Consider the following 60,948-nt stretch of genomic DNA (forward strand, 5'->3'; position numbering starts at 1 on the left):
CTGGTTAAATAGATACCAAATAGATGATGCTTTAATATTAAATTGTGCACACTTGTGAAATTACGCCAAACTTTGGTACGCTTTATGAGCCTTTATTGGTTGCCAGTTTAGCGTTACACAGAGGGTCTGGTGCTAGAATTATTGCTCTTGCTCTGACATTCGCGGCGATACCTCACGTGTGGTGTGATCGCTATTTACACATGCCTACGGAAACCAATGCGTGCATTTGACTTTGTGTAGGAGGACGGGGGCACGTTAAATGTTTTATTTATTGGTGGGACACTGTTACACCAACAAATTTGTGCACATGTACACTATGACAGATGTTGATTGTCCACCGGCAGACACTGACAGATGTTGATGTCCCAATGGACAATGGTGCAGATCTTTTTTACACTGGCACAGTTGTTCATGAGGATACTGACAGCTGTTTTTTTGCACTGGTACACATGTTTATGGGGACACTGACAGATGTTCATGGGACAGGAACAGTGGTGCTTAGAGTACTATGTGTGGGGATCTGTGACAGCGCTGTATGCAAAATCATCCCTTACACACAGAGGTTGAAGATTCCCCCCAGCACTGAACTCTCACTGAGCACAGCGGGAAGAACTATCAAAGAGACACGGCCATCACATGATTGGGAGGGCCAATCACAGCGCCCATTTCCCGATCCCATCTTGGCTGTGTCCTGTGATCATTTGTGGGCAACTTATGGTTACGTCGGCTCAGGTCGGCAAAGCTCCCACCCTGCCGTTTATAAACAGTGGGTGGGGTGGAAGAGGTTAAATAGCAAAAAGGGGCTGTCTGTGGGCTGGACTTTGAGAGGCAAGTTAAAGGTAACCAGGTGGGTCACTGTGGTAACAACAAAAAGTTGGAAATTAACAGATAGCTGAGCAGTAGGGATGAGCCGAACACCCCTCTGTTCGGTTCGCATCCAGAACATGCGAACGGACCGAAAGTTTAAAAGAACATTCGAACAGCGTTAAAATCTATGGGACTCGAACATGAGAAATCAAAAGTGTGAATTTTAATAGCTAATATCCAAGTCATTGTCCTAAAAAGTGTTTGGGGACCCGGGTCCTGCCCCCAGGGGACATGTATCAATGCAAAAAAAAGTTTTAAAAACTGCAGTTTTTTCGGGAGCAGTGATTTTAATGATGCTTAAAGTGAAAAAATAAAAGGGAAATATTCCTTTAAATATCATACCTGGGGGGTGTCTATAGTATGCCTGTAAAGTGGCACGTGTTTCCTGTATTTAGAACAGTCCCTGCACAAAATGGCATTTCTAAAGGAATAAAAGTAATTTAAAACTGGTTGCGTTTGTAATGTAATGTCGGGTCCCGGCAATATGGATGAAAATTATTGAGAAAAAACAGCATGGGTAACCCCCCAGCCTATTACCAGGCCCTTTGGGTCTTGTATGTATATTAAGGGGAACTCCCCCCAGGCCCTAAATACTCTGGACAGCAGTATACATGCAGTCCCTGGGTTACAAACAAGATAGTGACTGTAGGTTTGTTTTTAAGTTGAGTCTGTTTGTAATTTGGAACAGGTACATTTTTTAAGTCTAGCTCCAGCCAAAAAAATTAATGTTTAAGCTTTTTTGATAACATAGGGAAGGGTTATCATCACCCCTGTAACATTTGTTTTGCTGTCTGTGCCCCTGTTCAGAAAATTTTACCTCACTTTCTGTCCCAGTGACAATTGGATTTTGAAAATTTGGGGTTTTTAGGGAAACAAGGATTGGTGAAAAAGCATCAGTGGAGACCTTTTTTCCCATAATAATTCTTATAGGAGAGAATTTCCCTTCCTAGTGGTACATTTCCTCTCACTTCCTGTTGTCTCCCTCTGTTTGTAAGTAGGAGATGTTTGTGAGTAGAATGTTTGAAAGTAGGGGACTGCCTGTATATACTATATGGCCTGCCCTATATACTCTGCAGAAATGTGGGCCTTAGGTGTTGGTGGTACAAGAACACTGTAAGCCCTCACAGCTACTCTTGGTGGGTGCTGGAGCGGGCCCTGCTGTGAAATATTATATCAAGAATTGTAATTACATGCCCCTGTTGAACAGGGGCAGATAAATTGGGCCTTTGGTGGTGACACAACACTGTAAAGCCTCACAGATACTTTTTTTGAGCGCAGGAACGGGCCCTGCTGTGAAATATTACAGCAAAAATTGTAATTACATGCCCCTGTTAAACAAGGGCAGAAAAATTGGGCTTTAGGCACTGTTGATGGTGCCCAGAACCAAAAAATTTCTTAGAAGCTATCAACATGAACATTCTGGAGGAATAGGATAGTCACTCAGCATAACAGGATAGTCACTCAGCATCAGCATTGGCAGTCTTCAAGGTATCTCACCACATTCATAAAAAAATGAATCGGTCAATAGGAGGGATGGGTCCCGTTGCCCCCCATGACACAGTATGCTCCCATGTGGGGTGTCTGGGGATATCAACTCACCTTCCCTCCAACATATGTTATAGACATGAAGTTTGACCATGTTTGACATGTCCCAATATGTACATTCCTTAATATGTATGTTATCTCAAGTATGATATATGACAATGACTGTTCACTCTTTTACTTATTTCTTCACTAAAACCTATTGAAACAAAAAATTAATCGGTTACATCAGCATCAGGTGCTTGGTAGCTGGTGATCCAAGACTGATTCATTTTTATGAAAGTGAGCCCATCAACCGAGTCTGTGGACAGGCTCACTCTGTGATCAGTTACAAAGCCTCCAGCAGCACTAAATGTGTGTTCAGATAGAACGCTGGATGCAGGACAGGACAGTAGCTCAATTGCATGCTGTGCAAGCTCTGGCCTGTGATCCATCCTCAAGACCCAGTAACCCAGTGGATTTTCGTTTTTAAAGGTCTCCATGTCTACTCTTGCCTCAAGGTATTCCTGCACCATGTAAATCAGATTCTGGCAATGGTTGCTGGAACCGAACAGACCTTGGGGCTGCAGACTAAAAAATTGTCTGAATGCATTGGTCAGATGGCCACCTTCTCCATCACTCCTTCTGTGACTGACCGAAGCCTCAGCAACATGTTGTCCAGGAGGACCAGGAAATTGTAACCTCCCGGGCTCTGAAAACGCATTGCACAGACCTTTCTACAAGGCCTCCCGAAGATGTTTCATCCTCTGCTCCCTCTAGGAAGGCTGGATAAGTTCTGCAACCTTACCCTTGTAACGTGAATCAAGAAGGGTTGCCAGCCAGTACTGATCCCTCTCCTTGATGCCACAAAACCGAGGGTTCTTTCACAGGCTTTGCAGGATCAGGGAGGCCATGCAGCGTAGGTTTTCTGAGGCATTCGATCCAGAGTCCTTTGGGTCACTAAGGGTGACATGATCCGCAGCCACCTCCTCCCAGCCACATACAAGTCCATGGGTTTCTGGGAACTGAGAGGGGACCTTGAGAGGTAAGGAAGTCCTCCTCTTCCTCCCTCTGTTCTGCTTCAAGTGCCATGTCCATTATTCCAAGCAGCGTGTGCTCCAACAGGAAGACAAGAAGGACAATATCACTGATGCATGCACTGTCACTGCTGACCATCCTTGTGGCCTCCTCAAATGGGGACAGGACAGTGCATGCATCCTTGATCATAAGCCACTGGATGGTGAAAAAAGCCAAGCTCCCCTGTCACTGTCCTGGTGCCATACTCGCACAGGTACTCATTGATGGTCCTCTGCTGTGTGCAGCCACTGCAGCATTGCCAACGTTGAGTTCCACCTGGTGGGCATGTCACAGATGAGGCGGGTTCTGGGGCAGGTTGCAATCCTTTTGATGGTCAGCCAGCCAAGCACTGGCATTATATGACCGGCAGAAATACCCACAGACTTTCCTGGCCTGCCTTAGGAGATCCTGTAAGCCCAAGTACCTGCACAAGAACCACTGCACCACCAAATTAAGGATGTGAGCCAAACAGGGAACATAGGTCAAGTGTCCCTGCCAGAGGGCAGAGAGGAGGTTGGTGCCATTGTTGCAAACCACCATTCCTGGCTGAAGCTGGCGTGGCGTGAACCACCTCTGAACCTGCCCCTGCAGAGCTGCCAGAATCTCTGCCCCAATGTGGCTCCTGTCCCATAAGCAGACCAACTCAAGCACCGCATGGCATCTTTTTGCCTGAGTGCTTGCGTAGTCCCTAGAAAGCCTATGGAGCACCGCTGGTTCAGAGGACAAATCTGCACAGGAAGAGGCTATAGAGGGAGAAGAAGAGGAGGGGGTGGAGGAGAGAGGTCTGGCAGAAATACCACTACCAGCATTTTAGAGGCATGGTGGTGGAACAAGCTCTAACATTACTGCACCCTGTTCTGCATCCTTCCCAGCTGCCAGCAGAGTTACCCAGTGCGCCATGAAAGAAAGGTAACGTCATGAAAGAAAGGTAACGTGTCCGTGCCTGCTGGACCATGAGTCAATGGTAATACACACCTTACCACTGACCACCCTGTCCAACGAGGCCAGGACATTGCCTTCCAAATGCTGGTAGAGAGCCAGAATGGCCTTCGAAGTAAAAAAATGGCGTTTGGGAACCTGCCACTGAGGTACTGCACATTCCATAAATTCTCAAAAGGGGGCAGAGTCTACCAGCTGAAAAGGCAGCAGTTGGAGTGCTAGCAATTTAGCCAAACTAGCATTCAGCTGCTGAGCATGTGGATGGCTGGGACTGAATTTCTTTCAAAGGTTTAGCAACTGGGGTAGGGAAATTTGCCTGCTACAATTGGATTTAGGTGTACCGCTAGCAGATTGCCCGCAAGTGCTTGGGACATCTAATTCTACACCTTTATTCCTCTCAGTGCAGGTCTCTGAGAGGACTGAAGGTATAGTGGGGTTTGAGATCCCAGCTGATGAGGCGCAAGGAGAGGTCTGCCTTGTTCTTTGGTGTGGGTCTTTTAAGTACTGTTGCCAACAGACTGCATGGAAGCTCGACATATGTCTGGCCAAGCATGTGGTGCCCAAGTGGATGCTGTTTTGGCCACGCTTGATATGTTTCGAACATATGTTGCAAACAGCAACGGTACGATCTGCTGCACACGTCTCAAAAAAGGCCCACACCAAAGAACTTTTGAAAAACACGCAGAGTCAGCAGCGCCCTGCACATGCGGAGCTCTGTGATGTGGTGCAGTCAGTTGAGCTGGCCCCTGGAGGGCATCCTGCCTTGTTGGAGGTGTGCCTCCTCCTCTCTTCTATCAGGCACCCACGTAGAGTCAGTGACCTCATCATCCCTCCTCGCCACTGGAGGACCCTGGCAGTATGCTGCAGCAGGGGGAACATGACTGCCAGTTTCTTGTCCTTCTTGGGCACCCCCTCTCTCTGGGCTCACTTCCTTCATCCTCAACCTGGGCACCATCATCAGAGCCTTCAAAACGCTGCACATCCTCCTGCAACATGTATCCGACACTGTGGTCAAACAGTTTGGGAGACTCCTCAGGACATGATGGTGGGGCTAGGGAAAGAGTGACTGATGCCATCGAGCCGATGGAATAGGCTGCTTTGGCAGCTACACTGGCAACCAAACTTCTCTTAGCCTGGATGACAGAGGATGAGGAGGATGAGGACGGCTTTCTGATTCACTCTACCAACTCTTCTGCATGTTGTGGCTCAACACAGCCAGCTGTCAAAAAAAGGACAAGCGTGCCCCGCGGCCATGTGCTGAGGAGGCACCATGTCCACAACCAGCACTGTTGGCTGTAGACACAGAGCCTGCTTGCCCTCTTTTAGTGGCCTGTGAGCATCTGCCTTTCCTTGGTGGCCTTCCAGACATGCTGTAAAATTGGATTAGCAAAACACCGCCTGAAGTTTACGAGAAAAAATACACCAGGAATGGCCTGAAGTCAGGTATAGGCTTGGCTAGACTAGAATGCAGTGGATATATATGTAGGAGACTGTATATATATATATCTTTATGCACTGCAGATCACTGAATCACCTGCCTGAAAGTGTCATTGAAAATGTACACCAGGAATGGCCTTTAGTCAGGTATAGGCTTGGCTAGACTAGAATGCAGTGGATATATATGTAGGAGACTGTATTTATATCTTTATGCACTGCAGATCACTGAATCACTTGCCTGCCTGCCTGCCTGCCTGCCTGCCTGAAAGTGTATTTGAAAATGTACACCAGCAATGGCCTGCAGTCAGATATAGGCTTGGCTAGACTGGAATGCAGTGGCTATATATATGTTGGAGAGTGTATAGATATTTAATGCACTGCAGATCACTGAATCACTTGCCTGCCTGCCTGAAAGTGTATTTGAAAACATACACCAGCAATGGTCTGCAGTCAGATATAGGCTTGGCTAGACTGGAATGCAGTGGATATATATATGTTGGAGACTGTATACATATTTAATGCACTGCAGATCACTGAATTACTTGCCTGCCTGCCTGAAAGTGTATTTGAAGTTAGATATAGGCTTGGCTAGATTAGAATGCAGTGGATATATATGTTGGAGACTGTGTACGCACCACTTTTCAGTTTTTTATTTGCTAAAAAACTTTAAAATATCCAATAGATTTCGTTCTACTTCACAATTGTGTCCCACTTGTTGGTGATTCTTCACAAAAAATAAAAATTTTATATCTTTATGTTTGAAGCCTGAAATGTGGCAAAAGGTTGAAAAGTTCAAGGGGGCCGAATACTTTCACAAGGCATTTTATATATATATATATATATATATATATATATATATATATATATATATATATATATATAATGCACTGCAGATCACTGACTTACTTGCCTGCTTGCCTGCCTGAAAGTGTATTTGAAAAATGTACACCAGCCATGTCCTGCCGTTAGATATAGTCTTGGCTATACTAGAATGCAGTGGATATATATATATATATATATATATATATGTGTGTGTGTTGGAGACTGTATATATATTTCATGCACTGCAAATCACTGAATCACTTGCCTGCCTGCCTGAAAGTGTATTTGAAAATGTACACCAGCAATGGCCCGCAGTCAGATATAGCTACCCAGACAGGATACAGTGTATGTGTATGTATATATATACACACACACATATATATATATATATATATATATATATATATATATATATATATATATATATATATATATATATATATATATATATATATATATATATATATATATATATATACACACATATATATATATAAATATATATATATATATATATATATATATATATATATATATATATATATATACACAAAGCCGGTATGTATATATATTCTAAATACACTGCAGCTAACTGATTTAACTGCCTGCCTGAAATATACTAGAAACAGTACACCAGGAATGGTCTGCAGTGAGATCTAAACTGGATACAACTAAATACACTGCAGCTAACTGAATAAACTGCATGCTCGCAGTAAATGAAATTACTCTCTCTCTCTCTATCTCTCTCTCCGCCATGAACACACTACACAAGGCCAATGTGCAGGCGGCCTTATATAGTGTGGGGCATGGACCTAACCCCCCTGCCTTTGGTCAATTATGGCTCTCTTTGCTGACAGCGCTGTGATTGGCCAAAGCATGCGGGTCATAGTGCATGCTTGGCCAATCATCAGTCAGCAATGCACTGAGATGACGTAGTGCATTATGAGGAATGATGCGCCACTCGAATTTGGTGCGATCACCCCATAATGTTCGATCTTTGTCGAACGATCGGACAGCCGATGTTCGAGTCAAACAGAAAGCTCATCCCTGCTGAGCAGCTTCTAAGCACTGAAAGAAAAGAGCTGTTTGTTAACCACTTCCCGACCGGCGCACGCTGATGTACGTTGGCAGAATGGCACGGGCATGCATACTGGAGTACAGGTACGTCCAGTTTTAAATACCGGACTGCCGTTCGGGACCCCCGTGAGTCCGGTCGCGGGTCCCGCAGACTCGATCGCCGCGCGAATGCCCGTGATCGTCTCATGGGGGGGCTGAACGAGGAGATGCCATTGTAAACAGCATCTACCCGTTCTGTCTAGCAACAAGAGACGCTGATCTCTGCTCCATGTGATTGGAGCAGAGATCAGTGTTCACTAAAACAAAGCCCAGCCCCCCACAGTTAGTAACACACCCCTAGGAACACTTAACCCCTTCACTGCCAATGTCATTTACACAGGAATCAGTGCATTTGTATAGCACTGATTGCTGTATAAATGACAATGGTCCCAAAAATGTGTCAAAAATATCCGATGTGTCCGCCATAATGTAGAAGCAGGAGAACTACCTCCTTCAATGAGAGAATCAAATATAATAGTGTTGCCAAAGGAAAACAAGGACCCTCTTGCCCCTTCATCATATAGACCTATCTCCCTGTTGAACCTGGACGTAAAGATCCTAGCTAAGGTCTTGGCGAATAGATTGAACAGAGTGATAGGGAAAATTATTCATCCTGACCAATCGGGATTTATTCCTGGGAGATCTACAAATACAAATATAAGACGGGTCTTTTTGAACCTTCAGATACCCGTGGATGGAGATGGTCAGAGGGCTGTTTTATCCTTGGACGCTGCTAAAGCCTTTGATTCACTAGAGTGGAGATACTTGTGGAGAGTCTTGAGAGAATATAAGGTGGGCCCGGTATTTATAAAATGGGTTAAAATGTTATATAGATGTCCGGAAGCAAGAATTAGTGTTAACAACGAAAGCTCGGCTGGGATCCGATTGAAGAGAGGTACGAGGCAGGGGTGTCCCCTGTCTCCCCTCTTGTTCGCTATGGCGATCGAGCCTTTGGCTATATCCCTAAGATCAAATAAGAGGATAAAAGGTTTTAGGAGAGGGGAGGAAGAAGAAAAAGTAGTATTATTCGCAGATGATCTCCTTCTGCTTCTTGGAGACGCTCAGCATTCAATAGGGGAAGTGATGTATAGAATTACCAATTTTGGACATCTTGCGGGTCTAAAAATAAACTGGGATAAATCCTGTATATTGCCTATAGACCCATTAGACAGCCCCCTACCATGTGAAGTTACACATATTCAGATAGTGAGTAAGATAAAATACCTGGGTATCTGCATCTCTAAAGATCCTAAGCAATATGTGATAAATAACTTGGTTCCACTGCTAGCCAAATTTAAACAAAAAATTAAGATCTGGAAGAAACTACCACTTTCAGTAGCGGGTAGATGCAATCTTATTAAAATGATTCTCTTACCGCAACTTCTCTATGTACTGCATAATTCTCCAGTATGGATATATAAGGACTGGTTCCATAAGATAGATTCCATACTTAGAGAATTAATGTGGAAGGGGGGACGAGCACGTATTGGGTTAAAGACTTTGCAACTTCCAAGTAACAGGGGTGGACTTGCGCTTCCACATCCATTTAATTACTTCATAGCAGCCCAGCTACAACACCTGGCAGGAGAGGAAGGGGAGGGAAGGGGGGTGGAAAAAGGGATCTCCTCTCGTACAATTCCTCGGAAGACCACTAGTAGTAGCATTAGAGGCAGGGGCATTCATCCGGGATGTTCCTACCTTAGGTTTAATGATTAAGGTGTGGGAGACAACCAAAAGAATACTAGGCTATGGGGGATTTACGGAATACTCCCCCTTATGGGCAAATAATAAGTTGGAAGAGGTTCTAAAAATAGGACAAGTAAGGGAATGGGAAAATAGGGGTATACACTTTGTTCATCAGATATATAAGGAGGGCAGAATGAAACAATTCCAAGAGCTAAGGAATCAGTTTTTAATTCCGAAAAAATCCTTTTTTAGATACTTGCAGATCAGACATGCTTTGAATAAACAGTTCCAGGGGACAGAGATGGTATGGAGTGAGATACCCGTAATAAAGGATGTACTGCGAGCGAAATCAGGGAAAGGTTTAATCTCTAAGGTGTATGTGGAGTTGTGTAATAAATCTCAGGAAAAAAAACAGGGTCAAAAAAACAGGAAAAAATGGGAATCCGATGTGGGTGACATCTCGGAAGATCAATGGGAGAGAATCCTTGAGGTGGCACCATGGGTGTCCATTTCTCCATCTCAAAAGTTTTCACATCTACTTTTACTGTATAGAGCGTATTACACCCCTAAGAGGTTGGCGCAATTTGGTAGAAGGAGTGATGCAGCTTGCCCTAGATGTGGAAGGACAGAAGGAGACATGATCCACATGTTTTGGAGATGTCCCAAGCTACATCGGTATTGGAGGGAGGTTGTGATGATAATTAGTGGGGTTTTTGAGATGGCAGTAGAAATGGAACCAAAGGGATGTGTGTTGGGATGGATCAAGGGGAATAGTGACCCTAAGGATAGTAATTTAGCCAAAGTAAGGTGCCTCTTTCAGGCTAGGAAACTCATAGCCCAGAATTGGCAATCAGCCACACCCCCTACGAGCGGAGAGTGGGTGCAAAATATGAATAGGGTTATCCTTAAAGAGAGAGTGGCGTACATGAGACAAGGGGGTATTAAAAAATTTGATAAGATATGGAGGGAATGGTATGTAAAAATGATGAATGAAGGTATCTCTTAGTAAGAAGGAAGTATGATGAATGGGAGTGTATGAGTGGGGAAGGTGATGAATGTAGGAAGGGAAGGTTGGGTGGGGGATATGTAAACCGGTATTATGTTGTTATTGGCTTTTTATTGGAAGATTGTATGAGTTGTTTTGAATTGAAAAAGAAATTAATAAAGATATAAAGTTAAAAAAAAATAAAAATATTTAGGGATTAATATTTCTTCCAAAATGAAGGATTTTAGACAATTAAGTTGTCCCCAGCTCTTCAGTGGTGTAAACAGAGGCTGAAAGCCTGGTCACATCTCCCTTTATCCCCTATTGGGACAATTAATCTAATAAAAAATGAAAATCCTCCCAGTCCTATTGTACAATCTTAGGTACTCCCCAGTCTGGTTACCAAAATCCTTTTTTAAACAACTAGATTTACTGATAGGCTGCTTCTTATGGCAATCCCACCCAGCTTGATTTAGTAAGAAGATTGTATGCCTTGGACACAAGGGGGCTTGGCTTGCCCAGACTTTTATAACTATTTGGCAGCCATGCTCTCCCATGCTGATAATTGGCTTGTCTCTGATGACACAGAGGCCTCAGTAGTTCTGGAAGCTGCGCACTCAGGATCCTATGAGACCCTTAATAATTTCCTGTACAGGGGTCTGAGGGTCTCTCACCTGCCCCTTCCTTCTGCTATGAGGGCAGGTATTAGGGCCTGGCATGTTGTTATTATTAAACCTAATATAGTGCGGGGTAAACTGGAATTCCATTCCTTACCAGACCCCAGTCATTGCTGCCAAAAGAGTTAGATACCTTGCAGACATTTATTATGGGAGTGCACTATTTACATTTGACAAGTTGAGGAACAAATTTACAGTGCCTAATGCATTCTTTTTTTGATTCCTGCAACTCTAACACGCATATGTATCCTAATTTGAATCCTCTCCATTTCGATTGGAGCAGGATGATTTGGAGGTTCTCCTTCGGGATGACACTCTCAAAAAAACACCATCTGGGTACTACAAGTCACTACTGCCCTCTGTTCATGAGGGTCTTTGGATAATGAAGACTGGGAGGAGGATCTCTGGGACAGCCCATTCTATTCTTTTGTTTTACATCACAAAGACTGCATCGTATCTACCCTAGTTCCTCTTCTTACTGTTGGAGGTGTTCTAGCGACCCTGTTCATATATACTCTGACTACTATGTATGTTCCTGTAAAGCAGGGGTAGGGAACCTCGGCTCTCCAGCTGTTTTGAAACTACAAATCCCATCATGCCTCTGCCTCTAGGAGTCATGCCTGTGATTGTTAGGGTCTTGCAATGTTTCATGGGACTTGTAGTTTCAAAACAGCTGGAGAGCCAAGGTTCCCTACCCTTGCTGTAAAGGTTGGAATTTGTCTCCTGGGGTTGGTTGACTCTTTGGCCGTTAATATGGCTATGCGTACTTTATGGGGACTCTTATTTTATTCCAGAAAGGTGATAGTGCTCTAGTGGAAATCAGCTGCGGCCCCTACTTTGTCTTTCAGGAAGAGTCTAATCAATAGGGTTGTACCAATATACAAAGTTACCTATTTGTCTCTGGGTTGTCCTAAAAATTTTGAGAAGGTCTGGCACTTGTGGACAGACTCAGACTATACAGCTAACGAACAGGAGTCAATGGACTGAATCTATTCTCCCCTGATATGGTTTAGCCTAAGATATATACGGTTTTGCTCCTTTGTAGTGACTCACAATTCATTTGATCGGGTAAAAATCCAACTGATGAGTAATGAGTAAATGTTCTCCTGATGTATCACTTTGTTGGTTGAGAGGGAGGAGGAATCTCCTTGTAATTCATTAATCCTTCAAATAAATTATTAGAACGGCCGAGCGCAGTGTATGGAATGTTTTGTTCTTTGTATTTGATAAGTTGTATTATTTAGCAGTTTGTGTTATCTGTATTTATTAGCCAGGGAATGCCCAAAGGCTATGTTCTGTACTTATACAAATTATCTCCAATAAAAAAAAAAAAAAAAAAAGAATAGGGATAAGTGACCTAGGTTCAGACTAAGCTTCAGCTATCCGAGCATTCAGACACATGCCCAGACTTTGACCTGTTTGTCAGGAGCCATGAATTATACAGCATATAGAAGTGGTATTCTACCTTAAAGTGGAAGTAAACTCCCCTATTGTTTTCAGCCAAGGAAGCTGCCATCTTTGCCTCTGTTTAATCTTCAACTGCTATGGTGTTACACATGTGATTCGTTATGACACCAGCCATTGGATGATTTGATAGTTTGGCTGAGAGCACAGACAATGTGCAGTTAGCATTCCCAGCATGCCTTTTTTTTTAACTGTTTAAATCGATGGGTTTACTTCCACTTTAAAAAATTGTAACCTGGAAATAAAGACACCCACTTTTTTGACAAATCCTTTATTAAAAAATTAAATCCTCAAAAATCGTCTCTGGCTGTAAATGTGCCAATCCCACCACCTGCTAACTTACTGAAAAAAAACAAAAACAGCCCAGCGCACATGACCAATCCAGACTGGATGATGTGGTGACATTATTGACCAACATGCTTCCCTATGTTGAGGGAATGTGGCCTGGTATGGTTTATGAGGGCGAGCCACAAGTTCATCCCCCCCCCCCTTTGCTGGCCAGCCAGGCTGCATGCTCAAATTCAGAGTCTAGTAAGAATTTTTAGGAAGACATTTTGTTTTTTTGCGATTTTTCCCCTTAAAATCCTATTTTATATAATCCTATCTTATATAATTTTTTGTGTAGGATTTGCTACAGCAAAAATTACAATTACAAAGAAAAAAAATGATATAGAAAACGGCGGGCAAATTAAATTCATTGTCAGATTCTTTAAAAAAAAAAAAGTTAAACAACAAACCTCTCCAAAGGTCCCCTAAAATAAATAGCAGACCCTTGGAGGGCATGTGTGCTGCTTTTTAGAAACAAAAAAGCTGTCAATGTTAAACTCACGTGGCAATTTTAGGGAATTTTTCAGTACATATGTCAGTGCTACTGAAGCACTTTCTGTTCATCGCAGAGCTGTGCCCCTTCACAGACAGGATTAGGACATCCCACAAGCATGTTATTTAAAGGAATAGGAAATTGTATTGTTTCACTTTAAGCATTTAAAACAATCACTACTCCTGACCAAATTCATTACATATAAAAAAAAAATGTTTTGTTCCTGGCAGTGCTCACCTCTGCATGCTGTATTTGACATCCCCCTGCCTATAACCAAAGAAAATGGTCACTTTAAATTTGACAGATTTGGCTCCAATTGATTTCAAGGAGGTTTGGGTTTGACATTGTTGAAGTTCGCCAAAGCCTGCTCAAATTGAACTTCAATCTGGCTCATCACTACTAGAGAATAAAAATAAAAATGTATGCATAAACATACACACATAGGTTAAACTGGATGGACCTCTGTCTTTTTTTCAAACTTATATACTATTTAACAATGTAAAGTACATTGACACATACTACATACTTACATCTTGTAAATCCCGATTTGATTGATATGCTTCTCCATTTATTCCCTCCGTATTCCTTTCGGTTGGTCTTGGGGATGCCTACAGACAACGACTGCAAATAGAATATGCTATATTGATTTTGTAAGTAATATTTTGATATTAATAATCTGTTTAATGGATACTATAGTTTAAGTATAGATTTGATGTATGTGTGATACTGCCAATTTTATATTGTAGACTGGTCACCAACTATCACTTCTGATAAAGTTGAAATTATCTCAATGAAAAGTGTAGAGTTATCACTGAGCTAGTCTTTAGACTTTCACCATTGTTGCTATTGTAGTATGAATGTACTTTCAACAATACTGAAACCTAGAATCAACAAAAAATGACAAAGCTGCAACATACCACGTGATATAGATAAATATAAAAAAGTTGTCTCATTTACATAAAAAAAATGGGGTGGCAACCTCTCACATGAAAAAAATATTTAAAACCCCTCATAGTGTAATCTGCATAAACATTATGTCAGGAAAGATTCCACACGCTGATGATACTGTCTGACACTTGGCGTGCAGTACTGTGGTCCACCAGCAGGTGTCTCCTGGCAGTCTGGAACTGCCTGGGGAGCCTTCCCCTGTTGATAGTATTATATGATCCTTGGGCCGCACTACTGGTGTCCACCAGCGGGTGGTTCCTGGCAGTGTGGGGCCGACATCATCTCCTGCAATTAGGTATCACCTGAGTAATTGCAGGAGGTGTGTATAAGTACCCGGCAGACACACTGATGCCTTGCCTTGGTATCTTCCTTGCGCTCTGAACCTGTTCGTTTCCTGAACCCTGGACTCTGAGCCTTGTACCTGATCCGTCCCTTATGTGACCCATCCATCCTCTCCTTGTCCTGTTTCTCTTCCATCCCCAGCTGCTGAACCCCTGTTGTCGACCCTGGTCTGGCCCTGTTTATGATTCCGGTATTCCCCTTTACTTGTATATATTTGTCTGTTACTATTTGTGGGTTTCTGTTGGTGATTGTTTGGTTGCATATTGTAGTATATTGGAGGCAGTTGTGTTTATTCGCTTATCTTAATAAATTATATATTTTCACCTTATCTGCATTTGTTCCTCTGTTGCTGTCCACACAGCTCTGGTCACACCAGATAAGTGACAGTATACCAAGGCCATTCCTGGCCAGAAGTGGCTGCACAGAGGAACCATTTTGGTTCTGTTTCACACTGCTGAGATGGATTCAGATATAATTGTTTATTATGTTCTGCTGGCAACAGAGAGTTCTGAATATCTCCGCCAGACATTGAAGGGATGGTCCAGTGATCAGCTGCTGGAGATTATTTGTTTAGCTCACTCTGTGGTTGATCAGGGCAGTGTACTGTTTGAGGATGTTCAGCCTTTGATTGGAATGTGTACAGAGCTGGCTCTGCCCTGTATCCCAAAGGGCCATGATGACTTTTCTCCCCCCTTCACCATTAACCAGGTTGCGTCCTTAGTATGGCTGTTGGAGGATGACTCTACATCCTTTTTTGAGTCCCAAACAGTTGTTGAAAGATTGTATAGATGAAGTGCAGTCCCTTGTCAGACAGAGGGTATGTGAGCCCACTTTTGTGCTACCTGTACTTCAGGCATGGTCAGACCTGTTATGCCCAGCTTCTATCAGCTCTCCACAACCCAGAAAAACTTCCTCTGGCCGCTGTTCCCCCTTCCTTGTCACAGTTTACTATGCTTCAGTTATGAATGGACACAGAAGAAATTTGTACCAATCACTCACTGTTTTCACTTAAGGAAGGACCAGTAAATTAGAAACTGCTCATTGGGTATCCACAGCAGCTGGAAGGAGAAGGAAGCAGTCAGCAATGCAGGGGGAAAGAAGGGGTGGGAAGGCACACAGGAGCGTACATAGCAGGGGGAATAAGATGTGGGCTGGACAGGGAGGGGGGATGGTGTGGGGAATTACAGGAACAATGCTCTGCATGGCTCTCCTAGCAGCAGCTAAAAGCTGGCAGGAGGGAGAGGGGGAGAAACTGGCCTTCAGCTGCTGCAGTCAGAGACACACAGGACATTGTTCATGTAATTAACCCTCCCACCCCCACCCGCACCCACTGCACCAATTCCCCTCACTGTTTTGCCTGCATCTGATTTCCTCTGCTGCCTGGGGCCCCTACAGGAGGACTGGTGGTACCTCCTTATCGGTGGTCCTGTAACTACTTATGACATCACAGTACACCTAAGTTAATAGATTGCAGCCATATTAGCAGGTAATTATTGATATGCAAAGCATAACTTGTATAATATAACTGTTGGGGGTGGAAACTATTTAATTAGTGTGAAAATCTCTAACAATAATATTGAAAGTTATTAAACCGAATTGTAGATCAGCTATGCTTGAGCCAACAAGACCAGTTTGTCAACAAAAAAGTAGAGTGCAAAATCTGGTGTAGCTGTGCATGGTAGCCAATTAGGTTCTAACTTCAGCTTGTTCAATTAAGCTTTGACACATATAACCGGGAAGCTGATTGGCTGCTATGCAGTGCTGCACCAAATTTTGCACTCTCCAGTTTTAGTAAATTAACCACAATTTTTTAACAATAGGAATTTATTTTGTCACATCATCTTGCTATTGTTAGTCTGGCTCATAGGCATCGCCAGGGGGTGGCTATCGAGGCTGGAGCCCCGAATATGGAGCCCATAGCCCGAGTCTCTTGCCGCAAGGTCCCTGCCTAATCAGTGGGTCGTGGCTGCGGCAGGCGGGTGGGCTTAATTAGAGGTGGAGGAGAGAGATGAGCGGGCGGATGAGCAGAGATGACATCATCTCTCTCCGCCCACTCCACGTCACCACTCTTCCGCCCTCACAGCCGGGCCACTTCAATGTGGGAGCGATGTGTAGCGGGAAGCAGAGAGATGACATCATCTCTCACTGCCTGCCTCGCATATCCGCTCTCCTGCCCTCACTAAATGGACCAGTGCTGCCAGCCTGCCACCGCCAGCGACAATGCACATTTGGTGGCACTGGCTGGCATGGCAAGTGACAACCCACATCTAGTGACAGGTGAGGTGGCAAGTGACAATCTGCTAATGGTGTCAGGTGACATGGCAAGTGACAGTCTGCAAATGATGGCAGGTGATGTGGCAAGTGACAATCCGCATCAGGTGGCAGGTAATGTGGTAAGTGACAATCTGCAAATGGTGGCAAGTGACGTGGTAAGTGACGTGGCAAGTGACAATCTGCAAATGGTGTCAGGTGACATGGCAAGTGACAATCTGCAAATGGTGGCAGGTGACGTGGCAATCTGCAAATGGTGGCAGGTGGTGGCAAGTGATGTGGCACTTGACAATCCACATCTAGTGGCAGGTGACATGGCAAGTGACAATCCACATCCAGTGGCAGGTGACATGACAAGTAACAATCCACATCTAGTGGCAGGTGACGGTGGCAAGTTAAAAAGCTGCATCTGATGACAGGCAACGGTGGCAAGTAACATGATGCATCTGGTGACAGGAGATGTGGACAGTGACATGCCCAGGGCTCCCACCGATTCTGCATTATAGTGAGTTGAACCACTTTATTATTTTTTCAAATTTAACAATAGAAACAATGCGCTTCGATCAGCCTGACACCATATCAACCATGGTGCCATTATGATTGAAACGCCAACACCAGCCTTTGCCCACGAAAAATTGCTTACCGTCGGCATGCCCCCCCCCCCCTGTCCTGCAAAAAGGTTGGTGACCGCTGCTATGGGCTCTAGCCCCAGATCTTTTTCAGACCTAGCAATGCCCCTGGTCTAGCTGCAATCAAAATGTGGGTAAGGACCATTCAGGTGTCAAAGACTTCACTTCAATTTAAGTTTAAATAAAATCATTTGACATTTAGATTTAGACAACTACATGAGTAGAGCTTGTTCATTGTGCAAAGTCAAACTAATGTTGTAAAAATTGGTAATTTGGGTTGGAGTGGAGACAATATGATTTCATATGTATAACTTTATAAGATGCATGCAATCTGAGTCGTGCAAGTTTTTTTTAGAATATGCATATAAATCCACAGAATTACATTTTAATATGTACAAATAAATGTGTTTTCATAACAAATTTAATTTGTGGTCAAGTTGCCTTTAAAGTCCCGTGAAAAAAAAAAAATTAATAAGAACAATAGAAAAAGCTACGATGATGTGAAAATGAGAAGGAACAAAAATGAACAGCTAAGTTGATTTAAGTCTCTCTCTCAAAAGAGATCACTGAAGTGGCAAAAAAAGAAGAAAAAAAAAAAGTCCCGTCCATCTATATATGGGGATATTTTTTTTACTCTATTTCAATTTGGGATGTTGGAAACAGATGTAGGGTTTGGAACAGTGAAAGTATTTTCTAAAAAATTGTAAAAAATGGTAATGCACATGCTTGAGGCTTTCAGTTTTACTGCAGTTAGAAAGCTATGTAAAAAAGAAAAACCTTTGACTATTAACCAGTATTTCTCCCGACAAAGCCTATATTTTTTTTGTTCCTGTTCACCCAAGTGGCATAGCTACAGCCATAGCAGACAGCACAGCTCTGTATAGATTATTTGCTTTTCATGTAGTTCATACGGAAAATTTATTTCCTGAACTACTGTACCTCTCTAGCAACTTCAGTTCTCAGCAAGAATCACTAGTGTTCAGATTTATCTGACATCTCTCCAACATATACTTGATTTAAAATGAATTTAATTTAACATGCACAACATCAACTAATATTTAGTTTTTCTAGTTTGGAATAGAGTGAACATGCATTCAAACCTCTGTCTCACTGCTCTCTGGGTCTCTGTTATTAGTAATATGTTTCCCCAATGTTAGAGAAAACAGTATTTGAACTTTAGCCCAAGGAACACACACCCAGTGTTTGCTGTTTTAGGGCTCAACCCAACTCAACTGACCCAGTACAGACATTGAGGGGACATTGTTGTATGTGAGCCTCATGAACCACAGTAAAATAGAGAGAGTTAAATTTTTTTGGACATTTAAGCCAAAAAGAAATTACATCAAATTGGGTAGGGCGACACTGAAAGATCAACAACACTGTGAGTCAAATTAACCACTTGCCGCCCGCCCTATTACAAAAAGACAGCGGCAAAGTGGTTTGATAATCCTGACCGGACGTCATATGACGTCCTCAGGATTATGAGCCGCTGCGCGCCCCCGAGGGCGCGCATCGCGGCGATCGCTGTTGCGGGGTGTCAGTCTGACACCCGGCAACTACGATCTTGGTAAAGAGTATCCGACGGAGACTCTTTACCATGTGATCAGCCGTGTCCAATCACGGCTGATCACAGTGTAAATGGGAAGAGCCGGTGATCGGCTTTTCCTCACTCGCGTCTGTCAGACGCGAGTAGAGGAGAGCCGATCGGCTGCTTCTCTGACAGGGGGGGTCTGTGCTGATCGATTATCAGCACAGCCCCCCCGAGGATGCCCACACTGGACCATCAGGGACGCCACCAGACCACCAGGGAAAAGGTAATCCTCCCTAGACCACCAGGGATGCCAATGGTCAGCACAATGGATGCCAATCAGTGCCCATAATGAATGCCAATCAGTGCCCACAATGGGCATCACTGATTGGCATGCATTATTGTTTGGCACTGATTGGCATCCATTAGTACAGTATAACACCAATGCCGCCTATGAGTGCCCACCTGTGCCGCCTATGAGTGCCCACCTGTTATGAGTGCCCACCTGTGCCGCCTATGAGTGCCCACCTGTGCTGCCTATCAGTGCCCACCTGTGCCGCCTATCGGTGCCCACCCATGCCCATCTGTGCCGCCTATCCATGCCCATCTGTGCCGCCTATCCATGCCCATCTCTGCCGCCCATCCATGCCAATCCGTGCCAGCTATCAGTGCCAATTTGTGCCACCTATCAGTGTCCATCCGTGTCGCCCATCCGTGTCGCCCATCCGTGCCGCCTATCAGTGTCCATCAATGCCACCTCATCAGTGCCACTTCATTGGTGCCCATCAGTGCCGCCTTATCAGTGCCCATCAGTGTAGCCCCATCAGTGCCCATCAGTGAAGGAGAAAACGTACTTATTTACAAAGTTTTGAAACTGAAACAAAAAAAAAACATTTTTTTTTTCAAAATTGTCTATATTTTTTTATTTGTAGCGCAAAAAATAAAAACTGTAGAGGTGATCAAATACCACCAAAAGAAAGCTCTATTTGTGGGAAAAAAATTATACAAATTTCGTTTGGGTACAGTGTAGCATGACCGCGCAATTGTCATTCAAAGTGCGACAGCGCTGAAAGCTCAAAATTGGTCTGGGCAGGAAGGTGTTTAAGTGCCCTGTATTGAAGTGGTTAATGTTATGCCCCGTAGACACGATCGGAAATTCTGCCAGCAAAAGGTCCGATGTGAGCTTTTGGTTGGAAATTCCGACCGTGTGTATGCTCGATCGGATTTTTGCTGGCGGAATTCCTGCCAGCAAAAGATTGAGAGCAGGTTCTCTATTTTTCCGACGGAAAAAGTTCTAATCGTCTGTAGCAATTCCGACGCGCAATACTCCTACACATACTAGGAAACAATTTGACACATGCTTGGAAGCTTTGAACTTCATTTTCTTGGCTTGTCGTAGTGTTGTACGTCACCACGTTCTTTTTTTTTTTTTCTTATAAAATACAATTATTTTATTCATTGTAACACTTTATTATTATTCCCCCCCCTCCCGATACCCTAATTGTATGTCAGTATTTTTCCATCTCCTGTTATTCCTCCTCCCATATGGATTCTATTTATGGTCTTAAATGTTCTGCATAACTCCAGTCTTTCTTGAAATCTTTCCAGCATTTCCATTTTTTTGTCACTGCTTCTTTTTCATTATCCTCTCCACTAATCAATTTTTCCATCTTGTATGTCTCTTCAACTGCATTTACCCATTCCCACATCGATGGAGTTTCTATATCCTGACAGTTTTTAGGGATTAATTTTTTCGCTGCGTTAAGGAGATGTGGGATTATGGTTTCTTGATATTGTTTTATATCCCACTTTGTACCATGGAATAGTATAGTCCAAGGGTCTATTTTCAAACTTATTTTAGTTATTTCTCTTATTTTTTGTACAATCTTTCCCCAGTAGATTTTGATTTTTGGGCATTCCCACTGAAGGGATATTTAGCTTAACCGCTTTCATTCTTTAAGAAATTTGGTTTCCATTTTGTGTCTCTCTCTAACATCCACCTCACAAAATGTATGCTCAAGTTTTGCTAGTCTAGTTTCGTTTCCCATGTTACTGTTATCTTATTTAGTTGTTTCGTTTCTTGGAAAGCACATGATTTTGAGGAATTGCTAGTTTCACTTTTATTGTAGGCTGTACTTGTATATGATTGGATAATCTGTATGACACGTTCAAAGGGTGGTACTTTCTGAAAGCCCCCTTTAAATATTCACACCAAAGAATAAAGATTAGATTTGCTCGGAGAGACTATGTTGTTTTGTGTCATTGTCTCAATGGGCTAATCTCCCAGGCCTGTGTGGGGATTGAACGTCACACTATGACAGACATGAAGGGGTTAAAGAAATCACCTTTAGACAATCTACATTCCTTTCACCCACCATAAGTGTGCCATTGTTCCTATGGTTTTACAGCCTCGCCAACATTCCGGCGATCTTCCCTGCTGGTATTTTGCCATCTTATCCGGGTTATTATACCATCTAGTAATGCATTTATAGTTCATCTCAGCTGTTTTGCTGTCTATTGCCGACCTATGTGTTAGTGTCATTATTTTACTTATTGTGTCCTTATCACTCTGTGTTCCTAATTTCTTTTCCCATTTACTGATGTATGGCGGGATCTCCAGCTCCTCCAACGTCATCAACAATCCGTACATCCTTGATACAATTCCTTTCGGGTTGTTGGTTATACAGAGTTGTTCCAACTGGGTCAGCTCCTCTTCAGATCTTACAGGTTGTGGTAAGCTGCCAATAAAATGAGCCAGCTGGAGGTACCACCACCCATCCAAAACCATTAAATCCTTGTGTTCCAATTCACTTCGTGTTATGAGTTTACCTTCTTTCATAATATCTTTTATTTGTGTTTTTTCATTTTTTTATCCAATTACCTCCTATTTCCTTTTTCCCCGGTGGAAATAGCTCATTCTCCTTCAGTGCAGTAAGCGGTGAGTTATAGTGTCCATTACATTTTTTATAAACCTCATCCCAAAACTTAAATACTATTCGTGTCATCTCATTTGTGTTCCCTTCTAGAGCCCTGTACTTTGGAGGGTTCCACACTATTTTACCTAAATGTGTCCCACAATATTTACATTTCTAAGTTAACCCATCTTTTCTCTTTTCCTTTCTCACCCACCCAATCAACAATTCTGGACAACACTATTGCCTTATAGTAATTATATAGATCGGGGACTACCAGTCCTCCTCGCTTTTTCCCCTGTTTTAACACTAAAGCCGCGTACACACGTAGTGGTATGTCCGACGTACTTAGTCTGACGGACTTCCCGCCAGACTGTCCGTCGGACTTTCCGAACGGGCTACTTGCCCACACACAGCACTTTTTGAGCGGACTAATACGGCGTACTAAGTCCGCCATACTATCCGCTCTACTTTTGAAATGAACGGACTCGCCCACACACGCGGAGGAAAGTCCGCTCATTTCGAGCGCGTCTCCAGGTAGGCGGGGCCCGCGAAGGAGACGTCGCTGGCCCCGCCGCCTGGTATGGACTTAAAGGGGAACCCCAACACCGAAAAAAATCGGCGTGGGGTACCCCCCAAGTCCATAACAGACCCTTGTCCGAGCACGCTACCCGGCCGGCCAGGAAAGGGGGGGTGAGCGAGCGCCCCCCCCCTTCCTGAGCTGTACCAGGCCGCGTGCCCTCAACATGGGGGGTGCCTTGGGAAAGGGGGGCCGCACGGCCCCCCACCCCAAAGCACCTTGTCCCCATGTTGATGAGGACAAGGGCCTCTTCCCGACAACCCTGGCCATTGGTTGTCGGGGTCTGCGGGCGGGGGGCTTATCGGAATCCGGGAGCCCCCTTTAATAAGGGGCCCCTGGATACCGGCCCCCACCCTATGTGAATGAGTATGGGGTACAATGTACCCCTACCCATTCACCTGTAAAATAAAAGTACAAAAAAAACACAATACACGAGATAAAATACTTTATTGCACAGCTCCGGGGGTCTTCCGTCTTCGGGGGTCTTCTCGCCGGACTCCTCCGCTATCTTCTTGTAGCTCTTTTACTAGCGGAGGAGCCCGGCTTTCTTCCTCGCCGCCGCCCTCTTCTTCCGACTTCGGGGGTCTTGTCCCCCTCTTCGGTCTTCTGTCGCCGCCGCCGCCTCCTTCCGTTCTTCTTCTTCTTCTTCTTCTTCTTCTTCTCCAGGAGATGTTGACTCGACGATCTCTCCGGCCGCAATGCCAAGGACGCACTGCGCTGCCACTTATATAGGGACAAAAGGCGGTGTCACATGGGTTTATGTCACATGGGTTGGTGTCACATGGTGACCCCGCCCCCTTGCGATGTCACAGTCCCGGAGGATGCTGGGACTGTCGCCATATGACATCAACCCATGTGACCAACCCATGTGACATAAACCCATGTGACACCGCCCCTTGTCCCTATATAAGTGGCAGCGCAGCGCGTCCCTGGCATTGCGGCCAGAGAGATCGTCGAGTCAACATCTCCTGGAGAAGAAGAAGAAGAAGAAGAAGAACGGAAGGCGGCGGCGGCGACAGAAGACCGGGCCACCGCCTGTAAAAGAGCTATAAGAAGGCGCGGTGGCCCGGCAGAAGAACCGAAGAGGGGGACAAGACCCCCGAAGTCGGAAGAAGAGGGCGGCGGCGAGGAAGAATGCCGGGCTCCTCTGCTAGTAAAAGAGCTACAAGAAGATAGCGGAGGAGTCCGGCGAGAAGACCCCCGGAGCTGTGCAATAAAGTATTTTATCTCGTGTGTTGTGTTTTTTTGTACTTTAATTTTACAGGTGAATGGGTAGGGGTACATTGTACCCCATACCCATTCACATAGGGTGGGGGGCCGGTATCCGACCCCCGCCGGCAGACCCCGACAACCAACGGCCAGGGTTGTCGGGAAGAGGCCCTTGTCCTCATCAACATGGGGACAAGGTGCTTTGGGGTGGGGGGGCCGCGCGGCCCCCCTTCCCCAAGGCACCATCCATGTTGAGGGCACGCGGCCTGGTACGGCTCAGGAGGGGGGCGCTCGCTAGCCCCCCCTTTCCTGGCCGGCCGGGTAGCGTGCTCGAACAAGGGTCTGTTGTGGACTTGGGGGGGACCCCCACGCTGATTTTTTTCGGCGTTGGGGGTTCCCCTTTAAGTCCATACCAGGCGGCGGGGCCAGCGACGTCTCCATCGCGGGCCCCGCCTACCTGGAGACCCACTCGAAATGAGCGGACTTTTCTCTGGGCGGGAAAAGTCCGCTCATTTCAAAAGTACGGCAGACTGGCATACACACGGCCGGATTGTCCGCCGAAATGCCAGTCCGGCGGGAAGAATTGAGTGCAACACGGCATTCTAAGTACTTTCGGGTCAAAAAAGTATGCCGGCGGCTACACACGGTGGGATTGTTTGGCGGACTTGAGTTTGCCGGACTTTTCCACCGGATTGTTTGATCGCGTGTACGCGGCATAAGAAAGAAATCCTTGGTTTTCTATTCTTCCATATAAATTTGAGCAGTAATGATTTTAACTTTGAGAAATAGCCAGCAGGAATTTCGATCGGCATCATCTGGAATTTATATAAAATCTTAGGGAGAATAACCATCTTTAATGTATGTATTCGTCCCAACCAAGAGAGTGGTCTATTACCAAATCGTCTAAGTTCATTTTTAATTTCATTTAATAGTGGAATATAATTTAATTGGTAGATTTTCTTGAGTGAGTTAGCTAATTTTATTCCTAGGTATTTCAAATTTCTTCTCCATATAAAGTCACCGCGTTCTTAATGGTCGAAAGTTCAGAGAACTTTTGTGTGACCATGTGTATGCAAGCCAAGCTTGAGCGGAATTCCATCCAAGATTTTTCCGATGGAAATTTCGCTGATGTGTAAGGGGCATTAGCAGGTGCTACAGAGGGATGTCACTGATGTTGACCTCAAAATGTATGTGAAATGACAACATGATTTGTATTTATATAACTTCTGCTATTGATATTCTTTGTTGATTTAGAATATATAATGAGATAAATAATGTGGCCAACAAAAGCCCACATTAACTAGACAAACAATCGTGTGTAAGATGATTCTACTAATTCTGCTAATTTACTAACCTAAGTCAAATTTAAATTAGCATATTGAATTAGGTCATTGGTGTCTGACCTTAAATTACTGGTGCTGCATCTTTCTGAATATGTAGGCATGAAAGAAATGCTCAATTTAGTTATTTATCTGGTTCACCCTGCAGGAAAGAACAGGGAGGATTGACGCATGTATAACTAGGCAAGTTAACAAATCAGTTTGAAATAAAACCTTTATCTAGAAACCACAATGACCTTATCTTAATTTAGTTAAAAATAGATAACAGACACATATGTTAAAAATCAGAAAAGAGGTTTATTTCCAATAAAATAATTAATTAGGTGGGAGAAGGCAATGGAGGGTTGGGGTATGGAACAAGAAGGAGAGTGACCAATAGTGGGAACTGGCAGAGGAGGGTTGCGGGGATAGGACCAGGAGGAGAGCAGGCAATAAAGGGAGGGGGCAGACATTAAAGAGGAAAGGAAAAGGAGCAGGGTGGCTGTAATTGGGAGGAGGATGCGGAAAACTGGGGGACAAAGACAAGGAAAAGGGTGGATGATAGTAGGAGGAGGTAGGGGAGAGTTTGGGGTTATTGGACAAGGAAGAGGATAGGCAATAGTGGGAAGAGGCAAAGGAGGAGTGGTGACCAAAGGACGTTGAAGAATAGCAGGGCTTTTGAGGGGCATTGTCTTATGAAGTTGCTGGGTAGGACTGAAAAGTGTTGTTGTGTAATTGTATGGGGGGTGGAGGGGATTGTGGACATTTGTTAAAAAAGAATGGGGGAATAAAGGCGTTGGGGAATTTTAAGAAGAATTGTGGCACGTTTGCAGTCTGATAAGGGCTGTGGTTGTGGTGATGGCTGTGATACTGCTGATGGCTATGGCTCTGGTGCTAGATGGGGGTAAGGTTTAGGTCTACGTCCCTTGTAGTGCCATTCTGGATCAGCAAACCAAGAGCATGAGATAACCCCCTATAAAATAGATTTTGTTGTTGCAATGAATCATGGAATATGTTAAAAATTTTTATTTAATTTATTATTGGTACTTACACTATATAGCGCTCTCAATTTACACAGTGCTCTACATATATATATTGAACATTCACATCAGTCTCTGCCCTCAAGGAGCTTACAATCTAAGATTCCTAACTCACACTCATACATACTAGGACCAATTTAGACAGGAGCCAATTAATCTTGGGGTGACAGTGTTGCTGCGGTGTGTGGAAGCAATCCAGCAGCTGTATAGCCAACGGATAATTTCCATCTGACATCTGACATTCAGCTTGCCAGATTTACACACTACATACTACTCTAGCAGCCAGGAGTGTGTGTAAACGCCCCTGCTACTGCTAACATATGGCATACATTGGAGGCAGTGAAAGGGTTAATATAGGAGTAGAGCATGTTTGCTTAGCAAGGCTATTTCCCCCTATGTTATAAAAAAATGTATTACATTTATGAAACATATGCCATCACATGGCAGTGAATGTCTTTTTCAATTCTTTTTAGTATTTTGCACATGGTTGCTTTTTTGAGGTCAGCACAGCTTCATATTTTTCACAAAGCTCTGCGAAGATGATTTCAATGTGAACAAACACTTACCTTTATGAACATATTAAATTAGATCAATAAATCAATATTAGAAAGACTAAAAAAGTAAGCATAGTCTAACTGACACAAAATGTTTTGTAGCCTTGTTTGGGGTGCACTGTGGGAGATTAGTTAGGTTTAAATGATATTCAGGCTCCACTTGAAGACCAAGCCTTTTCTGGCACTTTTTGTTTTCAAGTTTAAATCAATATTGGTTGCTAAAAAAATATTTAGAACCCCCAAAAATTATATATATATTTTTAGCAGAGACCCTAGGGAATAAAATGGCGATTGTTGCATGTTGATGGTATTTGTGCAGTTTAAAAAAAAAAGGATACTGTGCAGGTTATTTAGGAACTATTCCAAAGGGAATGCTCTTATGGTGACTGAGGACGTCTCTTCCCTTTACACCTTGGGATCTTAGAGTGGGATGTCAATGCATTTATAAACAATAGTTAAATGACTTCCTGCTTCTATATGGTTTTTGAAGTAACAAGGCAGTATTTGTATATTTTTTGTATATATTTATCCACTCCCCCTTTGGGTCACATACTGTATTAAGAGGATTTTAGATGTTTTAGGATTGAGTTTTAAATATTCCTTGTATGGGCATTTTTTTTTGAGCTCTGTCCAATATAAATATTTTTTGGATACAGCATGTGATTTTCTTATTTAACCACCTGCTTACTGGGCACCTAAAGCCCCCTCCTGTCCAGACCAAGTTTTAGCTTTTAACGCTGTCACTCCTTGAATAACAATTGCACAGTCATATAACACTGTACCCAAAAGACATTTTTATAATTTTTTTCCCCACAAATAGAGCTTTCTTTTGGTGGTATTTGATCACCTCTGGGTTTTTTATTTTTTGTTAAACAGATAAAAAATAGCATTTTTTTTTAAAAATACAAAACCGTTTTATATTTTGTTAATAAATTTTGCAAACAGGTAATTTTTCTCCTTCATTGATGTGCGCTGATGAGTCTACACTGATGGGCACTGATAGGCTGCACTGATGGGCATCGATAGGCTGCACTGATTAGGTGACACTGATGGGCACTGATAAGGTGGCACTGTTGGGCAGTAATAGGCAGCACTGTTGGGCACTGATGAAGTGGCATTGGTGGGCACTGAGAGGTGGCACTGATGGGTGGCAATGATGGGTGGCACTGATGAATGGCACTGAATGGCATTGATAGGTGGCACTGAAGGGCACTAATAGGTGGAACTGATAGGTGACACTGTTAGCTGTCACTGATGGGCACTGATGGGTGGCAGTGATGAGCACTGATGGGTGGCAGTGTTGGGCACTGGTAGGTGACACTGATAGGCAGCAATGCTAGGTAGCACTGATGAGCTACTGATTGGCATCACTGGTGGGCATTGATAGGTGGCACTCATGAGCATTGATAGGTGGCACTGATTGCTGGCACTTATGTTCTGGTGGGCACTGTTTGGTGGGCACTGTGGCTACTGATTGGTGGGCACTGAATTGTGGCACTGGCAGGCAGTACTGGTGGGGACATATATGAGGCGGCTTCACCTCTTCCTCTTTGGGACCAATGTCCCTTCATCAGAAGCCGGTGACCTACTTTTTTTTCTCCTCATCTTGTCAGTGTGAGAAGAAAAAAAAAATTACCGATCTGTTTGCATCACGTTATCAGCTGTCATTGGCTGACAGCTGATCACATGGTAAGGGGTCGGATCTGAACAAGTTAATATGCTATTATGTATATTTTACTCTTTTGTATATTACTTTTATTTTTACTTAATATAATTCATGTGGTGAACCATTATTGAGCAATGTATTCCATTTGTTTTCTGTGATATTGCATTTACATACAACCACAAGATGGAGCGCTTTCAAGCAGGATTGATTTAACAGCTTTTTTCTGCCACTTTTTCCACAAATCTTTTTTATTACAACATATATGTATATACTTGTTGCTAGATTTGGACTTTCTGGTGGAGGAATTTAAAAATAGTTGTAGTTAACATTCCAGTCATGATTGATCTCTATGTCTAGAAGTTGTATGTATTTGCCGTTCATTTCTGGTGTCACTTCTGCTTTAAATACATGACCTCTGACATTGCACACTGATCTCTAATCCCAGTGGATGCCATTTGTGGGGCAACGCGTTGGACGAAGTCTGTGTGTGACATTATCACATGCTAGCAATCACCTTTGAGCACAGGAGGACAGTAACGTGAAATTCCTTTAAGCACTGATGGTAACCTGTGTTACCATCGACTGCATATTAACTTTTTACTTCATTCGATTTCTTTGTGGTGGATTTTATTATTTTACTGGGATTTACAGCGCACTTTTTATATTTGGACTTTTTCACATTTGCTCATTTGCACAGTTATATACCTGTATTTTGTTTATGTGATTTAAACTGTTAGCATATATTTATTGTTTTTTTATATTTGCTTATTTGCACTTATTCATGTGTGATTTAAAGTGTCAGCACATATTTATTGTATTTTACACTTGCTGTTTTGCAATTATTCCCAAATTGATCAATTTGTGGTTTTGAGACTTAAAGGAACAGCGCACCTTTTTAATTTTAGTTTAGTTTATGGGCCCAGTGTTCGGGATACTTGAGTTGCAGCAGTCCACACTATTTTCATTGGCTGAGTGCAAAAGTTTATTTTTATTTCTTTTTGCGTCAAATATTTTTATTGAGATTTCAATAATAAAACAGTACAATAGCAAACTGCAAACAGTACACAGCAAATATCGAAAATTAATAGGAGCATCCACCAATAGACATAGTTCAAGGTGGAGAGAACAGGTAATTCAGTCTAGTGGCAATCAGTCATCTAACATCAATACCTATCCTCTCTACCTATATCAGCACTTGTCCAACATTCGTAGCTCAGGTCTGTTGGGTGAAAGTTTTATACCATTGTAGCCAGGGGGCCCATGACCGTTGTTCTTTGAGATATCGTGCGTTTGTAGTGGTCAGAGTCAGTAGTTCGTATGAATAATGGGTTTGGGTAAGAGTTATAACATTGTTCAAGGAGGGCGGGGATTCCGATTTCCATCTCCTAGTGAGTGACAGTCTAGCTGCCAAGAGTATGTGTGTTACTACTTTGCGATGTGCAGGTGTAATAAGGTTGATGTTTATATTTAGTATGGCCTAATTCTGGGGAGGCTCGAAGAGGGGTGCCAATTACTTCGGAAATCAACCGGAACACCTCTTTCCAATATTTTTATTTCTTGAAATACAGTTTATTGCTGAGAGTATCTCTTTCATGCACCTTCAGTCATTTTTTTTAGCAGTTTCCCCTTTGATGAAAGAGAAATGTTTGGTCTTTCTCAATTTACTCATCTGAAGGGTGTTCTGGCCTGAGTTGACTTATACATTTCCAACATGGTTGTTCTGGTTTGTCAGATTTGCAAATGAAAGCTTTGTTACTGGCCATTTTCTTTTATTCGGTTTGCTATTTTGCTGTAGCTGGCTATTACTGGGCTATGGCTGGGTTCTCAGCTTTTCTTTGGGCCCATAACCTGTTTCTGTATATAGCCCTATAGAACAGACGGTGCACAGTCCACATGGGCTTTGCTGCTTAACTGAAGACAGGAAACAGGAAACTTTATTCTGGGAAAAAAGCATAGAGCATACCATAGGTGCATATAAAGGGGTGGGTCCTGCGCAAATCGTGCCACTCAAATAAAATACACAAATTCAAAATAATATAAATATGTGCATACATACAATGCCGTGAAAAAAATATAGTCCAAAAAACAGCACGCATAAAAATATATAAAAAATATATAAAAAAATGGAAAAAAGGTTTAATGATAGAACAATAATAAAATGTCCGCTACTCAAGGCTCCCAGAACTCTCACCTTTAAACGAAGTGAATAAGCAAATCAAACAAACTCCAGGATTCTCTTATTTCATTCATAAATAATAAATAATAGCCATCAGGAAATCCAAAGGAGGGATGCAATGATACAATTCCGCCACTAGAGGGCCAGTCCCAGCTTCCAGAACAGGTGAAATGGATCTTCACTTCTATTTCACAGTGTATGGCTCAAAATAAGAGAGAGGAGGGGGAGAGAGAGAAACAGGAGACTTCCATAGTGTAGTAGTTTAAAAAACGGCAGGTAGATTTATTAAAAAGCAGTAAAGACTCTCACATTTTAATTGCAAAAACAAGCACAATCAGGAAGAGGGTATAATGACAACTTCCTCCCGCCTTACTCTACTTCCGGTTCGTCCTCTGGCCAATCCCTACGCGTTACGTCATGTGACTTCTTCATGGGGATGCTGATAGGACCTTGCTGGCCTCCATAAGTATAATGAGAATAGGAACCGGAAATGCCAGTTCGGCCATTTTGGAAAAGGGCAAGGATAGAGGTAAACAAGCGAAAACAGGAAGTGCTGTCTCCGCCATCTTGCTACTCCAACATTGCTAGACGGAAGTGTAGAAAACCACCATCTTGGAGTAGAAGAAAAACACAGAATCGCCAATATAGACAAAAACAGCGCTAATAAAATATTCAAAAAATATAAATTACTTTAATGATAAAATTAACATACATATTATATCCCAAATGCATCTAAAAAGCAAAACGCTAAATCTGAGATTAAGAAAAGCATGACATCATTTTGACTGAATGATCAAGCTTGCTAAAGAGGGATAATAGGGAGATAGGATAAAAATATAAATATAGATTGCAAAATGGCAAACCCGCTGCAAAAACTGGGACTACTATATAAAAAATCAGTATATCAATGTATAATAATAATCATACTAATACAAGAAAAAAAAATTTTGTTTAAAAATTAAAATTAAATTATTAATAATTAATAATTTAATAAATATGAATACGTGAGATAAATAAGGTCACATACCGGAAATAGAGTAGGACTTTACAAAAATTATTATATAATAATCTATCCACAATTTCATCAATAAATAATCACAGAAAAAAAAAAAAAAACATAAAAATTAAAAAGATAAAAATATTAATAATTAATACCATCAATATTAAAAATTACTTAAAAAACAATTCAGATCAAAATCTACATTAAGACCATCAGGATAAAAAGACCTCATAGTAAAAATCCATCTAGATTCCTTTTGACTAATAGTTCGGATTTTGTGGCTACCCCTCCAGGTGGGGTTATATCTTTCGATGCCCCAAAACTGCAAGTGGGAGGGGTCTCGATTATGTACCTGATCAAAATGTTTAGACACACTATGATTGGGAAACCCCTTAAGGATGTTCTGTATATGCTCTTTTAGCCTAACTTTCAACGCTCTTTTTGTTCTCCCAATGTATTGCAACTTGCAACTACATTGGAGGCAATATACTACACCCTCCGTATGGCATCCTATAAAGTCACGTATATCGTGTGTTTGTCCAGTGATAGTACTAACAAAATTAATTTTTTTATTTTGAAATTTTTTGGCATGTCTACATGCAAAGCAGTTTTTACATGGATAAAAACCTTTCCCTGTAAAAAAAGAAAAATCCCTTTTGGGGGGTGGTTCAACAACAGATTTAGCAATAATATCTCTCAGGGTGGGAGCCCTTTTATAAATAACATTCGGTCTTTCTGGTAGGATTTTGCCCAAGTCCCTATCATTTTTAAGGACATGCCAATGCCGACTTAATACTCTGGAAACCTCTTTGTACTGTACGTTATAATCAAGAATAATAGAAGGAACCTCATAATTGTATTTGAGTCTCTTGTTAATGTTATCTTGGAGCATGGTACATCTATCCATGCATTTAACATGTTCAATTTCCCTTTTTAGTTGTAAATCTTCATAGCCCTTTTCTTTGAATCTGGTGGCAATTAAGTTAGCCTGTTCTAAAAAGTCATCGGTTTTAGTACAATTCCTTCTTATTCGGACCAACTGTCCTTTAGGTATGTTGTACAACCATGATTTAAAATGACAGCTGTTAATGGAGATATAGCTATTCGCATCGACACTTTTAAAATGCGTTTTTGTAATTACTGTGTTATTATCCAGGGAGATGTTTAAATCTAAAAAATTAATACTTTTTTCATCTATTATCCATTCCAAATGGATATTTTTATCATTATTATTCAATTTGGTAAGGAATTTTTCCAATGCTTCACGGCTACCGTTCCAGACAATAACAATATCGTCAATAAATCTTTTATAGAGCGTCAACTCTGCTGGGATGTCTTGATATACAGCCTTCTCTTCCCAGTGGGCCATAAAATTTTTGCAGCGGGTTTGCCATTTTGCAATCTATATTTATATTTTTATCCTATCTCCCTATTATCCCTCTTTAGCAAGCTTGATCATTCAGTCAAAATGATGTCATGCTTTTCTTAATCTCAGATTTAGCGTTTTGCTTTTTAGATGCATTTGGGATATAATATGTATGTTAATTTTATCATTAAAGTAATTTATATTTTTTTGAATATTTTATTAGCGCTGTTTTTGTCTATATTGGCGATTCTGTGTTTTTCTTCTACTCCAAGATGGTGGTTTTCTACACTTCCGTCTAGCAATGTTGGAGTAGCAAGATGGCGGAGACAGCACTTCCTGTTTTCGCTTGTTTACCTCTATCCTTGCCCTTTTCCAAAATGGCCGAACTGGCATTTCCGGTTCCTATTCTCATTATACTTATGGAGGCCAGCAAGGTCCTATCAGCATCCCCATGAAGAAGTCACATGACGTAACGCGTAGGGATTGGCCAGAGGACGAACCGGAAGTAGAGTAAGGCGGGAGGAAGTTGTCATTATACCCTCTTCCTGATTGTGCTTGTTTTTGCAATTAAAATGTGAGAGTCTTTACTGCTTTTTAATAAATCTACCTGCCGTTTTTTAAACTACTACACTATGGAAGTCTCCTGTTTCTCTCTCTCCCCCTCCTCTCTCTTATTTTGAGCCATACACTGTGAAATAGAAGTGAAGATCCATTTCACCTGTTCTGGAAGCTGGGACTGGCCCTCTAGTGGCGGAATTGTATCATTGCATCCCTCCTTTGGATTTCCTGATGGCTATTATTTATTATTTATGAATGAAATAAGAGAATCCTGGAGTTTGTTTGATTTGCTTATTCACTTCGTTTAAAGGTGAGAGTTCTGGGAGCCTTGAGTAGCGGACATTTTATTATTGTTCTATCATTAAACCTTTTTTCCATTTTTTTATATATTTTTTATATATTTTTATGCGTGCTGTTTTTTGGACTATATTTTTTTCACGGCATTGTATGTATGCACATATTTATATTATTTTGAATTTGTGTATTTTATTTGAGTGGCACGATTTGCGCAGTACCCACCCCTTTATATTCATTATTTGATAGTTTGTGCTCACTATTTTGTCCTGCTGCAATTTTTAGTTAGCATTTGCACTTTATATCACTCAGGCTCTTTTTCACAGCATCTGTGTTTCATTATATCTGATTTTGGATTTTGTTCCACTTTAGTCACTTATTACCACTTAGCGGCGCGAAGGCTGACCACTTTTATACCATAGATGCAGCTACAAACATATAAACACTGCAGTCTTATGGTCTTATGGTTGAAGAATAGATCTTTTACAAATACTGATGTATTGTAGTTCTTGCACAAAATACAATGCTGTATTCCAATTACCTTCTGTGAATTTGCCTTAACCCATTTTCATGCAATGTTTACGGAGCATTGTCTGGTAAATTCTGCAAACCAGCATAGTGAATAGACAGTTCCGAGATCACATGCAATATTTAAGGAAAATGTGTCCGGCACATAAATAATGCATATAATATGCTTTCACGAATGGAGCCCTAGGTCTGGCTGGTCTGGCGGCTGTCAGGGACAATATGACTGGTGTGGCAGTGAGCAGGGACACTGTAACTGGTGTGGCGGTTATTATGGACAATATGATTGGTGTGGCAGTGATCAGGGACACTGTAACTGGTGTGGCAGTAATTAGGTACAATATGACTGGTATGGCAGGGATCAGGGACAATATGACTGGTGTGAGAGTGGGGAACACTGACTGGGAGACTGTGATTAGGAACACTGTGAGTGGGTGGCAGTGATTAGGGACAATGGTTGGTGCGGCGGTGATTAGGGACACTGTGAGTAGATTGAGGTTATTAGGGACACTGAGTGGACTGCAGTAATTAGGGACACTGGCCTTGTGATATTATACTGCTGTGGCAGTTAACATGGGATAATGGCTGACACACAGTGATATCAGAGCAGCCAGTCATTGTACATGATCACTTCCACAACGGTGCAATGTCACCATTGTTGAAACCGTACTTGCTGTGGTGACAGCATGCAGGAAAAAAAAATGACTGTTTTTTAATATACTGTCACCAGAGCAGTGCAGTGTCACCAGCCTGACACTGTAGTACTCTTGGGAGGGGCGATCAGCGATTTTTTTTTTTTACACACTCTGATTGCTTATTACAGTGATGTTCACTGTATAGGCAACCAGTAACACCATTAATTCATAAAATATTTGTTTACTACTGTGATTGGTCACAGTTATCACATGGCACAGGGCTTCTGTGACTGACTCTGATGCCATGTGATTGCTGTGACCAATCACAGAGATCATACAGTAGTAGGCAAGGCATCATGAATGACAGCCTTGTTTACTACAGTAACTGTGATTGATCACTGCAATCACATGGTTCCAGGGCTGCTCACAGCTGCCCGGTACCCCAATTGGTGATCTGCTGTGTCCAGTAAACACAATCATCATAGATCACACCCCTGCACACTCCAGGAGGGCTCACGCTTCTGGGAGGATGTACGGGTATGTCGTCCTGGAACTAGAAAGCATCTGCCCAGCTGTTTATGTACATTGTCCAGGCGGAAAGTGTTTAATTACTTATAGAGAAAATAATTCCTACCATATTTTGGTATTAAATTTACTTTTCCTATAGCACTGCATTTAAATGGTGGATAGATAAATGTCTGTACAGAATGGGTCATTTTATTGACCCCAAAGGACTATCTGAATAAAAAATATAAGATTCCTTCAAGTGAGACATTTAGATTTAATCAAATTACACAGTTTATTCACAGCATTCAAGAAACAAAGACCATTTCTGCTATGAAATCTTTTGAACATTGGTGTTTCACCCCAACAATCCAAAAGACAGTATTTCCTTCCTAAACACTCAATTTAATATTACTACATCCAAACTACTCTACGTGGAATAGTGGGATTCAGTCATTGAACTATGGAAATTAAAGATTGTCACATGTGGTCTATAGGAGCCCATAATTGAATAAATACCAGGAATTCTGCCACTTTGTAAAATGTGCTGGCTTACTATGCCATAAGTCCAACAAGGTGCATGCCACCCTATGGACTAATCACTGCAATTTACAACTGACAGTTTTGCTGAGGACTGGGAGTACATCTATACTACACTATAGCTCTGCCTGTGTTTTGTGAATAGGTTCACATAACAACAAAAACTCTGTGATTGAGCAGGAGGAGGGGAACGGTGGGCACAGCAGCTGCATGCAATTCTGCAACTGTTGAAGCTGAGGCCAGAAGGTCCAGCGTCAGAGCGCCAGGAGTATAGTGAGAGCTATGCTCCCAGCCCTTAGTTAAAATGTGAACTGTAAATGAAAGAGATAAGTCCACAAAGGGCGTGCACCCATAGTAATTCAGCACCTTTTACAAAGTGGCTGAATTCCTGGAGTTCAGCTTTAATATGTTCCTCATAGAAGCAAACTAAATTACTTTCTAAATAGTTACTAAATTTGCTATTTACTAAATAAAAGCAAACTTTAATAGATTAGTATTCCCTAAAAAAAATGTTGAGTTTTTCACATAACAGATTACCAGAGTTTGAGAGATTTTGAGACCCCTGAGCTTGATATGCCCCTCAATTAATATTTTCGTTTTGTTTTTCCCACTTCTTGGACCCTTTCTCTACCGTTTTTTCCTTAATCTTTCCCTTAACCATATATTATTTTTTTATACCAGTTCTTATTAAATAAAAGTAAACCCTGTAAGTATACTGGAAAGATGTGAAGTCATGTGTACCTTTTCTTTAACCTACCTCTAACTTATAAAGTCATAATGTTTGGTGGGTTACTATGTAATTAGTGTGGTAATAAGTTATGACATTGGAAAACTTTTGTACTTTGAAATGAATGTTTCTTCAAGGAAATAAAACCTTGAATTTTTTTTTTTTTTATTTGTCTGTTCATTTTTGCACTTTATGTGTTTTTGTAATACAGGTAATGTACTTTTATTATTACAGGAGAATTTATTTGCATTTGCATTGATTATATCCAACATAAATTAATTGGTTGCAAATGATATGTTAATGCTCTAGGGACCTACCTTCTTATCTTATTAGTCACAAAGAATAAAAAGGTTCCTGTGAGGTTTCAGTAACTAATATATAAAGGCATACATTCATTTTATAATTAGCTTGCTGGAAAGCCGCATCATATTTCTTGAGGTAAACATTTTTTTATTTTGTTCTAAGCAAAGAAAATTTTAAGACAATTCTTAGATAGAAAAACAAATAATAGAAAATAAAGCACAATTATTCCAAGGTTACCCACATATTATGTTAGAAATTATTTGTACACTTCAGCCAACAGCTATTACTTTTTTGTTCCAAACTAAAATAAATTATTATAAAATAACGATATGCTTAAAAGATGACTAAAAATGATCTTTCTCTTTTTCTTATAATACATTTTATGTACATGTGGTAGTTATTAATTTATGTTAGTATATTATTTAAAAAATAGTTCTGAACAGTAGGACATAGGAATATACTCAGTTATATTTCTGTCTATGTTTCTCTACTCCAAATTTCCCTGATTTCTTTCCAGAGCAGAACGTTATGGAAAATCTTTCCAACTAAGACAAAGGCAGAAAAAAAAGTGTTTTATGCAGAGTAGGGCAGTGTTATGCAGAGTAGGGAAGTGTTAGAAGTTTTTGTTTCTATCAGAGAATTTTCTGTCTCATTGGCAACTAGCAAGATAACTTGTATTTGTTCAATTTCCAATGCATATGGGTAATGAAAGGATGAGAGCTCCAAGCCATAGAGATTAATCCAGATAATTGTATTCTATTCTATCAAGCGTCCTATCAAGCATTGACAGGCGACATGTTTCAGGAGCTTGATGCAAGTTACTCTTCATTAGTGATGAGCTGAAAGCTGTGGGTCCACGCTTGAAAAGTTTGAAAGCAGCAATAATCATTTTCAGGACTGATAGGCAAGGGAGTATCAAATAATGAGCAGGGCTTTATCCTGGGAGCCATGCACAAATTAAAAAAAAAAATTTAAAATGTTCATTTAAGCTGAAGAGGGTCTTTGCAGGTGTCTTAAAGGTTTAAAATATACAATTCCTTTTAACATTACAATTCTCAGGAACAGAATTAGCAACACTACAGTGTAGGGTCACATGCACTGAATGTGTAATAATTTTGTTTTTGGCTTACATACAGCAACCCATTATCATTGATTACCACTCAAATAAAAAGCCTTTTTTAATTAGATTTTTCAAAGACAGTTATTATAATTTTTTTTGTGCAGCCGTGATAGGTCATAAGTGAGCGCTGAAAGCAGCAAAGACAACATAAGTAAAATTTCTTGCAAGTTATTTACTTTGACAAAAAATAAAACTAGCGCTGTCAACATAATGTAGCTATCGCATAAGTTGTGATCTTTTTCTAAGTACCACACTATGTACAAAGTTTAACAAACACACCTCAAAACTGCAAACCCACTTTACAGAGATGAGACAAGCTAAAATAATGACAGCACCATGTCTCAGATTAAACTGACAAATGTATGGTGTAAAGGCTGGAGAATATGAAAGCAATATGATTGGGTCTCAGGGCAAAGATAGGTAAAAAAATAATTTTTCAAAGACAGCATTCATAAATATTTTGTATGTCCAAAAAACACTACAGCGGTGACACTGTGGAAATCCTATAGTGATAAAATGACAGATAACCAGTTAAAAAAGAAGTATTGAAAGATACTTATTCCCAGAGGTATAGGAATAAAAATGTAAATTGGTAGAAATGGCTGACACTGTGGTGCTGGCAAGGCTGCTTTCATTTGTGGGCTGGAAATCCACAATCTGTAAAATAGGAAGGGAAGAAAGAACCAAATCTGTATAGTATAGCACAATTTATAAAGTAAAATAACATATAAAACAAATAGAACTCACAAGCGGATAAGGGGCAGAGAAAGGATGACAATCTGCAGTGGATGACAGTCCGCGTTTCAGAAGCGTAACCACGCCTCCTTCAATGACTGATGAAGGAGACATGGTTAAGCTTCCAAAATGCATCCATTGGCTCACACTGTGGTTGGACTGACAGCTCCTCTCACTACTTCAGCTGGACACATCGTCTTTGGGCTGACATCCAATTTCTGGATATACCATCACTAAATTGTGATAAAATCTTAGTAACAAAGAACACGGAGGAGAGCTGGGCTTGCTTCAAGAGCATATTAAATAAGGGCATTAGTCAGTGCATCCCATCGGGTAATAAACTTAAAAGAGTGAACAAAAGTCCTAGATGTAAAAATGCATATAAAAGCAAAAGAAAAGGCCTTCAAAAAATACAAGGTTAAGGGATCATCATCAGCATTCAAACTTTATAAAGAATGCAACAAGAAATGTAAGGGTGCAAGACAAATATGGCCCCATAAAGAATGAGGAAGGACATCTGGTTACAAAGGATGGAGAGATGGCAAAGGTATTGAATTTATTCTTCTCAGTCTTCATGACGGAATCAGGGGGTTTCAGTAACCAAAACTGCAGTGTGTATCGTTATGACACGTCACAGGGAGCACCATCATGGCTAAGAGAGGACAGAATTAGAATTAGACTTGGGAAACTTAACGTTAATGAATCACCGGGACTGGATGGCTTGCACACGAAGGTACTTAGGGAACTCAGTCAAGTAATTGCCAAACTATTGTGTCTAATTTTTACTGACAGTATACTGACTGGAATCGTACCAGTGGATTTGAGAAAAGCCAATATAGCACCAATATTTAAAATACATCCATGGGAATTGCAGACCAGTTAGCCTAATATCAATAGAATGGAAGCTCTTGGAGGGGATGATAAGGGACCAGATACAAGATTTTAGTAATTAAAATGGTATCATTAGCAGTAATCAGCATGGATTTATAAAGAATCGTTCTTGCCAAACCTTCTATGAGGAGTTGAGTTGCTATCTAGATAAAGGCCTGTAGACGTGGTGTATCTGGATTTTGTAAAAGCATTTTTCCCCCCAAAACATTTATTGTACAAAATAAGGTCCACTGGCATGGACCATAGGGTGAGTACATGGATTGAAAACTGGCTACAAGGGTGAGTTCAGAGGGTAGTGATAAATGGTTAATACTCAGAATGGTCAGGGATGGGTAGTGGGGTCCCACAGGGTTCTATGCTGGGACCAATCCTATTTAATTTATTCATAAATGACCTGGAAGATGGGGTAAACAGTTCAATCTCTGCATTTGCTTACGATACTAAGCTAAGCAATAACTTCTCCGCAGGATGTGGAAACCTTGCAAGAAGATATATTACAGAATATTAGCATGAATTAACTCCAGGCATAAAGCAATAATTCTCCCAGTCTACAAAACTCTGGTCCGGCCGCACCTGGAGTATGCTGTCCAGTTCTGGGCCCCAGTCCTCAGGAAGGATGTACTGGAAATGGAGTGAGTACAAAGAAGAGCACCAAAGCTAATAAAGGGTCTGGAGGACATTAGTTATGAAGAAAGGTTGCGTGCACTGAACTTATTCTCTCTGGAGAAGAGATGCTTGAGAGGGGATATGATTTCAATTTATAAATACCATAATGGTGACCCCACAATAGGGATAAAACTTTTTTGTGGAAGGGAGTTTAACAAGACACGTGGCCACTCATTAAAATTAGAAGAAAAGAGGTTTAACCTTAAACTACATAGAGGGTTCTTTACTATAAGAGCGGCAAGGATGTGGAATTCCGCTGGCGGTGGTCTCAGCTCATCGATAGTTTCAAAAAACTATTAGATAAGCACCTGAACGGCCGCAACATACAGGTATATACAATGTAATATAGGTTGGACATGATGGACTTTTTTCAACCTCATCTACTATGTAACTATGCCACACAGGGCAGCCTGCATGGACTCTCATCTTGCTCCTCATTAGGGATGAGCTTCGAGTTCGAGTCGAACTCATGTTCTACTCAAACATTGCCTGTTCGCCTGTTCAGCGAACAGTGAACAATTTGGGCTGTTCGCAGCAAATTCGAAAAGCCGGAACACCCTATACAAGTCTATGGGAGAAATCTAAAGTGCTCATTTTAAACGGTAATATGCAGGTTACTGTCCTAAAAAGTGTTAGGGGACCTGGGTCCTGCCCCAGGGGACATGGATCAATGCAAAAAAAAGTTTTATAAACGGCCGTTTTTTCAGGAGCAGTGATTTTAATAATGATTAAAGTGAAACAATAAAAGTGTAATATTCCTTTAAATTTCGTAGCTGGGGGGTATCTATAGTATGCCTGTGAAGGGGCGCATGTTTCTGGTGCTTAGAACTGTCCCTGCACAAAGTGTCATTTGTGCAGGAAAAAAGTCTTTTAAAATCACTTGCGGCTAAATTGTCGGGTCTCCGTAATACAGAGAACACTCAATGAGTGTTCTCTGTATTAGCCGACAATTCATTAATTAATTGATTAAAAAAAAAGCGTGGGGGTTCCCCTAAATTCAATTACCAGGCCCTTCAGGTCTGACATGGATATTAAGGGGAACCCCGTCGCTGGATAGCAAGAGTGGATTAGCACCGCTGGAATCTTTTTTTTATTTTTTTTCATTTTTAATAAAGGAATTTTTCAAAAGTGTGTTTGTCTTATTTAACCATTTTGACACTTTCTTTGTGAAATGGTAGGGGTACTTTTGTACCCCCTTACCATTTCAAACAGGGGGGGGCCGGGATCTGGGGGTCCCCTTGTTAAAGGGGGCTTCCAGATTCTGATAAGCCCCCCGCCCGCAGACCCTCACAACCAACGGCCAGGGTTGTGAGGATGAGGCCATTGTCCTTATCAACATGGGGACAAGGTGCTTTGAGGGGTCACAGACCCCCAAAGCATCCTCCCAATGTTGAGGGTATGTAGCCTGGTTTGGTTCAGGAGGCCTGCCAGGTTGCATGCTCGGATAAAGGGTCTTATATGGATTTTAAGGGGGACCCCCACGTCAATTTTTTTTTAAAATTTGATGCGGGGTTCCCCTTAATATCCATATCAGACCTGAAGGGTCTGGTATGGATATTTGGGGGGACCCCCACGTCAATTTTTTTTTTAATTTGACACGGGGTTCCCCTTAATATCCATGTCAGACCTGAAGGGCCTGGTAATTGAATTTAGGGGAACCCCCACGCTTTTTTTTTTTTTTTTAATCAATGAATGAATGAATTGTTGGCTAATACAGAGAACACTCATTGAGTGTTCTCTGTATTACGGAGACCCGACAATTTAGCCGCAAGTGATTTTAAAAGACTTTTTTTCCTGCACAAATGACACTTTGTGCAGGGACAGTTCTAAGCACCAGAAACATGCGCCCCTTCACAGGCATACTATAGATACCCCCCAGCTACGAAATTTAAAGGAATATTACACTTTTATTGTTTCACTTTAATCATTATTAAAATCACTGCTCCTGAAAAAACGGCCGTTTTTAAAACTTTTTTTTGCATTGATCCATGTCCCCTGGGGCAGGACCCAGGTCCCCAAACACTTTTTAGGACAGTAACCTGCATATTACCCTTTAAAATGAGCACTTTAGATTGTGAACGTTCGAGTCCCATAGACTTTAATAGGGTTCTAAAGTTCACACGAAGTTTAGGTCTGTTCGCAGGTTCTGGTGCGAACCGAACAGGGGGGTGTTCGGCTCATCCCTACTCCTCACCACAGCCGGCTTTCTTCTCCACCAAGGACTACCACGCAGCCTCCCAGCTCATTACAATCCACTTTGGACTGTCATCTTTTCTCTCCCCCCTCACCTGCTTGTGATTTCTGTTTGTTTTATATGGTATTTTACTTAATAAAATGTGCTACACTATGCCGGTTTGGCACTTTCTTCCCTTCATAAATATTGTGCAGACAATTGATTAGAAGAAGAGATGAGGCATATTTTATTGTGAAAAGACATTTTAATTTATTATGCCACTATCAAGAGCCACACACAATTTACAGATATGCTGCACACCATGTACCGTATATACTCGAGTATAGGCCGACCCGAATATAAGCCGAGGCCCCCAATTTACCCCCAAAAAAACTGGCAAACTTATTGACTCGTGTATAAGCCGAGGGTGAGACATGCCTGTCCATCCCTGTGTGTGTGTCCGTCCATCCCTGTGTGTCCGTCCATCCCTGTGTGTCCGTCCATCCCTGTGTGTCCGTCCATCCATCCCTGTGTGTGTGTGTGTCCATCCATCCATCCATCCCTGTGTGTGTGTGTCTCCATCCATCCATCCATCCATCCCTGTGTGTGTGTGTCTCCATCCATCCATCCACCCATCCCTGTGTGTGTGTGTCTCCATCCATCCATCCGTGTGTCTCCATCCGTGTGTGTGTGTGTGTGTGTGTGTGTGTGTGTGTGTGTGTGTGTGTGTGTCCAGCCTACCTGTGTCCCGAGCCTTTGTCCCGAGCCTCCGTCCCGTGTCGTGCCTTGCCTTCGTCCCGTCCCGTCCCGTGCCGTGCCTTGCCTTGCCTCCGTCCCGTGCCCTCTTCGTCGGCGGCCATTGTAAAATTCAAAAGCCGCGCCTCCTCCTTCGCCTGTGATAGGCGGAACACTGAATTTCCCAGCAGCCTGTGTTCCGCCTATCACGGACGTCGTATCATCCTCGTCCGTAGTACGAGGATGAGACGATGCCCGTGATAGGCGGAACACAGGCTGCTGGGAAATTCAGTGTTCCGCCTATCACAGGCGAAGGCGGAGCTGGAGGCGCGGCTTTTGAATCATAGAATGGCCGCTGTCTGTCTGCTCGACACGCTGATCGAGCGGGCAGACAGCGATGACTCGAGTATAAGCCGAGGGGGGCACTTTCAGCCTCAAAAAAGAGGCTGAAAATCTCGGCTTATACTCGAGTATATACGGTAAGCATTTAATTACTGGGAGATAGGGAGACTAGGCAAGTTTTATCATTAAATTACAATGCACTTTTTCAGAGCAACGAGCCATAAAAATGAATTTCAGCTATAAATAATATATGAAACAGTACTTTTATAGACCCAGATGATAAAAATTGTACACATTTCTGAACAAAATCTCACTTTTTTACTAGCATTTAACTGTAGAAGCAGAATAAGTCATATTTCTACGAAAAAAGATTTAATTTTTTTTTTTTATGGGGGTCATGGGGGTCAGTGACTCAACAGCGCACGTGCGCGGACTCATTCCGCGCATGCGCATTACAAGCCGGGACACCAAAATCATGACCGCGCGCGGTGGTATCGCGCAAGCAGCCAGACAATGGACGGCGCACGTGCGCAACGTCCACACGCGCCGCTGCGCCTGCAACCTCGCGGCTCACACAATGTAGCCAGGCTGCATGCAAGGAGAAAGAGGCAATCGACCCACACTGATAGCGGGCTGTCAACAATATCCCCCCAAATCACACCAGTCTCCGGGGGGAAAAAAACGCACCCACAGGCTCAGGCCAATCGGGGGAGGGGGGCCATAGAAGGCAAGAGTCTGTTAACAATCAGACAATGTTAATAAAGACAATATTATAAAGCACAGTTATCCATAACATAAACAGTTAAGTAATATACAAAATCAGGGACCAATAATTGTCCCTGCGGTAACAAATGTCTTATATGATTATTCCAATGTAAGCGATACATGATTGTATTTAGTGGGGAGGGGTGGCCGTCCAGTAAGCAATGCACCCAGGCATCCCGGACCAAAACCCACCTACGCAGTGCCCAGAATGTCCACGTATACACGCCACTCGACCACCACCCCAGACCACGGGAATCATAGTTCTAGTAACAAGGTAAGAGATTAGAAAATTAAGAACATATCGTAATACAGTTTGCATCATAAACAAACAAGAAAAAGGAGGGGCCACTCCCTATTCGTGCTAAGAATAGAGGGTTTCAGAAGAGCTCAGGGCTTGAAATCATGTGAGCAGCCACAAAACGAGGGCGAGGGCTACAGCCCTTTACAACCCTCCCAAAGTGGCTCCCACTGTCAAAACCCAAGGTGTGTTATCCACCTAAACAAATTGTATTAATTAAAAAAATGGCCACCCAAATGAGTTCAAAATTATACTTTTACAATGTGCACCTCATCCCATTTAATTATGTAAACCTAAATGTGTGAGACCTCTGGTCTCCAAGCAGAGGTGTCAGAAGAGTATGAGCTAGGGGACTATTGCGGTGCATATAAATTAAGTAATACATCACATGAAGAAAAAACAAATTTTGCATAAAACAATGTAGTACAGTTTATTGAATAAAAACCATTACAGAATCCAACATATCCAGAATTCATGGAGCAGGTGAGGTATTTCGACTAGTTTCGCTTTTCAGCTTCCTCAGAAACTACCTACATCTGAAAATGCATCAATTATTCATAAATCTATAAAGAATATCTACAAAAAGTGATAAAATCACAAACAATTGAAATAAATGTTAAGGAGACAGTTTGCATAATAGAGAACAGACTTTTACCTAAACCGCCCCGCCCCAAGATAGGACAGAGCCTTGCAAGGGGAAGTCGCCCCCGGCGACTGGGAGGGATATAAAGCCCGGATGCCGACCAATGAGGCAGGGTGTGGTATTTATTGCAGGCCTGCAGCATTTACAGGAGTTTTGGCTGTACAGTAAAACAATTTTTTTTGGGGGGGGGCATATTCAACACTAATTATTTTGATCTGTGGCATCTGCAGCAGAAGCTTGGTAGTTTTGGTAGTTGTCACTGATCCAGGACTGGTTCATTTGCACAAAGGTCAAACAATCAACTGTTAGACAGACTCTTTTTTCTGTAACAGAGCTCCCCACAATGCCAAATGTACATTAATTAAGTAGCTCGATTGCATGCTAGGCATAGGCAAGCTCTGGCCATTGGTCCATCATTACTACCTAGTAGTTGAGGGGGTTATTCATTCTGAAGGTGTCAACATCTGCCCTTTACCCCATGTAATCTGCGACCATATGACCATATGCTGATAGAATAAATCCCTGGATGCTGACTTGTGAAAAATGTCCTGAAAGACTTGTTTAGGCAGCCACTACGAACACAGCTCCTCCTTTCACTCACAGAAGGCCCTGTGTTACCTTACGTTCAAGTAAATTCTGCACTACTCTTTAAAACTTAACATGTATGTGTGTTACTAATACAAAATCAATTCATAATAAAATTGCTCAATATCTGTAACAACCTATAAAATTCATATATAAAAGTCCATAAAGTGCTATGTGCTTATCAATAAACTAATTACAACACTAACATCACAAAGTAAAGTCCATAAATGCAAAAGTCCTCTGTGCCTCTCAATATATCAATTACAACACTAGTATCTCAAGGGTGTTATATGGTAAAGTACATAAATATAAAACATTTGTGATGTGTTAAAAATGCTCAGTGATCCAAACGTCATAATATTCAGTGATCTGTGTGAAACAATCTGTGCTCCCCGTGTTTACACACTCGCCAGAACATGATGATACCAGCACTTTATATGCAAAACCAGTGGTCTTTCTTGTACTGTCCCCTCTGTCCTCTTTTGGAATGAATGGATGGATCCTCCTCTCTATTACTCAATTATGCATGTATGTATGTGGAGATAAAAAAACAAGCAAACCTCCATAGTGTAATACTATTTATTTAAAGCATAAAAAACTACTGATTCTACAAATAATTATTATTATACAGGATTTATATACACAGTTTGTGCAGCGCTTTACAACATGGTGGAAGATGGTACAATTACAATACAATACAGGAGGAATCAGAGGGCCCTGCTCGTTAGAGCTTACAATCTAGAAGGGAGGTTCAAGTAGCTGTGGGGGATGATCAGATGGACAAAATGAAAATACAGTTGTTAGGTGTGGGTAGGATAGGCTTCAGGGATCGTCTTAAAGCTAATAGAGTAGGACATAAGTGGACAGATTGGGGTAAGGTGTTCCATAGGCTTGGAGAGGCTCTGGAAAAGTCCTGGATATGAGCGTGGGAGGAGGTGATGAGAGAGCTAGAGAGCAGGAGGTCTTGTGAAGAACGAAGAGAACGATTAGGTTGGTATTTTGAGACTAGGTCAGTGATGTAGCTGGGGGCAGAGTTGTGGATGACTTTGTAGGTAGTCGTTAATATTTTGAATTTAATTTGTTGGGTGAGCGGAAGCTAGTGGAGGGATTGACAGAGAGGAGTAGCAGAAACAGAGCGATTAGTAAGTTGGATGAGTCTGGCAGCAGCATTCATGATGGATTGAAAGGGGGATAGAGTATGTAGGGGTAAGCCAATGAGGAGGGAGTTGTAGTAATCAAAGCGAGAGATGACTACTGTAGGTAGCGAAGTAAGAGCTCTGGGTTGTCATTGGTTAGAAAGAGGAGTATTTTAGAGATGTTGCGGTGGTTGAGGTGGCAAGATTTGGACAGTGATTGGATGTGGGACTTAAAGGAGAGTTCGGAGTCCAGGACTATGCCTAGAACCTTGCAGATGGGCTGATAGTTGTGCCATTGATTTTGACAGAGAGATCGGGGGAGGGGACATGTGGTGGAGGAAAAATTATAAGTTCAGTTTTGGATAAATTAAGTTTAAGGAAGTGGTGTGACATCCAGACTGATATATCTGATAGTAAATTAGTGATACGCGAGGAGAATGATGGAGTGAGTAGAGGGGTAGAGGAATAGATTTGAGTGTCATCAGCGTAGAGATGGTATTGGAAGCCGTGGGAGGCTATCAGCTGACCCAGGGTGGAAGTGTAGATTTAAAAAAGGAGGGGTCCAAGACCAGAACCTTGGAGGACTCCAACAGAGAAAGGAAGAGGAGAGAAAGAAGTAGAACTGTAAGTAATGCTAAAGGTTGAATAAGTAGGTAGAGAACCAGCCAAGAGTACAGTCACGGAGGATGGTCAACCATATGAAAGGCAGCAGAGAGGTCCAGGAGTAGAAGTACAGAATAGTGTCCCTTAGTTTTGGCCTTTAGTAGATTGTTTGTTAGTTTTAGGAGGGCAGTTTCTGTGAAGTGTTGAGAGCAAAATCCAGACTGAAGGGGATCAAGAAGGTTATTATCGGCAAGGTGGAGGCTCAGTCGGTTGTAGACTAGATGCTCAAGGAGTTTGGATAAAAAGGGGAGCAAAGAGATGGGGCATAGGTTGTTAAGATTGGATGGGTCCAGAGAGGTCTTTTTAAGTATGAGGCTGACAAGTGCATGTTTTAGAGAGTTAGGAAGATGCCAGAAGAGAGGGAGAGATTAAAGATGTGGGTTAGAGAGTGTAGAATGAAGCCAGAGGGTGAACGTAGCATTTGAGAGGGAACAGGATCCAGAGGGCAGGTGGTAAGATGAACGTTGGCAAGTAATTTAGCAACCTCGTCAATAGTGATGGTACCTGTGATTGTACCTGTGAACATGACGTGTAAGGTCTGAACAATAGAGATCTCCTTGCGAATTGTATCAATCTTCTGTTTGAAGTGATTGGCGATCTCCTGAGCAGTGAGTGAGTTAGTGGGTGGAGGCGGGGGAGGACGAAGTGAGTTAAGTGAGTTAAAGGTAGAGAAGAGCTAACAGGAATGGGATGATAAGTTTTTAATGAGAGTGATGAAATAGGTCTGCTTGGCAATGAGGAGGCTGGAATTGTATTTTTGGAGGGCAGATTTATACTGGCTGAAATCTGTCTGGGACTGTGTCTTGCGCCACAGGCGCTCAAGAGCACAGCTGTGTTTTTTTAGACTTCTAGTATCATCCGTTTGCCAGGGTTGAAGGGGACAGGGCCTGATTCTGTTTGTAGTGAGGGGGGCCAGTATGTCCAGTGAGGTTAGAAGGGAAGTGTTGTAGACAGAAGTGGCTAGGCCGGTACTAGACATGTGCGCCATCAATAAATGTGTTTTTTGTTCCATTTCTTATTAGCCGTTAATTTGTATTTCGGAATTTGTGTCCCGAAATTCAATTTGGATTAGTACGAAATCCGAATTTTCGTTAGGTTCGTTAATTTTCGTAACAATTACGAATGTTTGTTATGATGAATTTATCATTATGAGGGGCTTCCACCATCCCTGTGCTGTGCTCATTATGAGGGGCTCCCACCATCCCTGTGCTGTGCTGACTTCCTGGGTTTTCAACTTCATCATAACGAATAATCGTAATTAACGAAAAATCGTATTTTGTCCGATTCTGAATCTCCCATCGACTACCAGTCTCACACCCATATTTAAAAAGGTCATATTCCCAACCCTCACTCAGCAGCAGAAGAAAACATCTGATTGGTCAACAAAACACCAGTCACGTTTCCGTAATGGAATTTGGATCCAAAATTCGTAAACAAAATTTTGTATTTCGTACAAAATTTGGAAGTATAGCAATTCGTATTTAAGATCCTCTCGAATGTACGAATTTACGGAAATTCGTACGAATTTTCAATTTGTACGAAACGAATCGCACATGTCTAGTCGGTACAGGAGAGTGGTGCAATTTTGTCATAGAGGTGGTCAGTCGCAGAGTAGAGAAGAGAAGGGTTGAGCTAGCAAAGGTTTCTATGGGTAACCGCTGAGCGTTTGGAGGGAGAGGAGGTGGAGGAGAGGGGGAGAGTGAAGTTAATAAGGTAGTGATCAGAGAGAGGGTAAGGTAAGTTGGAAAGGTTGCATGGAGTGCATAGGTGGGAAAAGATGAGGTCAAGGGTATTGCCTTCAGCATGTATCAATTGCTTCAGGTCAAAGAAGTAGGTTAGACTGAGAAGTTTAAAAGTTGCAGGAATGTTGGTATTAGTAGGGATGTTAAAGTCCCCGAGGATGATTGTGGGGATTTCAGAGGAGAGAAAGTAGGGTAGTCAGGCAGAGAAATCAGCAAGAAAGGTTGATACTGGTTCAGGGGGCCAGTAGATCACAGCTAGCCTTAGAGAAACTGGGGAGAAGAGACAAATACAGTGCACCTCAAATGAGGAGAGTGACTGAGAAGGAGGTGGGTGGAGTAGTTAAAATGTGCAATGTGGGGCTAAAAGGATTCCAACACCCCCTCCTTTGTGTCCACTGGGTCTGGGGGAGTGAGACCACAGAAGATCACCATTGTAAAGAGCAGCAGAAGACGCAGTTTCCTGAAGCCAGGTTTCGATAATGGCGAGTAGATTAAATGTGAGGGTAGGTTGGTGTCGCACTGTTCTGGCTTAAGGTATTATACGGGAGGGGATAGTTCCCTATATTTCTCACTCAACAAATATGAGTGGGAGAGTTATTTCTCACTCAAAGATATGGGGGAGGGGTACTAGCTAGAGGTGCATATGATATAGTTATATTTATATAAATGATCAGACACTGAAATAAACCCAGGCTATTAAAAAAATTAAATGATTTTTTTTAAATTAGTAAACGCACTACAGGGGTGCCTGCACCTAGACCCCACACAAGAAATAGAATACTTGTTTGACCAGAAAGGTAAGTTCAGTGTAATCGTGGTACACTAATACGAACAATATAGTCAGAAGAATTATCAGAAAAATAAACGCACTGCAGAGCCAGCTATAGTCAGCTGACTAAACATGCACCAGAATGGAAATATAAGCTTAGCTCCGTCACCTTCAGCAGACCCAGCAAGCAAAAAAGTGCTATGTGCTAATAAAACCAGGGTAAATAAATAACAACTACATGTCTCTTGGTGCAATGTATAAAACTTAATTTAAAATAAAAGTAAAATCAGCTGACCAAAATAGATTAATAAACGTGCTTATCATAAGATAGAATAAACATGATGTGAGAAAAAATGCTAAAATTATAAAATCTGTTTCTAAAGGAAAAATAAATACCCTACAGAGCCTCTATATCAGGTATATAAGGTTTAACTCGTTGAGAAGTGCTAAGTGCAATAAATTAGTAAACGTGAATTTCATAAGGTAGACCAAAACATAGTGTGGGAAAAAAAAAATTGATAAAAGTAAATACCCTACAGAGCCACTAGATAAGTATGTTAAGCTTTTTTAAAAAAACACACAATTCCAAAAGTGCTAAGTGCAATAAAGATTAGGTACCGATACGCTAAAGAGACTCTAGAGCAACATATGTGAAAGCAAAAGTGCATAAGTATCAAAATAATAAACACACTACAGAGCCAAGTTCATATGTGCAGTGAGCTGCACGTGGATCAGCAAGCTGCTGAATCTACTTTAGCAAATTAGTCCAACACACAGGTGATGGGAGGGAACAGTGAGGGCACTTTAACGGTATATATATAGTTCCTCAAGGTGCTTGTATTTTTGTTGTAACTGTGCAATCTGATTGGAGAAACACCGCTTCCCAGTGGATTCCTTTTTTCGTGACCATACACTCAGGTGGGCAGTGGCCCCTTACCTTATGGTAAGGCAAAAAACGCCTTAAGCTGGAGGTCTCTTTAAGGTTCTTCCCACCAGGTTAAAACTTCTCCTCCCAATGTATTTGGAGCTCCAGGGGACCATGGTAAATTAATACAAGAGGGGTACCATAGTGTAGTAATTTTGAATGCTAAAGAGTTTATTAAAGAAAATTACACAAGGTACTCACAATTTTTCATTCATAAAATATCAGTGTAAAAACGAGTAGCGAACTCGTATCTCTATGCAGCAGCAGAGGGCTTCCTTCCTGTCCCTACGCGTGGCATCACATCACGTGACTTCATCAGGGGAACTTCATCCCCACGTGACTTCATCCCCTGATGAAGTCACATGATGTGATGCCACGCGTAGGGACAGGAAGGACGCTTGGTCTACCTTATGAAATTCACGTTTATTAATTTATTGCACTTAGCACTTCTCAACGAGTTAAACCTTATATACCTGATATAGAGGCTCTGTAGGGTAATTATTTTTCCTTTAGAAACAGATTTTATAATTTTATCATTTTTTCTCACATCATGTTTATTCTATCTTATGATAAGCACGTTTATTAATCTATTTTGGTCACCTGATTTCACTTTTATTTTAAATTAAGTTTTATACATTGCAACAAGAGACATGTAGTTGTTATTTATTTACCCTGGTTTTATTAGCACATAGCACTTTTTTGCTTGCTGGGTCTGCTGAAGGTGACGGAGCTAAGCTTATATTTCCATTCTGGTGCATGTTTAGTCAGCTGACTATAGCTGGCTCTGCAGTGCGTTTATTTTTCTGATAATTCTTCTGACAATGTTGTTCGTATTGGTGTACCACGATTACACTGAACTTACCTTTCTGGTCAAACAAGTATTCTATTTCTTGTGTGGGGTCTAGGTGCAGGCACCCCTGTAGTGCGTTTACTAATTTAAAAAAAATCATTTACTTTTTTTAATAGCCTGGGTTTATTTCAGTGTCTGATAATTTATATAAATATAACTATATCATCTGCACGTCAAGCTAGAGGGGAAGAGTTTCATATTGTGTTAAGGGATAATACCCCTCCCCCATATCTTTGAGTGAGAAATAACTCTCCCACTCATATTTGTTGAGTGAGAAATATAGGGAACTATCCCCTCCCGTGTAATACCTTAAACCAGAACAGCGCGACACCAACCTACCCTCATGTTATAACTAAGTGGATTTGGTTTGATCCATCTCTGTGAACGCAGCAGTTCCTCGATCTATCTCATAATAGTGGCAGCGCAGGAATAACTACCCCATTAGCCGTGTAGATTAAATGAGTTAGCGATAAAGAGATCATGGAGGCAGGTGAGTTTGTTACAGACAGAGCGGGCATTCCAAAGGGCACAAGAGAAAGGGAGTCTGGTCTTGGGAAGAGGAGAAATGGGAACTAGATTGTGTACATTATGGCTGCAGCCAGAATATGTAGGGTAATAGGTGCGTTGAATACAGTTAAACGAAGGAGGCCCAGGGTTTGGGGATAAATCACCAGAGGATAGGAGAAGCAGAAGGATGAGGGAGGTAATGTGGGAGTGTGATTTATATGAAGGGACATGCCCCAGTGGTCTGGAGTATTGGGTGTGTGGATTTAGAATTAGCAGGAGTTGGGGAGCGCAGTAAGGAGAGGACAAAAGTGATGGTGATATATATAAGGTGTGGGGTGAAGGAGAGGTGTGTGGGAGAGTTTGTTTAAGGAAAGTAGACACAGATGTCGGAAGGAGTGGTAGACAGTGCATTTTAGAAGGGGGGAGGAAGAGCTGAAAAATGTACATAAGGTCACCTGTTATGTATTTTTCAAGGTGTTTTCTTGTGTTCCTTCGCTTCATGCATTCACTGAAGTGCAGAGTCAGAAGTGCTCCCACTTATAGAAATCCCCCCACTTTGAGAAAGAACCCCATCTGCAAACGTGCCACCCCTTGGCAAACGTACCTTTCACCAGAGGTGCTTAGTTATATACTGCTAGGAATGGGTGGTGTGTACTTCTAATTACTAACTAGGGAGGTAATAAAAAATGGCTGGATATGCAGAGAATAATTCTCACTTAAGAAACAGACTTACAAGTGGACAGCTAATAGAGATAAGAAAAGACCATAATTTAGAGGTAAGGCATAGAGAGGAAATGAAAACAAAAGCAAGGCATGTGGACAGTCTACAGATGGTTAAGCAAAGGAGCATACCTGAGTTAAAAAGGCATAAGGAAAACACTTTTCAGTATTGCGATTAAAGCTGGAGTTGCACCAGTGTGAGCATACCATAGCAATTTAGGCTAGGGAAAACAAACCCTTTTCAGTTTTCAATTCTGGGTGGATGGCAGTCACCTGCAGACATACCATAGCAATTTAGGCTAGGAAAAACAAATACTTTCAGTTCTCAATTCTGGGTGGATGGCAGTCAGCTGCAGACATACCATAGCAATTTAGGCTAGGGAAAACAAATACTTTCAGTTTTCAATTCTGGGTGGATGGCAGTCAGCTGCAGACATACCATAGCAATTTAGGCTAAGGAAAACAAACACTTTTCAGTTTTCAATTCTGGGTGGATGGCAGTCAGCTGCAGACATACCTGTGAAGAGACAGAGAAGAAATCTTCAGATGATGTGTGCAGAGTCAGAAGTGCTCCCACTTTGAGAAAGAACCCCATCTGCAAACGTGACACCCGTTGGCAAACACAAGCAGTGCTTGCATAAAAAGATGTCTCTGGCAAGTAGCAATCATCTGGGTTCCATAGACCGGAAGTGGTAAGCGGAAGTAATGCCAGCAAGGTCCTACCAACGCGTTTCAGCACAATGACGTCATCTCCTCCTGATGATGTTGTTGTGACGAAACCCATTGGTAGCATTTGTAGAATGTGAATAGTTTTTTTTATGCTTTTAATTACACTTTTAAATATATGTATTACACTAAAGAAGATTGCTTGGTTTTTTGTCTACACATACATACACCTATGACAGAGTAATCGAGAGACAGACCTATTCATTCCAAAAGAGGACAGTGGGGACAGAACAAGAAAGACTACTGGTTTTATATATAAAGCACTGGTATCATCATGTTCTGGTCAGTTGATAAGCACAGAGCACTTTTTGTATTTACGGACTTTACTATGAGATATTAGTCTTGTAATTGATTTATTGATAAGCATGGAGCACTTAATGAACTTTGATATATGAATTATTATTGGTTGTCACAGATATTGAGCAATTTTATTATGAATTGATTTTGGCTTAGTAGGAAAATTTACCGTCTCTATTTGTTCTCTTTACTATAATTTTCAAAGTAAAAGAAAATTCCAAATCTTGGCACCAGAACAGAGGTGAAATATTTCCATGCGGACACTAGTTCTGGTGACCTTGTTGACACTTTGAAGGGATTTCCTCTCCCTTTTTGTTTTGGCTATGGGCTTATAACCCTCCCTTACGCTATCCAAAATGAAAAAAAAAAGTTTTGCCTTTAGATGTACTTTAAAGTTCTATCAAGATTTTCCCATATTTGTCTTTCTGTTCCCTAGACTCTACAGGAAGTGACAGGAAAATGTGAGAAAAGTGCCCATTTACTGGAACAAGTGTTTCCACAGTAAAAATTTCCTTACCCTGGTGACACCCCTAAAGTTTTGATTTCCTTCATTTTTCTTCAGCACAGTCACAATGGAGAAGTCAAATGAGTGAATCTCCCTATCAAGGACATATGAACAATAAAAACCTGAAAGAGATCTATAACTAAAGAAAACAATTTAAGTTGTAACCAAGAATAGAGTGCTGGAACGTGTAGAAGTTTACTAGTACTTAGAAATAACAATATGTTTTAGTGAATGAGTGTCCAGAGAATGTTAACATGTAAAGTGAAATTCACGCATGCTGCAGTTATATATGCAATATATATCTAGGTGCATCACCATTGCAAAAGTGTCCAATTCTATGTAGCTTTTAGTATATGGTCAGAAAATCAAACGTTGCCAAGATCATTGATTTTTTACTGCTTACAGCAAATGAAGCATGAATGTAATAAGTGATAACAATTCTTGCATTGTCTAAATAAGCTTTTTCAAATTATGATAATTCTTCATATCATTCGTCACTGCCTAAAGTGAAAACAAGTAGAAGTTATTAGTAAAAGTACTACTTGGAAGATAGTAGTTATTATGGGTGATTTCAATTATTCCAACAACAACAGGGACATTGATGTTTCTAGTAAAGGGCCTAGATTTTTATACAAACCACAAGAAACTTACCTTACACAACTAGTAGCCCCAATATTATATATATTGTGCAGAACTGGGGAACAAAGGGTAACATTTGATATGCTACTGAATGAAGAATTGGTAAAGCGGGCTAGAAAAATTACTAACTTAGGAAAGCAAGTGTTAACACAGAAAAGACTGTGAGAAAATACTATTAAATAAAATCAATAAAATCTTTAAAATCTAAACCAAAGAAAAACTTGAAACAAATACTGTAGCAAACATAATACAATATAAAAGAAAATGAATACAGTTAAATATGAATGTTTTATATAATACTGACAAGAAAAGCATTTATATTTTAAGTTTGCATTGAATTGCACTTATAAATTGCATTGATGCAATGGTGTACAAAATTAATTAGTTTTGGATTCAGTTCTATTTAAACAATTTGCCAATGATCTGGGGGCTGATATAGATAGCTATGTAGCATTTTTGCAGATGATATAGAGTTATGTAAAATTACTAGAAGTTAGTGAGATTGTGACGTTGAAAATGTTTCTTGACAAAATGGCACATGGGCATTTAAATGTCAAATTTAATTTAATTAGAAAATGTAAAATTATGCAAGCCATGTATTGTGTTACACCCTGTACAATAAATGGTAAACAGATGGGCAAAACAGAGGTAGAAAAGGATTTGAGGATACTGGATAACAATAAGCTAATCAGTCCCATTCAACTTCAAATGTCAGTCGCAAAAACCTTGCGACTGACATTTGGGAGATAGGAACATGTGATGCTCAATTATTAAATCAAGGTCACACCTAAAAAATGGGTACAATATTATTAAAAGACATAGGGGTTGATTAACTAAAACTGGACAGTGCAAAACCTGGTGCAGCTCTGCATAAAAACCAAACAGCTTCCAGGATTTTTGTCAAAGCTAAACCACTTGCCGACATATTTACTCCAGCAGGTCGGCTCTATTGCATGAAATCATGTACCTGTAAGTTATTTCGTGCAGTGGCCACTGGGAGGCGCGTGCGCATGCTGATTGGACAGAGTGGATCCAATCAGCGGGTCCGACAGACCTGATTTCTGCCGGCCACCCGTAATCGTTCCCGGGAGAGGCAGAACGGCAATCTGCCTTTGTAAACCAGATCACCGTTCTGACAGGGGAGAAGATGGAGATTTTGTGTCCTTGTTAAGTAGGAACACCGATCTTTGTCTTCACCCAGTCAGAGCAGCTCCCACACAGGTAGCAAGCACCAACTAGACACACAGTCAACTCTTTGATCACCCCTGATGTTAACCTCTTCCCTGCCAGTGTCATTAGTATGGTAACAGTGCATATTTTTAGTACTGATCATTGTATTAGTGTAACTAGTACCCAAAAAATTCAAAACTGTCAGTTAGGTGTCCAATTTGTCCACTGCAATGTCGCAGCCCCAGTAAAAATTGATGATCGCTGCCCTTATCAGTAAAAAAAAAAAAAAAAAAATATCCCATCATTTGTAGACAATATAACTTTTGCGTGAACCAATCAATATATACGCTTATTGGGATTTTTTACCAAAAATATGTAGCTGAATACATATTGGCCTAAATTGATGAAGAAATTAGATTTTTTTTATTGGATATGTTTTATAGCAGAAAGTAAAAAAAAAAAATAAAAAAAAAAATATATATATATAAAATTGTCACTTTTTTTTTTGTTTATAGTGCAAACAATAAAAAACTGCAGAGGTGATCAAATACCACCAAAAGAAAGCTCTATTTGTGGGGGGATAAAAAGACATACATTTTATTTGGGTACAGTGTCGCACGACTGCACAATTTTCAGTTAATGTAACTTCATATTTTGGAATAAAGTAATATTTGGATCAACAAAATTAACAAATAAATGTGAAGAATACTCCTGCCCTGCCTATTCCCTTCTTATTTTCACTGCTTGGGAGCTGCCTGCGATCATGGTCATGTGCTCCCACACCCCACAATATATAAAAGTATGCTGTATATAAGTGCTGCACGGCTCTACCTCTAAAGTAATGTGCAAAATCAATATATGAACCATACGCCTTAAACTACATGTAAAGCAATACACAATGACCTATGTGTAAATATCAAATCATTCTCTTATACTGTGTATACTGTACTCCAAAGTAAACTAAAACCCTAACATATAAAAAACATTCAATGTATGAATGAATAAATAAATAAAATAATTTTAAACATCACTTAGTATGCCTCATAAACATACAAAAAGCAGTACTCAATTTCATGCTCCAGTAAAAAAATCCCATAAATCCTCTAGTGCTCCCTCATTATTCAATAATTCACAGCAGCTCTCAGAGTATTGCTTAGTGCACGCAGGGGGTAGAGCAGAGCAGCACCTTATATATACTTTTATAACTAAATGAACATGTTTAAATCTATCCAAGACTAGTAGTGATAGTCATTTTGCCATATACTCAGAAATAGTTTTTTTTACTGGAAGCATTCAATGCTTTACTACAGGAAGTGATAATAGCAAAATCAATAATAAGAATTTTTAAAAATGCAGACATTTGTCTTTTTATAATGATCCAGAGGTAACATTTTTATGGATTTTATAGCAGTATCTTGTTCCAGGTATTTGACCTGATTTTTTTTCCCTAAAGCCTCCTACACGCTTAGATTTTCAGACAACTGAACGTTTTTTGTAGCATGCTAGTCACATGTCAAAAGTGAAGAGGTTACTCACAATATGAAAATTTTCGTACGACAGAATACAACATCAGAAGTGATGTAATGTGTTGAACAGTTTTGTATGTATACTTTTGTTTCTGAGCATGTGTAGTCTTGCTCTTACAATTTTTTTTGATGCGAAAACAGTACTAATAAAACGAAAATCGGACGTTGAGTTCACATCCAACCAGAATTTTATAGTCTGCACATTGAGCTTTTGTCTGATGTAAAAGCAAAATCAGCTGTCGAAAGCACCCTACTAACGATCCGAAAATCGGCAAACAACTTGTCGTACAAATTTTTCCATTTTCGGATCGCGTGTGCAGGGCTTTTGACTTTCCTTTCTGTGGACCAAAATTGCAAGAGATGAACTCAATCAACAATAACTATTAATGTTATTTTTAATACAAATTTATCCTGTTTGAAACAATATATTACTAATGAAAGTTCAGACACATCTTTGGGGGAAAGGGTGTTTCTAGCCATAAATGATTTGTTAATAATGTCCTTTTTTATTGTCTTTTTGTCAATAATCAATAAATCATGTTTGATTGTATGCACTCTACCCAAAGCTATTATACATATTTTCCAAATTTTTCAGAGAAACACTATAAAGACCCACATTGAGACAAAATGCAAGAAATGAACAAGACATTAATTACAGAATTCTTTCTGCTCGGGTTTCAAAATCTCTCAGATTTAAAAATAATGTTTTTCATGTGCCTTTTTCTAGTCCAGTGTGTGACGATAAGTGTTAATATTTTTATTGTCCTGGTAGTAGCATCAGTTCAACATCTACACACACCAATGTATTTTTTCCTTTGCCAATTGGCCTCTGCTGAAATGATGTTCACAATAAACATTATTCCCAATCTGCTGCACATAGTCTTGGTAGAAGGTGCCATTATCTCCGTGGTTGGTTGTGTCATTCAGTTCTATATATTCTCTGTTTCAACCAATGCTGAATCCTTCTTTCTTACACTAATGTCATATGACCGATATATGGCAATATGTAACCCATTGCATTATAATTCTTTAATGGGCTTAAACTTTTGCATCCGTTTAGCTGTAATAACATGGATCTTTAGTTTTGCATTAACTCTAATTGTCATTATTCAAATATGTACTCTACAGTTCTGTGGCTCAAATATTATTGATCATTACTACTGCGATTTGGCACCTCTTCTGGAACATTCCTGTTCTGATGTCTCTCTGGTGAAAACACAGATATTTTTATTTTCCATTCCCATTGTTTTATTTCCGTTTATTTTCATTTTTATAACTTACCTTCATATTGTCATCGCTGTACTTCACATTCCTTCATCTATTGGAAAACAAAAGGCCTTCTCCACATGCAGCTCACATTTGGCTGTTGTCTGTACATATTACCTGACATTAATAACCATCTATGTGATTCCTAAAAGTGAACATGCATTAAACCTAAATAAGACTATGTCACTGCTCTACACTGTGGTGACGCCTTTGATGAATCCTATCATCTATACTTTAAGAAATAAAGAAATCAGAAATATTTTTGTAAAATGGATTTTGAAAAAAACAAAATAAGCTTAATAATTGTCATCATTATAGGATGTTGACACCTCCGTGTAAGGCAGTTGAATTTACCCAATCTTGCAACAAAGTCATTTATGTTCATATTATTAATTATAGATCATTAGGATGAGTGCAGATGTTGCTACTCATTAATACTTTGATTTCGGTAGTAACTATGACTTACTATGGTTCCCTACTTAAAAAACACAAGCATATTAAGCTAATATCTGATATCACAGTAAATTATGTTGTATTATGTTGTACAGCTGTACAGTGCAAGATAACATTAACATCAAGAATAGAAGTATTTTGTTAACCTGTCTGCAATCTGTATATTAAAGAGGAAGTAAACCCTGATGAGTTTACTTCCTCTTTCATTCCCTGCAAAGGCAAAGCATAATGGACTACTATGCATCGCATAGTAGCCCATTGTGTGTCACTTACCTGACACAGGAGCCAGCAAAGTCACCGCTGTCCCCTGTAGTTCGCCACATCCATCCTCTCGGTGGGTCTCGCAGCTCCGCCGCTGTCATTCGGCGAAACCGTGATGACGTCACTCCCACGCATGTGCACGGGAGCCGAGACGCGTGGCATTGCCCTGCATCTTCGTTATCGAGGATGCCACGCTCAGTGCGCCTGCGCGCCGCTGTCTACGGCACTTGCGCCGTAGACAGCGGTGCCCGTCTTCGGGCAAATATCTCCTAAACCATATAGGTTTGGGAGATATTTCTTGGACCTACAGGTAAGCCTTAATCTAGGCTTACCTGTAGGTCAAAGTGGTTTGTAAGGGTTTACAACCACTTTAACCCTTGACAGTGATGTAAAACCTACGGCGGCACAGAACAGCTTCCAATTGGCCAGCTCAGTAGTAGTAGTAGTACACTTTTTTCAGGCATAAAAAATGTTTCACTTTTTTACAGAAAAAGAGAAATGGCAGCTCCTGCTATAAAAATAAGAATGTAAATAAAATGACTCAATGTACTGATTTTTTAACTATTGAATGCTTATTGATAGCAATATGTAGAATGTTAAAATACTGTAATACAATAACGTGATCTTCATTTTTTCACTTGCATAATTCTATAAATGGCCATACTGCAACAGTGTTTTCTTTTTAAAAAAAAACAACAAATGGAGTAATTAACATCATTTCTTTAATTTATTGCAACCAGAGTTGTTTAAGATGGTAAAAGACCAAATTAGGCGGTTTCTTTCATCAACTTATTTCTGTTTTC

The 60,948-nt window shown here is 41.1% G+C and overlaps 1 protein-coding gene across 1 annotated transcript; it reads left to right on the forward strand.

Moving 5' to 3' along the window:
* Positions 1-37,119: 37,119 nt before the first annotated feature.
* LOC143982756 (olfactory receptor 11A1-like) lies at positions 37,120-60,399 on the forward strand. Its single transcript, XM_077481747.1, has 2 exons — positions 37,120-37,172; positions 58,761-60,399. The coding sequence occupies exon 2, from the start codon at positions 58,793-58,795 to the stop codon at positions 59,723-59,725; it is 933 nt and encodes a 310-aa protein (XP_077337873.1). The 5' UTR covers positions 37,120-37,172; positions 58,761-58,792; the 3' UTR covers positions 59,726-60,399.
* The last annotated feature ends 549 nt before the right edge of the window (positions 60,400-60,948 follow it).

This window comes from Lithobates pipiens, unplaced genomic scaffold, assembly GCF_037356315.1.
Source record: "Lithobates pipiens isolate NorthernLeopardFrog02 unplaced genomic scaffold, aLitPip1_a1.2 Scaffold_16, whole genome shotgun sequence".
In the NCBI taxonomy this organism is placed as follows: domain Eukaryota; kingdom Metazoa; phylum Chordata; class Amphibia; order Anura; family Ranidae; genus Lithobates; species Lithobates pipiens.

Excerpts from the sequence above, each read along its gene's own strand:
- LOC143982756 (XM_077481747.1), top strand. The coding sequence starts at position 58,793 with ATGCAAGAAATGAACAAGACATTAATTACAGAATTCTTTCTGCTCGGG.